This window comes from Momordica charantia, assembly GCF_013281855.1.
Source record: "Momordica charantia cultivar OHB3-1 chromosome 6 unlocalized genomic scaffold, Mcharantia_2.0 BLBB01000006.1, whole genome shotgun sequence".
In the NCBI taxonomy this organism is placed as follows: Eukaryota; Viridiplantae; Streptophyta; class Magnoliopsida; order Cucurbitales; family Cucurbitaceae; genus Momordica; species Momordica charantia.
In genome coordinates this window covers 26,085,190-26,157,278 of record NW_028275164.1, presented here as the reverse complement: position 1 = coordinate 26,157,278, position 72,089 = coordinate 26,085,190, and the positions used below count along the sequence as shown (strand labels likewise).

At 32.1% G+C, this 72,089-nt stretch overlaps 5 protein-coding genes and 3 pseudogenes across 5 annotated transcripts; 4 read left to right on the top strand and 4 right to left on the bottom strand.

Moving 5' to 3' along the window:
- Positions 1-3,366: 3,366 nt before the first annotated feature.
- On the bottom strand, positions 3,367-5,510 carry LOC111015243 (transcription factor MYB4-like). Its single transcript, XM_022290204.2, has 3 exons — positions 5,196-5,510; positions 4,879-5,008; positions 3,367-4,077 (listed from the first exon to the last, which is right to left on the bottom strand). Exons 1-3 carry the CDS (start codon positions 5,326-5,328, stop codon positions 3,582-3,584), a joined length of 759 nt encoding a protein of 252 aa, XP_022145896.2. The 5' UTR covers positions 5,329-5,510; the 3' UTR covers positions 3,367-3,581.
- An 18,324-nt stretch (positions 5,511-23,834) lies between these two features.
- On the top strand, positions 23,835-26,037 carry ADF6 (actin depolymerizing factor 6). The gene is made up of 3 exons (XM_022290304.2): positions 23,835-24,005; positions 24,765-25,030; positions 25,575-26,037. Exons 1-3 carry the CDS (start codon positions 23,982-23,984, stop codon positions 25,723-25,725), a joined length of 441 nt encoding a protein of 146 aa, XP_022145996.1. The 5' UTR covers positions 23,835-23,981; the 3' UTR covers positions 25,726-26,037.
- Positions 26,038-26,109: 72 nt separating this feature from the next.
- On the bottom strand, positions 26,110-27,529 carry LOC111015307 (inorganic phosphate transporter 1-4 pseudogene; annotated as a pseudogene).
- A 3,863-nt stretch (positions 27,530-31,392) lies between these two features.
- LOC111015318 (ethylene-response factor C3 pseudogene) lies at positions 31,393-32,419 on the bottom strand (annotated as a pseudogene).
- A 10,404-nt stretch (positions 32,420-42,823) lies between these two features.
- On the top strand, positions 42,824-46,191 carry LOC111015355 (chitinase-like protein). The gene is made up of 5 exons (XM_088125240.1): positions 42,824-43,410; positions 44,251-44,301; positions 44,529-44,662; positions 45,530-45,630; positions 45,732-46,191. The coding sequence occupies exons 1-5, from the start codon at positions 43,024-43,026 to the stop codon at positions 45,908-45,910; spliced, it is 852 nt and encodes a 283-aa protein (XP_087981366.1). The 5' UTR covers positions 42,824-43,023; the 3' UTR covers positions 45,911-46,191.
- Positions 46,192-46,313: 122 nt separating this feature from the next.
- On the top strand, positions 46,314-49,016 carry LOC148211018 (RING-H2 finger protein ATL1 pseudogene; annotated as a pseudogene).
- A 127-nt stretch (positions 49,017-49,143) lies between these two features.
- On the bottom strand, positions 49,144-56,914 carry APG9 (autophagy 9 (APG9)). The gene is made up of 10 exons (XM_088125239.1): positions 56,433-56,914; positions 53,944-54,562; positions 53,502-53,822; positions 52,960-53,182; positions 52,510-52,689; positions 52,218-52,424; positions 51,405-51,482; positions 51,252-51,322; positions 50,733-50,843; positions 49,144-50,204 (listed from the first exon to the last, which is right to left on the bottom strand). Exons 2-10 carry the CDS (start codon positions 54,519-54,521, stop codon positions 49,388-49,390), a joined length of 2,586 nt encoding a protein of 861 aa, XP_087981365.1. The 5' UTR covers positions 54,522-54,562; positions 56,433-56,914; the 3' UTR covers positions 49,144-49,387.
- Positions 56,915-59,820: 2,906 nt separating this feature from the next.
- CDT1A (CDT1-like protein A) lies at positions 59,821-63,594 on the top strand. Its single transcript, XM_022290357.2, has 7 exons — positions 59,821-60,233; positions 60,321-60,440; positions 60,864-61,098; positions 61,619-62,476; positions 62,701-62,896; positions 62,988-63,078; positions 63,225-63,594. The coding sequence occupies exons 1-7, from the start codon at positions 59,890-59,892 to the stop codon at positions 63,280-63,282; spliced, it is 1,902 nt and encodes a 633-aa protein (XP_022146049.1). The 5' UTR covers positions 59,821-59,889; the 3' UTR covers positions 63,283-63,594.
- Positions 63,595-72,089: the final 8,495 nt, after the last annotated feature.

Below are 72,089 nucleotides of genomic sequence, written 5' to 3'. Positions count from 1 at the left end.
AGAACTTCCCACCTAAATGGGCATTCTATTAGATTATTTGCTATTTCATTGAGGCTCTCTATATGTATATGCCGACTTCTCATAATTATGAAATGGTAGAAATAATAGTCGACTCCTTAGTCCTTTCTACCTTTTTCCCCATTCCTTTGACGTTTACAAATAATTGAAACAGTAAAATTTTGTGTGTAATTGTGGATGGAATGTCAAATATAATAATTACACCACATACCCATAAAATTTTTACTTTCCTTTTTTTCAAGTTAAGATATGTAAATTAAGGTGCTTTTCTAAAATCATATATTTATTATATATATGTAGCTCTTATTAGTTAATCAAGTAATAATATTGATACATAATTCCAAAATAGTAATGAAATATATATATGTATATTGAACATCATAAAACACCAGTATTTTACTTCGAACATCAATAAAAATACAATGAGAGAAAACTAACCCACCATCATCGATAAGCAGTACAAGAAGTATATCATTTGTCATAATCTTAAATGTCAACCTGAAAATGATTCAGTAGTTAATTAAGACATCGTACTTCTTTCTTTTAGTTTAGAGATTACATTTGTTGAACTAAAAAAAATCTGAACTCTAAATCCACCGACACCATATCTCTATATTAAAAAAAATTTCATTAGTTTACCTATCATTTTATTAACTGAAGTAAAGATTTTCTGGTCTGGCCAAATTTTGGAATGACCGACCCATAACCCATCATAATCAATATTGAAATTGGGGAGACAATATCTTCATCACTAATATCAATCAATATTGAAATTGCAAATAAAAGTAAAGTTTGACATTATTGTCCAGATTTTCTCCCAAGAGTTTCTGTGGAGTATTTGACAGCACAATTCAATGAAACATAAAGTAGCCAAAACATTGGGTTGAAAAGTTAATTGCTAAGGGAAAGAAAAAAGGAGGAAGAAAATTATGCTATCAAATCACAATAACCTTTTGATGGAAGTTGAAACAACAACACCAACCCATTTTCCATTTTCGAAAAAAGAAAAGAAAAAAAAAAACTATATGGAGTCTTATCCAAGCAACTTTGAATTGATAAATAACGCAATTTAATATATTTAACTCTAGTTAACCATGAGATATTATGGTAAACATGATAATCCATTCATCAGAGTGATCATCGATACGCTTCTTTTTATTCATTTTAGTCTAACGTCTTCATTTGTTATCTTCGTTTTCTACTTTTCTTATTTGTTGAAAAAAAATTATGTGTGACTTCAACCCCCATAGATTCAAGAATATTAATAAACCGTATTTATTTATGTTTTGAAATAAATTGGGAACTGGGGGTAAGAAACAAGAAATTATTTTTGTTGTTCTTATCATTTCTATATAATTTTGAAAGCGTTTTTAAAAAAATAAGGAAAAATAAACATAAATAATTCTCAAAGGCTTGGGTTTCCTCGTAAAGTTGGAAGCTAGAAATAATAAACGAAAACCTCGACCCTTTGTTGTTACATCACTTTTCAATATAGGAAAAAAATCTCAACTTTGAATCAGGACAATCACAGTTGAGTTTATATGGTGAATGCAAACAAAGTCCCAAATTAGTTAGCTAGGGAAAGAGCATGATTCATGGTATATAAGATAATATAATTATCTTTACTGATGTGAGCTAGGTTTTTTTAGGTCAAACCAAAAGCGGTACAGTTCTTGACCATCACAAATGTTCTCTGCAAATTTTCATGAAATTGCTGGGTAATAACTTCATTTAAGGGTAGATCCCAGAACTTTATGAAAACTAACAAATTCGTATAAAGAGAATCTTAAACACAATTAGTAATATCAATATCATTTTATATATCTTGATATTAGTTTGTTTATAAAAAAACATACCAGAGATAATCAACTTAATTTATTTTGTATAAGAATTACAATATTTTATAGTTTTTTGAAAAAATAAATTAAAAAATCCTTTTTATTTATATTTTATAACCAGAAAAAAAATTAAACAAGAAATTAATTTATGTTTATTATTATTTCATTATTTGTATATATTCTATGCAGATTATGTATATATATATATATATATATTAATAGAGATTACTGTATAAAAAATTGTCAATTATGGTGGAAGAATTCAATTTGAATACGTTATTTGATGTGGACATGAGAAAAAGAGTAAATCTCAGACACCCACAAAATTGTCGGCATTACTATTTGCAATATAAAGTGAATATGAGAGACAGAACATCATATCGAAATTAATGTATATTTACATTTATATTTGTTTTTTCTTTAATTTATTAAAATGACAAAGTACATAACAAAAAATGAATCACAAGGTCTAGCTAGATCTTAACTTCTTTTTATCAATATTCAAAAGCAACACAAGAACTAAAGCACGTTATTTTTATAAAACAATAAAAAAATTTGAGGAAAAAAAAACATTTTAGTTGCATACTTGATCACTTTACAAAGAGGATGATATTATCGTTATAATAAAGTGTGTCAATAGTAATGCTATAAAGTTATAATTATGACTAAATATATGCTTTTAAGTTTTTAATATTTTATTATCTTTTCAATTTATTCTCCCTCGGTTAACAAATTTCAATTTACTTTATTACGTTTTAATATTTTTAAATCACACTTCCATCTGAATTTTTTTCTAAAATTGAAGAAGCTCGTTGTTTAGACTAAACAACACAGTAATTAACACCGTGCTCCAATCCAAGATCTCATGGTAGGTGATACCACTTAGACAACGGTACTCCTGAGTATCTCTACGATGGTATGATATTATCTGCTTTGAGCATAGCCGTCACAACTTTGTTTTTTGTTTCACCCAAAAAGGCCTCGTACCAATAGAGATAATTGTACTTTCTTATATACCATGGATCACCATTTTCCTAACGAATGTGAGACTTTGTTTGCACTCCTTACAAAATTCAACAACCACTAGTTAAAATTCTTGCGACTACAACATGGAGAAAAATTAAGTTGAGAGAAAAGTTTAGAGATTTAGAAGATAATTTAAAACTTTCCCTTTTAATATTGACTTAATTTTTCCCTTGAATTTTTACATGCTCTTCGAGTATCATGTCATATAAATTTATCATTAATCAATTTTAACATTGACAAAAAAAAAATAGTATAAGAAAAAAATATATAAAATAGTAAGTGACTAAATTGAGATTTTGTAATAAACAGTAGTATTTAAAAGAAAAAAACATTAGGATCAAAACTTATATTTCAGCTATTATTCCTCAATATAATTTGATGTAAATACACAGGAGAAAAGACATTTTTATTGATAATTTATAAGGGACAACCTTATGATATATATTCAAACTTTAGAGAAATTCAGCAATACGTACAACCTCAATTTTCACAAACCTTCTTTTTTTCTTCTATTTTTCTTTTCTTTTTAAACTTTTTGATCTATAAAACCCCATAAAATTTGACAACTTTTGGAAATGGTGAATACAATCCTCTCCTCCAAAGGGTCAAAAAAATTTCATTGTCAGCCACTAACTATTTCCCCACCCAAAAAAAAAAGAAAAGGAAAATTACAATATTAAAGAAAACACCTAATTAGGATCATAATATTTGTTTAAACTCAGGAAATTCCCCTCCTCTTGCGAAAATATTATACCAAAAATCCATGGTCTCATGAACCGGCTCCATCGTCAAATTACCAAACTGACCTTGCCCTTGATTTTCACCTCCAAACCCCGGCAGGATTCCCATGCCGCCGGCGATTTGATCGTTCGCCAGAACTTCCAACCAGAATTTCTCGTCCGCCTCTGGAACATTTTTTATTGACAAATCGCCGCCGTTCTCCGCCGTGACGACGGAGGAGCTTTCGCTGGAGCAATGAGGCGGCGAAGAACTCTGCATGCATTGGAAATTGGGGGCGAACTTTGAAGATTGTGCTGCTGATTCTTGTCCGCCGGCGGGGATATCGCCGCCGCAGCTCCTCCGGTTGACGGCGGCGGCGTAATTTTGTGTTGGTCTCTTCTTCAAATGGGTGTGCCACACGTTTTTAATTTCGTTGTCGGTTCTTCCCGGCAACCTCGCTGCAATCGCCGACCATCTATAAATTTAAAAAAACCAAACAAAACAAAAATCAGTTCATTGCGAGAATCAAAAACATGTTCGTTCGTTAAGATCGATGTTGCGAGTTTTGTTCGTTAGTGTCACATGATGACATAAAATGGATTAAAAAAATTCTTTGCACTAATCGATGTCATAACTAATTAATTATTGCGACTTCCCGTAAAAAACTTGACAATTTATTAATATCTTTAAAAAGTTTCTATTTTTATATTTTTCTCTCTCGTTTGTTAAAGTTTGAACAGCATCGGCACTGACCCTATAATTTTAACTATTTTTCTAAAATTAAGGATGTGTTCAGGAGATTATTTTTGCTATGGACAAAATCATTTGATGATATGTTTGGCACCCTAAAAAACTGATTAAAAAAACATAAAATCAACTTAAATTCAATTATACTTTAGAATCTCGTTTTTTAAATTTCTAGTTCTACCATCACTCCAAAATACACTCTAAACCTCTATTTTCTCCCGACACCATCAGAGTCACGTGGTAAATAAAACCATCTTACGATTATATATCATTTAATGCATGAAACAAAATTTAAAGATAATTGTTTGCTGTCGCACTTTGTTTTCTTTTTTCCTTTTTTGGGTGAGGAAAGATATTTATATTTTGTATTAATATAAAAATCGAGTGGGGCTCTGTGAACATTTTTTTGGATAGTTAATAAGACAGAATGCTGTACTGATGAAGCTTTCAATTAATGATTAACCTCCAAGTTGAGATGTAAAAAAAGGGTGTGGAAAACCAAGAAAAGAAGAGAGAATTGAAAAAAGACCTGTTTCCCAGCAATTCATGAAGCTTAATAATGGTTTCCTCTTCCTCTTTGGTGAAATTTCCTCGTTTAATGTCTGGCCTCAGGTAATTGGTCCATCGAAGCCTGCAACTTTTCCCACACCTCAACAATCCTAATATACAGAACCCACAAAACATCAGCAAAAAATAAAATTAAAGAAACCCCACCAAAAAAAAACTAAATTTTGGATGTGGATTTTGAACAAAAAAGACTTTGCTTCCAGTTTTAGACCAATTTGGAAGAAACCCAGGAAAGAAAACAAGTTTATGTTTAGTTTTAAATGAGAGTGTAGTACAAACCAGCTTGTTTGGGGAGGGCTCTCCAATTTCCATGGCCATAGAGGGCAATATAATTGATGAGAATCTGGTCTTCTTCAGGGGTCCAAGGGCCTTTCTTGAGCCCCATTTTCTCACAGCATGGAGCTCTCACCATCTCGATCTTCTTCCTTTTGATGGAATCTCTCGGATTAATTGCATATATATGTGTAAATTTCTGAGAGGGACAAGAGAGAAAAAGGAAAGTGAGGGAGATTTTAAGGAGGAAAAGAAAAGGGGAATTTTAAGAGAAGGGAAAGTGGAAGGAAGATGGGGATGGGGATGGGGATGGGTACAGAAAAGAGTACAAAGAGGCCGCACTTATAATTTGTGTGCTATTAAAAATCCCTTCGAGGAAATGTCGACTCATCTGTCTTTTTTCTTCTTCTTGTGGGGCTCTCGATCTATTGTCATCCCATACGGTTCTTGTAGTCAAATTAAAACGTGCGTTTTCTTAAACAATTTTGTTTTCTTTTCCACAAATGCCATGGACTTAAGTTTGGACACCCTCGTTTTCAAGGTTGAATATATCTAATTTTGTTCCGCAAATATTTAGTATATGGTTGGAGTGTATTTGATATTGGGCAAATGAACTTTTTATTGTGTTCAAAAATATTTCTCACTTAAAATCATTATGTTTGTGATTTAGTCAAAATCACTCAGCTATATCATGATTGGTTAAAGAAATACTTAGAAAGCACTTTTGAAATAGTAAAATCAATCATTTATGCTCCGCTTAGTATCTAGAATTTGTAGGAAATGATTTCAAATTCTAGGATTTTAAATAATGGAAATGATTGCGTTTGGAACCAAAATGATGGTAAATCATTAAAATTAAAAATTTATCGTTTGGATGTTCACTAGAAATGAAAAGAATGTATAACATTTTACTATTATGTCCTTAATATTTTGTAGAATATTATATTATTTTTAATATAATATTTTAATATAGACAAGTAATTTCAACCCTGAAAAACATAAATAATTTAATCAAGACAATCTAACAAAAATTAAAAAGTTGTCAATGTCACTTTTATTTTAAAAACTAAACAAAAAAAAAACTTGCAAATTTTTTTATTCAAATGCTAAAAAAATTCTTAAAATCAAATTATTTCAATTTATTTGCAACAATTTGTTTCTTTTTTTTGTTTTTATCATAGTTAAAAGGAAAAAAGAAGAAAAATATACCAAAAAAATGTAAACATATAAAGACCTAAACAATATATAAGGAATCTTAGAAACACAAAAAACAAAATAGAAAATCAAACCAGTGGTGATGCAAGAAAAAAAAGACAGTTTATATAGTTATTAAAAAAAACTACTGACAAATCAAATTTTGTAACTAATTTGATTGATGATCTACAAATAAATAATGCGAGTAATAAATTTTTTTCACCAAAGTAGGGCAAAATTGGAATTTGTTACATTTAAATTTAAAATCCTCACCGATGGAACCTATTTCAAACGAAAAAATATTTAAACTAAAAACAAAATTCGAAATCATTTAAGATTTCAAATTCTTTTTTCTTTTATTTATCCAAACACCATAAATGATTTCAAAATTTTGAAATTCCTCCAAATTAGAGGTTCCAAATAGGGGTTCAAGTGATTTATTATTAAATACTACTCGCTAAAATAGTTTATTATAAAACTACCACCAATTTTTCTAAAGTATTCGAGTGTATCTGGATATTATTTTAAAGTAATGATAATATAAAAATGTTAAATTGATTTCTAATTTAATGATAGGAATTATGATCCAAGTATAAGTGTATAACAGTATTCCAAGGAATATCTTTGAGAACTTAGGTTCAAATTACCTAGAATGCAACTCCAACTAAGCAATGACCCATTACGTATGTACGAGTATAAGGACACTGCGTAATTGTGCATACCTCCAGATTTAGAGACATAAAGGCCAAAGAGTCGCCGACTCCTGAGTTATTAAAAGAAAAAAAAAACTATAAAAGTATAATAGCAGCGTGTATATATATAATGGGAAGTAAATAGGGTTTCGATCTTTTCGGCATATTTCTTAAAATTATTATGCTTGTGCTTTAGTTAAAAGTACTCACTAAGTCCGAATTGTCACAGAAATACGTAGAAAGTATTTCTAAAATAGTAAAACCCAAGTGTTTAAAGTGATTTATTATTAAATACTTTGTAGCTAGAGTATAAGTACTTGCTAAAATAATTTATTTTAAAACTACCACCAATTTTCCTAAAGTATTCAAGTTTATCTTTTATGCATTGTGTTCTTGAATCTATCAAGTATTTGATTGAGTGGTTATTATTTTGAAGTAACAATTAATATGAAAATGTTAAATTGATTTCCAATTTAACAATAGAAGTGGTTTCGGTCTCTTTTGGCATGTTTGTTTAAAATTTAATTAATAAAGTGTCACACCATCATTTGCTTAATGAATTATAATATAGTATGATAAATATTTGATTAAAAATAATACATAAATTTCTCTGGATAAAGAAACTATTGCGCTAATGATAGTATGTGAGGTACATTCAAGGGAGGGTTATATTGAATGTGTATTAGTCTAAAGAGTATCAATGTAATAAATTTGGAGTGTTGACTTTAAAACATTACAACTACTATCTTGTGCTGTAGACAAAAACTCTTCCATGAAAATTAGGTCTATAAATCCCAAATTGAAGCTCAAAAATAGTAGTGTAGTAATAAATGACCAATATGGAACCATATGGAGATTTTGTATGGTCCATAAAATTAGAGTATCTAGATAATGAGTAACTTATTAGATATTTTATAAATGATTAAATTTATCGTAAATAATTCGTTTAAGTATTTTGGTTTATTGGTAATTTAATCATAATTAAAGATGATGGTATCAAAATAGGAGATGCTATTTGAATCCATGTTATATTCTATGAATGACTAAATTTACCCTAATTCATCAGTTTTAGATTTTGTGTTCATTAGTGATTTAATCATATTTAAGGGAATCATATGGAGATTTCTCGCTACTATATACATACACATATATATTTGTACGATGTTGTCAGAGGTAAATGGAAACTATTTAACCTCGATAATTAAGGGTCCGTTTGGTAACGTTTTTCATTTCTTACTTCTTGTTTTCAATTTTATTCAGAAATCTAAGCATTTGACGACTATTTATATTTCTTATTTCTCATTTTTTTTAAGAAATATTCTCCATATTTTATAGAAATTTTGAAAACATAAATAATAAGTTTTTTATTTCTTGTTTCTATTTCCAATTTGTTCCAACATAAATAAATATCTTGTTTTTAGAAAAAACATCATATTTCTATTACAAGAATAACATAAAATAATTTAGAAATCAAAAGAAATAACAATAATAATAAAGAAAACACAAGGATTAACGTGAAAAACTCTAGACCAAACAAAAAATTACAACCCATAGTGGAGAATCTAAAAATTATTACAATCACACAAATTTCTCTTCCCAAACTTGAATTACACAGATACTCTCTCAAAGTAAGTTTCTTTCGTTTTTTTATAAGCCCTTTCCAAATTAAGTTAACTTTAGGAATGTAATTAAATTTTAATAGGTGAAAGGATGATGTACTTTTCATTTTTAAAAGTCATAATATATACATATATTTGAAACGATTTTAAATATATCAATATATAATTTTTGTTAGGCACATTGTTAATTTCTTAACTAACTAAAAAACAATTTAAGTAGCTCTCAAAATAAAAATTAAAATTAAAAAAACAATAATTTAAGTAATATATCAATTAATACTCATAAGTTTCATCTCAAAATTAATTAGCCATAAAAGAAGTAGCGAATGTCTATTATAAACTTTGTTAGATCTCTGATGTATTAATATTCATGAGATTCTCATGAGATGAAAGCTCATGAATATTGATATGGTATCACAATAAAAAAACGTTCAAACAAGCATCTAGTCCAAAATTGGGATAAGACCAAGATCAAGAAGCCAAAAGAGTTACGATATTGAAGAGACATGTTAAGATCCTACAATGAAAATATAAGAAACCTTAACAAAGGTTTATAATAAACGTGAACTACCCCTATCATTGTCAATTAATTTTGAGATAGAGTCCAATAAATATTGATATAGTACAAGAGTCCAAAAAACTCAAACGAGCATCCGATTAAAAAATGAGATCCATCAATGAGCCAAAAGAGTCACAATCTTGAGTGGGCATGTCAAGGATCTCACCTTTAAAAGAAAAGAAATATTACAAATAATTGATTTTTAGATGAAAATTCATAAATATTGATACTATCATCTATAAAGTAAATGTGTAATATATATATGTGTGTGATGCTAAATAAAGATAATTAAACTACATACATCAGTGTATTTCCCAATAATATACATTCATACTAGACATCATTTATCTTTTCAAATAATAATAAAACACATCAACTTAATCTATCAGTTGATGCAAATGAATATATCCTAAAAAAATTGATGCAAATAAATAGAAACGAATGCCACAGCCGAAATATATATATATAATTTTTTTGGACGGAAGCCGAAATATTATATTATAAAAAAATCATAAAAACATTTAATAATATTCTTCATTTCCAACTTTTGTACTTACATATGTATATCATATATCTTTGGTTGCGCACCACTTGGAAACACATTGAATTCAAAAAGATAGCCTTTTTGTCATTTGCTTTTAGTTTTAAAATATTAATTAATCTAGAAATTTTTTTAATATAATACGTAAAAATAGAAATTCGAATTAAAAAATAGGCGTCTTAAATAATTCAACTATATTAGAATTTTTCCTGCAAGTAAAAAATCTTACAACCTATTTAATCACGTGGAAAACTACCAAAAATAAAAAATTTATATATTGTTCTTTTTAATAGATTTTCCTAAAATATTTGTTAATTTACAATATTAAAATAAAAAAAAGTAATCGGTCAAAAAACAGCCTTCACATCTAATTACCAAGTAAATGTAAACAAATGACTTATTTTGAGAATTATTGAACTATTTTTACCAAATATGCTTTAAAATCTTATGACTTGTGTACACCCAATTATAAATAAATTTTGAATTGGTATATATTTTTTCAACTTGTTATTTTCTTTTTGAGTTATTAATATAACATAATAGATTGGAATCTCCAATCTTTTGGTTGGAATACATGCCTTGATCAATTGAACGAATATTTTAACTTGTTACTTTATTTAATCTTCTTATCACAATATGATATAAGAACAATCAAAATGCAATATATATCAATACACCGACAATTACAGTATGTATTAAGTCTTAACTATATGTTACATTTTTGTCTTTTTTTTTTCTTTTTGATTTAATATTAAACATTTAGAAACATAAATATAGAATTCAGCACACAAATTTATAAGAACCTATATCTATATATAAACATATTTGAAAATTAGGATGATATATAATTACATTTTCTCTCTAAATGAACAATTTTGACATTTTGTTGTTGAATTTTATAAATAATGATGGATTGAGTTGAGGTCAACAATAGAGGCTAAGCTAGTGGCTGGCTGGCACAACGAAGTCAAGAGGGTTTTTTTTTTTTTTTTTTTGGGAATAAACAATAATGATAATTAAAATTTTGGAATTTTTTTTGTGGTTGATTAATTTTTCTTTTTATATTTAGTCATACCCATGTATATGATTCCTTAGTTCATAACCTTGCTTTCATTGCAAGTAATGTAATGAGTATACAATTTTAATTAGCATGTTTGAGGAAGCAAATTTTGACTAGCAATATTTTTTTCATCCAAAAGGGAAACAAATATGCTGAAAACCAAGAATTTCATTTATATATATATTTAGTATATGAATTGCCAATTTGGACGGAAGGCTTTTCTCTTAAGTAATGATTTCTTGTTTACTAATTGGATTTGCCTTTTTGCATATGTTTTAATATTGGAAGGAATAACTCTAACCTGATCCTCTTTTGTTTTGAAGAGAATGAAAATGAAGGAAAATGATGCCCACAATATAAGAAAGAATTTAATGAACAAGGATTCTTAATTCTTCATTCTAAAAGTGGAGGCAGAAATTCATTCTTTCTAATTTCTCTCTTTTTCTTTTTTCGATTTGAATTGAGTTTGGTTGAAATCCGTGCATGATGTCATTCTCAATGTAAAATTTCAGTACTACATACCAATATCATTCTCTCTATTCATATTATGATTTTGTCTTTACAAATAAAATTTTAATATTGATAGACTCCGAAAATGCTAACAAAAACTTAAATAGAATAAGTATTCATATTTCTATCCTAATAGAAAATTTTCCCTTTGTATTTTTTTGACTCAGTCCCACCACTTTTTTGTTCATATATATTTCTCTCTCTCTCTTTCTCACATCAATTTAAATTTGATTCTCAAGCCTAGGTAAACAACCTTATTTCATTAATGATGTTTATAACCAAAATTTAATAGACAATTAAGATGCTATAATTGAATCTTAGACGTTTTTTTTTTTATACAACATATAGGGGCAAGAGATCGAACTCACAACCTCGTGGTTAGAGATATATGTCAATTACCGCTAAATTATATTCGTTTTGACATTTTTAACGATACTATGCTCGTTAAGCTTAGGAGTTCATTTCGAAGAAAATGGACCATTTAGACATTAAAAAACAAACTTCTGGGACAGAACACATCCACTAATTAAAGGTGCGTAATTATGTTTTTGGGGGACTTTGAAACTTAAGGAAAGAGGAAGGAAAGTTAGTTAGGTTAATTAATTAAGATTATTTTAATTTCCTCTGCTTTAAGACTTTTTTTTTTTTTTTTTAGTACAACTCTGCTTTAAGACCTGGCTGTGAGCCATTTTTGACAATGTATTAATTAATTGTTCAAAGAATTATTCACAATGATGTCACCAAATCTAATTAACAAATTAAAAAAATAAAAGATTTTCTTATTTTCACTTTTTTAGTTCAGTTTCTTATCTTCCATTCAAGTGAGAAAGTGGCAATCTGTCAAAATTAGTCAGCAGCTTTGCAATGTAATATATTTTATATCTCAAATGACTGAGCCACTGAGGCTAAGCTATAATGTTACATGTTAATGATGTCATTTGCGTTTAGTGTATAAAATTAAAATTACTCCTTGAATCTTTTATATCATAATTTATGTAGTTAAATTAAAGTTAGCAATATCACACAAAAAAATGAATATTTGGCTCATGGGTTGGATCTGTGTAGTTTTAAAATACACCCCCTCAAGCTAAGTTAAATATGAAATAATATAAACTCGATGATATCGTTAACACATTAAAGAAAATGACATTCAGTGACGAAAATATATCGCCGCTAAAGCAAAGATTAGCGACGAAAAGCGAAAAATAAATAGTTAAAAGATAAATTTTCTTCAGTATCTCACAAAGCATAGGGGAAAAATGGTAAATGAATTTAACAAATTAGATCAACCAAAGTTTTGTTAGAGATAATGGATAGGGGCAAGAGAAAAAATATTGAAGTGAGTTTCGGATAGTTATTAATATTCATGGGTTCCATCTCAAAACCAATTGACAATAACAGAAGTAGCTCATTTAGATTATAAACTATTGTTAGATCTCTCATCTTTTTAACGTGAAATCTTTAACATGTCCCATCAAGATATGGTGTGTCTCTTTTGGGTTCACCGATCCCATTTTTAGACCGGATTCTCGTTTGAACTTTTGAGCTCTAATACCATATTAATATTCATGTGGTTTCATCTCAAAATCAATTGACAATGAAATGATTAGTCCATTTAGATTATAAACCATTGTTAGGTCACTTATCTTTTAATTTTTCCTTTGAAATTATTTACTTTTTGAAAGGAGCACGAGGGTCGAAAGTGTGTCGTAAACTAGAGCCCAATAGACTTCAATGTATATCTTCGGGATATGAACTTAGTCCCCTGAGAGCACTGCAGCCCATAGGAGTGTACAAATGTCATTAATGACTTCAAACTTTACAACGGAAAAGCACAATTTAGAATTGGCAAGTTCCCGACTACGACCTAAAGTCCGAAAAGCATATAAGCGATTAAGGGCTGTTCACCTGAGGCATAGAAGATACTGATTTCCAGGCCAGGTAGGCTCCTACCCTTCTCGAGCCTACTTAAATAGCTTACGCTTACCAAGCCTAGTCTACAAAAAGAGGGCTACAGCAAGCAAGCTTTCCCCCTTTGTTTGTTGTGGGTCGCGCCTCACCGCAGGCACTGAATGAATGAAATGAGTGGAGATCTTCCTTCCCCCTTGTTAATTACCAAGAACTTCGTTGCCACTAGTGGCGAAGAAAATTTCTACCATCCCACCCAAAAACAACTCGGAGCACTAAAAATGAGAACTTTTAGAGCCACATCTTGTCAAGATCTACAGTTGCCTTGAACTCTGCCGACAATAGTGCCCAACAAAAGAAAATTTATATACACATTCTTTGCTTTTCACGCATGGCCCCTCTTTCATTCATTGCATATGCACTGAATTTAAATTATTGTATTGCTATGGCTGAGGTGAAAATACGTCGCTCAAAGTATATATAAAAAAGAAGTGATCTTTCAAAAGATTTTGCTACCCCTTTTTGTTATGTTTTACAACTTTTTTCTTTTGTGTTTGCAAACTCATCTCTTAACATTTTTGTCTCCAAATCGAAAAAGTTATTCGGACACAGTAGAAGACATGATTTGAATTGGGATTGAGAAAATTGACTTGATTGAAACTAGCTCAAGTTGTGCGACTTGTCTATTTTGTTTGATCTAAATTTTTGCAAGGATAAGTTTTGTATTAACTTTGAAGTCAACATTGGATTATGTTTTATGAAATGTACTATGTATAGGAAAGAAAAAACATAAATGTGAAACCTTTGGTCAAACGTCAAGCCAAAATATTAAGATATGGACCATACCCTATATCAACGATAAAGATAAATTTTTTCGACCATACAAAGAACGATATTATTCATGTTCAAATTAAGCTCATATGACTTCATTTTCTAAATGTCATAAAAATGTCTCGTACCGATAAAATTTTTATTCTTGCTTATTGTGAATCTTCCCGATCACATCTAGTCGACATGAACTCATATGTTTGATACATATGTTTTTAATTTACTCATATGGAAAACAAATGTTGCCATCGGTAGAGTGATGTTATGGTTATTACATATATTAATTAAATGTGTTTTTGTTAAGGATCTCACATTGAAAACAAAAATGATCTTACACAAGTTATAATAGATCTGAGTTACTCCTCTCTATCATTGTCAATTGATTTTGAGATTGAACTTTATGAATATTGATATGATATTGTTATAATACATATGTTTTTGTTAAGGATCTCACATTGAAAACTTTATGAATATCAATATTAATGAGCGAAAAAGAGCATAGATCTACCAGCATCCTTTTCATGATTTTTTTTCGTGTAATTTTGAGAAAGAAAATGGAAACGAAGCAAATTTGATAGGTTGGTAAAATGAAAAGTACCACGTGCAGGGAGTTTTTATTAGATTTACAAAGCGTGTGGATTTAACAAGCAGACAGTGGAATGTCGTACAGACTTGACAACAAACATCACATAATGACATCAGTATTCAATACCACACAGTGCCTGTGGCCGACAGCTCCAAATATACCACTTCTTTAATTACTGAAATACTTAAATTTTCTCCATTTTTTTTTATTTTTCCTGTATTACTATATTTAATTACTTCAAACCTTCATCTCTCGAGTTTTTAAAACTAAAAGTAGTCACAAATTGAGAGAGTAAAATCGGATTCTAAAGGACAAATTTATAAACTAGGTATAGGTTCGGGATTAAATTCACATGTTTTAGTCTTACGATATGTGTATTGGTATAGTCATTTGTTAGGTTTGTAAGAAGTGCAAACAAAATTTATAGAAGTGATCCATGATATACAAGAGAAGACAGTTATATCATATGATGACTTTTGGGTTTTTGAGTGAAATGATAATCAAAAGTAAAATCGTGAAAGGTTATGCCAAAAATGGAGAATATCATATTATTATGGAGATACTTTGAGTATCGTTGTCCTTCACAATTAATATCAGAACTGTGGTCTAAATCTAGTTGTGTCGGTAAAATATTCGAGTCCCGAACAAAGAAGTAGTCAGTGCAAGGCTTTTGTGCATTTAAATCTGAAATTGCATACTAAAAAACTTGTTTCAAATGAATAATTGAGAGATGGAGAAAAAAACCTATAATTTTAATTGGCAAACTGCAATTATATATGTTCAAATAGATGGAGAACTATATATGTTATAGAAAGATATGAAAGAAGAAGAATACTTTTAGAAAGATAAGGGTTTTGATATTGATATATACCTATAAAATAGGTTTGGGTGTCTCATTTTTATGAGATTTGTTATGATAAAGTTTATCGATTTAGATTTAGTCTTGATTAATTGTTCAAATATTGAAAAGTCTATTTTCTCATGGTACTACATAATTCCTCGACTAATATGACGAGATAGACATTTGACCTTATTATATTTGGTTATCAAATAAACAAGTAAATCTTAAATAACTGGCCATTATGGAGTCATTTTTCTCTCCTACGTAGTTTCTAAGTAAGACTAGTGTCACCTCAAATTTGATAATAATTAAAATATAATGTGAATGAGGCATGTGATTAGATCAGACGCAAATTTTAAATTAATAATAATTAACATTCACACTCTTATTTGTTTTCAAGAGTACTTGAGATTTGATCCTCTTTTTTATATGAAAAAAAAAAAAGAAAAGTTTTGTGTGTCATCCACAACTTCTTGATCAGAATCCAAATCCACTGCCTGAGAATCAAAATCCACTACTCTACACATCCTATTTTCATCCAAAATATCCGTATATATCACATTCGTTTCATTCTGTAAATATAGATACAAATTAAATACAATATTAAAATGTAAAACTATTCAATATGATTCAGAATATTTAAATGGTTGGATTCAAACTAATATTGAAAAAAAAAAGTTTTGAATAATATTTTAGTATCGTTTATTTTCAACTTCTGTTCATTTTAATTTTGGTACTTTATCGGTCTATATACTTCAAAGTAATCATTTTGGTCCTTTCATTTTCGTTTTATCTCATTTCTTTCGATTATAGTTTTTTAGTATGACACCTTTGCTTTACTAAATTTCTTGAGATGTATTTATAAATTTGCATTAAATGGTTTTATTGTATATAAAATTTTGTAAAAAAAAAATCTAGTTTTTTTGGAAAATATCAATATACATGTTTGGAAAATTAAGAGGGAGAATGGATTTAAGCCACTTACCTTGGGAATTAGTAATCCCTTTATGTTTCTCGGGGTCAGGTGGTTGCCTCATGAGATTAGTGGACATGCACGTAAGCTGGTCCACAAAATAAAAAAAATGTTGATTTTTTTTTAAGAGGCATAAAATATTGAATTAAACCCACTTTTTTGTGTGAGTGTTTTTTCTTTCTTTTCAACATTATGGTTATTGTTTGAAAAGTTTTCTCCTATTCCTATCTTATGTTTTCAAATTTTCAAATATAATACATTGATCCAAGTCAAATAATTGTATCCATCTCGTGACGTTATAGAATTTGAAAATTTTAACAAAGGCCCTTTAATTAACCACATTAATCATTTGACTATAAATAGTTTTTTTTTTTTTTTTTTGCAAAAGACTATAAATAGTTGCACAATAATATTGGATGAGAGTTAGAGATAAAAGTGTGCGTTAATCGTTTTAGTTGCATTATCATTTTCGCTTTTTAGTTGGATATTGAAAGATTTTTCAAGCTCAAAATATAAAAATTTTATGCACTTTTTGAACTTCAAAACTTTTTGTTGAAGTATTAATGTTGATGAAAGAAAGAAAAATATTTTAAATGGGATTTTGGTTATTTTGATTTCTTGAAGTGTTTAGTATCTTTGAAACAACTGTATCGTTTTTAAATTTTTATTTTTTATTTTTTTATATCCCACAAAAAGAAGTCAAAAGCTTTTGAAAATGATGTGCAAAGGGGGCCACAAATAGCACTTCTTCAAAGTGTTGAATTTGAAGGGTAAATTGATGTATTTTTTCACCTCATATCTTTCATTTCAAGGACAAATTGAAATTTATGTTATAAGATAACTTAAGTCGCGTTGTTTTTCTTCTGTAGACGTACTTTTTTGGAGACCCTAAACTTCATAAATTATGACGTTCTTTTTATAGATAAAATTAATATCCAAATTCTCACCATTATGCTCAAAGGCTCATTGTTTTGCATACTTCAATTCAATATCAAACTTTATCCCATAAATAAGATTAAACAAATAAATGAAAAAAACGTTTACAACTATCCCAATTGACCTTTTAAAGTCACTTTTCCATTATTTTTTTTCCTTAGCTTATTTAAATAGGTGCCTATTTCCTAAAGATAATTGAAGTTGTTATTTCCCTAAAGATTAAGAGCCAATGAATAGCTGTCAAAACGAGCCTAGCTTAGCAGTAATTGACATATAGCTCAAAACAAGAGGTTGTGAGTTTGAATCCCCCAACATTACTCGAACAAAAAAAAAGAGAGCCTATAAAAAGTTAGCACAATAATATTAATATTATAAGTATTGGTGTGTAAATTTGGCTTAATAAAATGACTAAATTTACATCACTCTTCTTGAATAAAAGAATTTTACGAATCGTGCAAAAATAAAAGGATTGTATACCACAATGCTAAGTCAAAACTAAGTCTATGTTAAGAAAAATTGAACACGGTAAAAGTATCATAGACATATCAGCATTCTTACCATATATATATATCGTTGGTGTATCAATCTCATGATAAGCTATATCAATAATATATCAAATCAAATACATCACTGATTGGACGTCGTGTTTATTAAAGGCATATTAAACTTTTGTTCTGTTCTACCTACCTTCCAAATTTTGCTATTTTTACAAAATTTAAAAGTAGCTAGTTACTATTGCAAATTTCTATTAATGTTTTTGCTAATTTTACCAAGGCCACTTATTATTTTGCAAAAAGGAAAAAATATCTCAAACATTTGGCTGAGGAGGCCCTAGTGATTGGGCCAGGGCCGCAGCAGATCCATGGCGGCTGCATCAGACTCCAAGCTTATGATTTGTTATATGGGCAGCTGATTTTAATAAGTTTCTTAAAAACATCAAATTCATTGGATTTTTTTTTTTAGAGATGGAAAGTTCAACTTAGAAGTTTATTTTTCTAATATTGCTATTTTAAAAAATATGTTCTTCACGAAACTATTTTCAAGAATAATGTTTATAAAATAGTTGGTCTATCTCTTGAAGATACGAACTTAATTGTCAGCACTAAGAGATGACCAGTGTTTTGATTTTTTTTTTAAATTAGACGTGGTGTCAACCAAACGACACGTCTGAAGCTACTAACTATTGAAGAGACGATCAACGATTTTTCAAACATTATTTTTGAAAATAGTTTTGTGGAGAGCATATTTCTTCTAAAATAGTTTTAAAAATAGCAATATTGAAAAAAAAAATCCATCACTACACTTATTATGTTTGACAAATTCATTAAATTTTCTCATGACTTTTATCTAATTAATAATAATATTTTGGTTGATCAAAGAATTGTTTTCTTTTTCCTTCCATCTTATTTATGTTAAATAAAATTTTTATCATTGCATTTCTTGGTAAATAATTAAATATTTAACTTCATAAACAACACATTTTACACTCAAAATTGGTCATTAGACATAATTTATATAGATACAGATTCGTGTTCATTTTACCTTGATCTGTAATTTCAGGCACCATATTATTATTCATAAATAAATTTCCTTTAAACATTGTATTTATATATATAATAATACAGCAAGAAATTAGCAAACAATAATAGATTCTTGGGATCCCACCTTCTCCATTATTGATCTTTTCTTTTTTTTTTTTAATAAAAGCCGGCCATATGTTTATTTTTTAAAAAATTCTTTAATTTTCTTCTTCGTCATCCCTCCAAAAGCCGCCATAATTATTCATATTCCTATAATTTTAAAAGTTTCAATTTAATTTTCATAATTATTTGGTCGTTAAAATTTTAAACATTTTAATTTAATTCATATGAATTAGTTAAACCTTATAAATACATATGGTTACCATATATATAGGCACATTTTTTTTACATGACACTGGTTTTTTTTTTGACACACTATGAATTGATATTTTGTATTTGATTAGTTATGTTAATTGATTGCACCGGATCCAAGGAAAAATAGAATGAAATAAGAAAGTTTCAAGTGAGTGATTTTTTAGACTTAATTAAATTATATAAATCAAATTGAAAATTTTAAACTTTATAGAGTCTAAATCAACGAAACTTTTGAAATTATAGGGAATAATGAATTTTGAAATTATAGGAAATAATGAATTATACCCAAATTATATGGACTAAATTTATAATTCAACTTAAAATTTTAAAGTTTTAGGGTTAAATTGGCGGGATAAAAGTAAAAATATGAATTTTACTTAATTCGATAAAAATAATAATTGCATGCCTATACAAACTTAGGTAATTGACGCCTATTTCTAAAACATGCATTTATAATAATAATAATAATAATAATAATAATAAAATACGCGGCGGCGAGAAAACGTTAGGAGATTGGGTGTAAGTGTAGATCCCACCTATGGCCGACTTTCCGACCAAATGTCGCCTACATAAGACGTTAATTCCGGTGGGCCCGTTGGACGATGGAGATTGGACAACAACGCTTTATTTATTTATTAGTTTAAATTTCATTTCGATATCTCACATTTATTTCAATTTTAGTCTTTTTGATTTTCAAAATATTTATTTTATTTTTTAACACTAAAAAATCATCGATTTTTTTCTATAATTTTAAAGTATCTATTTCAATCGCTGAATTTTTTAAATAAATAACAAATTTTCTTCTGTGTAATTATTGTACTATCTAATATTCATTTCTTTTAATATTCATGGCCAACCACAATATATTTTTTTAAATAGTCAATTTGAGTATAATTTAACTACTTAAAAAATATATTTTCGATCAAAAGGTTGGAAATTCAAATTTACACGGTTGAACTTAAAAAAAACGAAAAATGTAACATTTTTAATTATACATGTCCATATCAGTTTGTTAGTACACATGTTTAAAGTCCAATTATCTATTTATTAAAAATAAAATAAAAATAAGGACCAAAATTATTTTTTTTTCCCTTAGAAAGGAAGGACCAAAATAATTAGTTTCTTCGAGATTAAGACTACCATAAATATTTGAAAGTTGATAGATGAAAATAAAATTTAAATCTTATCTATTTTTAAATATTTATAATCTCAAATATTTTATTTTAGTTGAAGACTTTTTTTCTTTCTTTTTTTTTTCTGGTTCATCCTTGTAGTGGATTTTTAACTCAATCAATATAAAGAATCCAATTTTTCCTATTGAGTAATTTTGATGGTTTGGTTATAATTAAAAGGCAAAACATAAGTGATTCTTAATATTTAAGTTTTTTTCAATTTAATTCTTAAGCTTTTAAAATTATAAAATTTATTTTTAATGTATTAAAAATTTTTAAGATTCTTATTTTTTAAAAAAAGTTGTTAACATTTATTAACATCAGTTGATGTGTTATTAAACTATTGTTTCTATTGTTTGTACCGAAAAATTTGTCACAATAGATCTACGAGAACACACCAAGATATAAGACCTGTCAAACAAGAGTTAGCATTCCAAAGATTTTGCAAGTGTCTTGCTCTAGAAAAATGATATGAATTTAGAGAAGAAAATTTCACATACCCTTACTTCTCGTCTTAGAAGCATTTATAGAGTTTAAAAAGTAACCGTTGGTATGAGAGAGGTTTTTCATTTGAAATTACGGGTTTCATCCTGTATATGTAGGTGTATATGTAGGTAATCATATGCACAGTGGAAGGAAATCAATTGAGTTACTAAGGATTCAAGTTAATTGGTCCAATTCGGTGGACGAGTGCTCAGTTCAGCATTTGTGCGAACTAATATACTAATAAGCACATTTCTTGCACGTGTTCTCCTTTTACTCAAATCTTTAATGACGTGTAAAAATAAATATCAATCCTCTATTAACCTATTTTGACAAGTGACAAGTGGCATGTTGCATGACACGCCACTTGTAAAAATATAAATTTTGCTAATGAATCTATTGAATTTTAGGTATCACATAATATTTGAACAACATATTCATGTATCTGTTTTTAAATTAATAAAATAATGATTTGTTAACTTTTTTATTAATAAATTTTAAAATTTTATTGATGAAGGACTAAATTGAGAATTTTTAATACATTAATAAGTAAATTTTAAAAAATTTAATAGATTTGAGTATGAAATTAAAAGTTGACTGAAATAATAAGGATTAATTTATCATGTATATTTAGATTAAAATTTCAGCTGAAGAGGTGGTCGGTTTAATTTGTCCAAAAAATATCATAATGAAAAAGAAATGAAATGAAAACTGAAAATGGAAAAGGTAGAAGCGTGTGGGGAAGAGGTACACGTGCGAGAAATTGATGGAAGTGGGGCCCACTGGCTACTAATTCCAAGTCAGAAAAGACAACAATTTCTGACCAAAGACCATCATCACACATTATTAAAAGCCAACTCTGCGTTGCTACAACGCATCCTCCGTTTAGTCTTTTTCTCAACTTTTTCACTTTTTTTTCAAAGTAAAATTTTAGTTAAAATATTATTTTGATTAAAGTACTTTTACCTCTAGTTTATTTGGGTCTGGGTCTCCAGACTATGATTACGTAACAAGAAATATATTCATCAATTAAAATTGTGCTAAAAAAAGGAGATAAAAAGTAAATAAAATGATCAAAATGATCCGTTCTTAAAAGTATAATGACCAAAACGATAGTTTTCAAATATATAAATTAAAATAGATAAAAATTAAAAATAACAAAACGAACGAAACCTAAAAATATCGAAACTAAAATAAATTTTTAACCAAAATTTATCCAAAACTAGGATAATTATACTTCTGTTGCTTTCAATTTTAACAACTATTCTCGTATAAAATTGTTGTCCTATCTTAAAAAAAATATACAAAATCACTCTAAATTATAAAGGTTGGATGACTTTAAACTACATTCAAATGATGAGGATTGTTGCAATTATACTTTCGAATTTCCAAAAAATTATTGCAATTAAATTCAACTGCTAACAAAGTTATAATAGTAACTTTTGAGTGAGATAATGTTATAAGTATTAAGCCTAATTGCTCAGCTTGAGAGTTCAACATTTTATTGCATAGTATTTTGTATTGGATTGTAATTTTTTTTAAATCCCCATCTAGAAATCAAATCCATCATGAGATTTTATATGATTATTAAACTTGAACCAAAGTCTATAACTAGAAGCGAAATATAATAAGGCAATAAAATAGTTTGCCTTTTTTGAGGTATGAATTAAAAAAAATGACCAAAACAACATAGAAAATAATGTTTTGAATTATATATTTTTAGATGAAGTGAATTGCTGTATGAGGTTTTTAAAATCTTTAGAAATTTCTCTAATTATTATAAACCAGCTCCTACTATGGTTGTCCCATCCATTTAAGGGAGTCAAATTTAAGTATTCATTTATTTATATAAAATTTTATTCCAACTTAGCTAGAGAGTATCTGAAATTGTATAGGGAGGAAGAAATTAAATGTATTAATTATTATAACATTTCTCTAAATTTGTAAACTGAAGGAAAATGATACTTTTTTTCCATAATAATAATCATAGTACTAATAAGCATTTTTTATACATACAATACAATTTGGTGAGTTAGATCTATGTCACACCATGAGCCAACGACAACATTATTATATATTACTAATATTCACTACATTTAAAAATTATTTTGAATCTCCTCGTCTCGAACTCTACTAATTGGATATGGAACTGGGTGGAAGGAAGCTTTATGGGAGAAAAGAGGAAAAATGTTTTCCTTTTCAAATTTAAGTTCTTTTTTAACCTCTCTAAATGGTAATAGCAATCTTGTATCAAACTAGATTTAAATCTCATTTTGATTCCTAAACTTAAAAAGAAAAAATTATTATGATTCTTAAATTTTCAAAATGTTTATTTTAGTTTTTCAACGGTTAAAAACAAGAATCGTTTCAACCCTTTCATCTTTATTTTTTTAATACAACGATTTAGGGATATGAGAGATCGAATCTACGACCTCGAAGAAAAGAATACATACCAATTACTGCTGAATTATGATTTTATGATCTTTATTTATTTTTAACAAGTGAATAACATAGGTTTGATATATGAATTGATATAGGTTCAACAAATAGATAACATAGTTTGGATATCTAAATTGAGGCGACATCAATATCTCAACGGTAATTTTTCTCTCCGAAAGTTTAAATTCTCACACCCAATAGTTGTATCGATGTGGATCGAAGATGGGATTTTTTAAGAAAAACATGCATACAATTTATGTGTGAATTTTCTCCATTTATCTTTTTAGGCAAGAAAAAGAAAAGAGGAGAAAAAGAAGAATATTTCCCTTGAGATTGTTTGGCCGCATTAGCCACTCGCAAACTCGGTCTCATTTCCTTTCCCCTTTTCTCTTCTTTTTGCGTCTCCCATTTCATTTCTTTCTTTCTTTCTATATCTTCTGCCTTAGCGTCCGATTCTTGCCTACCACTGCTGACCTTTCTCTTATTCCATTCTTCTTCTTCTTCTTCTCCCTCTTCTTCTTCTTCCTTACCCAAACTTTGCTCTTCTCCGATCGTCATGTCGTTCAGAGGCCTCCGACGGGTAACTTTATGTTCTCATTTTTATGTTTTCTTTACTCTAAACTCAACTGGGTCTCACCCTTTTTCAATTGGGGGCACTGGGTTTTCCTCCGATTTGACACTAATTATGTTTATCTCAAGATTCGTAAGCTGTGCCCGCTTCTGTTATGTATATCTTATAAGTTATAACCTTAATCTCTTACTTTGTCCACTTCTGTGATGCTTCTGTAAGAATGGGGTATTTTTTTTCGTCTGTTTCTTTGGATGCATATTCTGGAAGAGTACTGTGGATTTAGATGAAAAGAGTTAGATCATGTTATAGTTCAGAAAGCTTTGATTTAAAGGGTGGAAATCATAACCTTTACTGATCAGATTTTTTAGGGGAAGGGTTGGTGGGGGGTCAGGTTTGTGAGTTCAGATTCTGTGCCTATGTCAGTTGATGGACTTCTGTCTTCTTTGATTGTTCTGCAATTTATTTTTAGGAGCTTTTCAAGCCAGGATTACAAAACCAGAATTTGCTGGGGATCTTAGGATCAATCATGATCCTCTACAGTTAAATCTAACTTTTTTCCTGTAGAACCCATTAATCAAATAATATAATAGATCCCATGGTTCAATTGTAAGGGCTTATACTGCTCTATCTTGCACTTGCACCCACCATTTTCTATGAAAATCTACAGATTTGGAAGGCTTTACATGCTTTGGATCTTACTGCTACTTGTTGGTGCTTCTTCCATGGACCTCTGTTTGATTGTTTGACATTTATGAATTACTTTTGCAGCAAAACACTTTATCTGCAATGGGTGTGAATGAACACACCAAGAAAACGTTTTCAGAACTACAGAGAAAGAAAATGTACCGATATGTGATCTTTAAGGTTGATGAAAAGAAAAGGGAGGTGGTGGTTGAAAAGACTGGCAGTCCTGCAGAGAGCTATGAAGATTTCACTGCCGCTCTTCCCGACAATGATTGCCGCTATGCCGTGTATGATTTTGATTTCGTGACATCTGACAACTGTCAGAAGAGCAAGATATTCTTCATCGCATGGTTAGCTTTCAACTATTATGAACTCAATCTTATCTTTCTTATTGCTATGTTAATTTGATTATACTATTGCTCATTGAATTGCCCCACAACACAAAACTTTGGATACTAAGGAAAACAATGGCTATCCTAAGGTCATAAGAGTTTTGATCCTACAACCACCGATTCTAACCTGTGACTATTGAAAATCAAACTACCATTTCTAAGCTTTATGGTTCTTCATGTTCATGGTCAAATGGTTATTCATGAAACTCATCTGGTATGCTTACTATTTTTATTAAATACCTACTTAGTCTTCTGTTAGAGTTTAGTGGTAAGAGTTCTATATGAATCTCCACTATACTCTCCGAATATCATAGCATATCAAAATTCTTGTCCCTTGATATTTTTGGGCAAAACTGAAAAATCCTGTCATATTTTTACCAGAATGATTGCTTCTGTTGTTGGTGATCCAATGCACCTTTTGAATCTCTTATGCTGAAAACCATCAAAGTTATGACCAGGTGTTTTTTCTCTCTTGATCTCACACTAGATTGTCGTGCTTCAGGTCTCCAGCTAGCTCACGAATCCGTGCTAAGATGCTCTATGCGACATCTAAAGACAACTTTCGGCACGAGCTTGATGGCATCCACTATGAGATTCAAGCTACTGACCCTGCAGAGATGGACCTGGAAGTGATTAGAGACCGTGCTCAATGAACAGTCTCTGTTTGTTTAATTTGTTGTTCCCTTGGGGGTAAATCAGCTTGTATTTTGAAAACTTATGAACTGATTTATCCCCGGTTTGATATGTGTAAAAACCGATCGCTGGCAAATGAAAACATTGCACAAACCGTAAAATAAACTAACATCTGCAGAATGCCGATATATGGTGGATCGACATGTCGCTGTCTGGTTGCTATGACTGCTTCTCAGGTGAAGATAAGTCTGTAATAGAAAGTTTAGAATTTATCAAACCTATTATCGTTGGAAATTTGCTCCCTGATGGATCTCAATGCCTCAGGTCCTCAATGCCTGGTCGCTTCCTTCATTTTGCCTTTAGAACTTCCATTCTATGATGTGAAATGAAGAACATGTCAGTGTTCGATTGATTGATCGATTGATCGAACATAGCGTGCTTCGTAATCGTAGTATCTTTCATGGATTGAGTTTTTGAGTCTTAATGGTATCGGCCAGAAACAATTTTACGAATCAACATACCGAAAACAATCCTTTTTTTTCTTTTTCAGTTTTCAAGGATCAAACTTCCACTATGTAGGTGTGAAGATATTTCAAGTGAAAACATTTTATCACTAATCATCTTTCACCCTTTTAAATTGTGAAGCTTATTGACCACAACCAATCAAGGACATTTTTTCGTTTACAGTTATTGCTAATTCATTTTGTTAATCAAACATACGGCAAGGAAGAATAACAAGAAGTAAGAAGAATCAGCTAGAGCTCTGAAATTACTTCACTATTGTACTTCTGAAATTCAACACTAAAATTCTAATAAAGCCATTACATGTCGTTCATGGAAAAATAGAAATCATGGTCAAATGCTTGTAGCTTTGTTCTGATGGGATCATCCCACACTGGTTTGATCTTTAAGCATTTGAGACTGTTCTACTGGTTGATGTCTGCCCCTCCAATTCTTGAATGATTCCATCTTCGTTCTCACCCGACATCTCCTCCAATAATTTCCCCTTCGCTTCTGGCACGAAGAAAGTAAAAACCATTCCCAAGAAGTTTACTCCGCCCAACAACAGAAGCGAGTTCTTCACTCCAATGGCGGGAGGATACACTGCATCGATTTTATTCTTGTCCTGGGTCCGAAATTCGTGAAGAAGAACATTGAGAAGTAGCGCATGGCAAAGCCAATTCGGTTGTCCTTATGAGTCCAGTGATCGTATGGAATTGCAAGAGCGAACATGAAGAAGAATCCCATAAGTTGAATGGCAAATCTTCCCATCTTGTCAACGAGCACCATTTCTTCGATCGCGTGATCGTCGTGGCTGGTGGAGGAATCCATCCGATTGCGCTGAAGATATCTTTCAGGAACAAGTTGTGGCTGTAGAATGCAATGTCAAGTAAAAACCAAGTAGTTGTAGTGCCAAGTAAGTGAGTTCCAAGAGGCAATTGCATTTGCATTTGGCGTCTGCTGCAGCTGCTTTTGAGTTTCTGCCTCAATATCCCAAATTATGATTTTGAAATGTCTGATGCAGCCTGTGTTGCATCTTTGGCTACAAGAGCTTCAAATTATGATTGCTGTGAAATGGTACCATCGTGTTTTCGCTACATCGAGTGCATTTAGAACTTCAAATTCCTCCTTTCCCATTCTTTGATTTCTATTTCTCACACACAACACCAACACCAACACCAACACCAACACCAACACAACCTTATTTTAAATTCTTTTTTACATGGCTTACGTTTCCTGTGCACAAGCACAAAACAGTGAAACAAACAAAACAAAAACAGATCACTTTATCAACAGAACGTAACCAAAAGGGCTGAAAACCATGGGACAGGAATCAAACAAAACAATCCCAGAAACCTGTTCTGTTTGGTTAAATGGGGAAGGAAGTTAGATGTGAATATGTGGAAGCAAACACACCACACCCCAACCTTTTTCCAATTCTCAATTCCCTTTTCCCCACTCCATTTTTATGCTTTTATCTACCTTTTTAAGTTCCAAGTTTATGGCTTTTAATTTTGTTTTGGTTATAAATTTTATTTTGGGACTCAAACATTAATTAATTCCCACCTATTTGTATATATTTTGATTTTCTTAATTTTCTTAGAATAGAACTTCCAAGTGGTTGAGGAAATGGGGGAAGAGGCAACTTTACGGAGGTAAAGAATGAAAGAAATTATAAAACTTTTACCTTCTTAAAACGTTGATATTCTATACTTAATTACAACTATATAAAAATATTTAATAATAGAATTAATTTATTTCATGAATGTCATACTTAATTTATTTAAGCTCTATTGGTGTATTGCTCCCACAAGTTTAAGGAGAAATTCAAAACTGGGAATAAATATAACTTTTTTATTGATGTTTGGGTTAATATATATAATCTCTAATATTTATTTCTTGATTTTTTCTGATTTGGGATTTGACGATTTTGTTCTTGAGTTTAGAAATTTGAAGTCTTCTATTTGTTTGGAGAAGATCTTCCACTTTTAGCTTGTTAAAAATGTTTGAAGTTGTCGATTTGTAGGATGATCGACCTCTTAAATTGTTAATCTTTTTAGATGATCCGCCTCTTGGTTTGTTGATCTTTTTGGATGACTAGCCTCTTGACTTAATCAGGTAGATTATGATCCTTCGATCTTAAATATTAGCGGAATTTTGATCTTTCTTGTATGATGAATTAAGCGGTGGAATGACCCCTAGAGTTTTTCATAGAACTACCCGTGTGTCTATTTGATTTTAAGTATATATATTTTCAACCATTCTCTGAACACAAGCCTATTGGAAACATGTCAAAGTGAGCATGCACAATAGTAACCACTTTTGAATGAACTAATTACCACTCAACCCAAAAGCTTAAGCTGATGGCTGGGATAAATTTAATTCATTTATATGGATTCTAACAACATGCAATATGTATGTGATATACATCTAATATACTACTGATATGAGTGTATGATATATTATTGATATGAATATATAATATACTACTGATATAAGTGAAAACTTTTGTTATATTGAAAAATTTTAAAAATAGATGACGAAATATTTTTGCTACCCGACTAAATTTCTTTTAATTTTACTTTACTTCTTTCTATGTTAAATAGATAAATGTTAACATAGTACAAAGGGCCCCACTGCAACTGCAACTCAAACATATTTGTACTACGGAATTTGAAGTCTACCAGCCCCATATTTATTTTTTTAGATTCGATTCATTTCAATCTCGATACTTTTAAAAAATATTCATATTTATTTTTCTCTTATTTATTTTGATTAAAATTTTTGCATCACAATCCACTCACTAAATTTATTGAAATATAACTATATTAAAAATCTTCTATTGTGTATAAATTTTGTAAATAGAAAAATGATCCATTTTTAAAGATATAGGGACATAATATAGACGTTTTTGAAGTACATAAATAAAAATAAATAAAAATAAACAAAAGTAGAAAGTACAGATATTAAATACTATTTAAACTTAATATAATCACAACATTTGTTGTACTTAAAAAAAAGTCACTCAAAATGTAATTAAATATATGGTGATGTTATCGAAACAGTTCATTTTCATGATTTTCCAAAAGCTAATTCAATAATTAATTTATAATTTGAGCTAAATCATAATTGCTTGCAACTTTTCTTTTAATTAATAAAAGAAATTAAAACTCCTTTTTTAGCACTATTTTTCCTTAAAAAACAAAAAGGAAATCTTATCGGAAATAACTCAAAACGCTCCAATGGACCACCTAGCATTTTCAATTTATGAAATTGGACTATATTTATATATCTTATCATAATCAATAGTCAAATTAAAATTAAAATCTTATATATTTATACACGAAACCAAGTTTAATTGGACTGCTGTGTTGAGGCGTGGGGGGATTGTTGGTACTGCTGATGTGAAATTTATGCTTATTAAATTGCTTTATAACTAACTTTTTTTTTTTTAATATATTGTAATTGATGAATGTACATTATTTGTCAACTATATAAATTAATTTTCTAATTCTATATCATATATTAAAATCCAATCTCCCCTCTCTTTCTGTGTGTTTGTATTTATATAAATAAGTGTAGGTAAGCCCCTAGGCCATATTAATTCTGTCTTGTAATACCCACTTGAAGATTCCCATTCTTTCAATAAATAATAAAAACCATAGCTTTTCTCCCTAACATGTTTGGTAGCAAATAATTAACAAGAGAATCTATGGGCTAAAGCCAGTTTTAGATGTGCAAAATGTTAAATTAAAAAGGAATAAAATATGATGGGATCATATGTAAATCTTAACCATCCATGTAACTTTAATTTAATCTTATGTACGGCTCTAAGATCCTTGTTCTAGTTTATTTAAATTAAAAAAAAAGTTATTAGAATGGGCTTTGTTTACGTTTAGATTTAAATATTGTTTTGGTTTTTGTAATTTCAGCATGTTTACTTCTAGAAATGTCAAATTTTGGAGCATAACAGTTATTGGGGTTGAAGATTAAAACCCTCCTACCTCCAATTTGTTATACTAAAAAAATGTCAGTTTTAGTTCTTCAATTTTGGTTTGTTTTAACATTACTTTCAAAACATTCTCCTTATGCTAAAATTTACGGTTACATTTGAACATTTTAATACAAGATTATGGTTTCATTTCTAGAAATTTATTGGGTGTGGTATTATGCTACAATTGTGATAAAAAAGAATGATATAAACAATAAAATGAATAGACCAAAACCGTCTAAAAAGGTAGAAACGAATATGTTTAGAAGATATAGACATGAAAATAAACTAAATAAAAAGCATTTGAAAATTCACTAATTTATATATGGACAACTAATATAGTTGAAATTTGATTGTGTAATGAGGTGTCTACAACAAGAAGCTAAGGAGAGAGCTAGGGTTTCCAATTTCCATTGATATGAAATGATTTTGAAATATGGGGTAGAGACAAATAGTGGGACATACATTTAATGCCACATTATTGGAGGGGATGATCAACAATGATAGAGATCACCAAGTTGACACCAAAACCAACATTACAATGTCTTCTATTTTATCCCTTCATTCTGCTTTTTCAGAATGACAAATTAATTGATATTTATCCTTCACTCATTTTTCCTTTTCTTTTCTTTTTCTTTTTCTTTTTCTTTTTCTTTTTTCCCTTGTCTCAAGTACACATGAAAAATCCCAAAACAAAATTATATTGATTTTGACCCGGGATCACGCATTATGACTGCATCTTTTGAGATTTTGAGATTTTACCATTTCTTTGTTCGACACCAAAAAATTAAATCAATTTTGTCAACACATGAAGATGATATCTCTAGTTAGGGACAATGATATACTATTGTTTACTTCCAACATAAACTCTTGTGACTTATCTAAAAGATATGCGGGTGTGTGCATACTCACTGTAGAATAAATTTGTGTAGGTGATATATATATATTAATACAATAAATATAGAGTATGTGAATGTAAACTTTTAAATTTGATCTCAAGAGAATGAGTACATGTCATGTTATTTACAACTGAGCTGTTGATGTTACCTAATATTGTACTAAAATATTAGTGAGTTAGTTTTGATATTTAATTCTTAATAAATAGTTTTTAAATACTAAATGAAATTGGAAGAAATTCAGGATTAACATATGGGATGGAAATGCAATAAATAAAAATTTCGGACAAGAAAAGAAAAAAAAGGAACAAACAAGAACATTACATTATTGACAAGTCAAATTTGATAGTCCACAAGTCTAAGACTTGCTCTATAACACTATCATCAACCTCACTTTACTTTGATACGATTTATATCCCCCAAATCTTTATAACCCTCACAAGAAATTAATGAAAATGGCTGGAAAAATGAAAGGGATATATTTACATTTGGTCTGGTGAGAAGTTCACGAAGCCATGAAAAAATTGAAGAAGAAGAAGAAAAGGAAAATCTCAATTAAGACTACTCTCACATGAACTTAGCATCAAAAGTTCCTCCAAATACTCCGTTCCCAAATCTTCCAAAATCATCACATTGTTAGTTTTCTTTATCTTCTTCTTCTTCTCCACCGCCGCCGCCGCGGATTTCCTTCTCAGCGAGTGTTTTCTCTTCAAAGCCACCACCGGCGAGCACCCCTCCTCCAGTTGATACTTAATGTCCTGCAGCGATTCCCTCACCATTTCTACCGGAAAATTCAGCACCGCCATTGAACCTCTCATCGAAAATGCCGCTTGATCGTACGCTAAAGCCGCCGCTTCGGCGCTGTCGAAAGTCCCCAGCCAAACCCTAACTCCGTGCCTCGTCGAATCCCTAATCTCCGCCGCGTACTTCCCCCACGGCCGCCGCCTCACCCCTCTGTAACTCTTCTCCGGCGTCTTCCTCTGTTTCTCTTCCTCGAAATCAGTCGAACTCACTTCGATTTCTTCCTTAACCACAATTTTGGATTCGGTTCCTGATGTTTGGCTGCCGAGAAAATCATCGGGAAATGCGAGGGAGCCGTGGATCGAGAAAATCTCGCTCCATGAGAAGGACGATTCCATTTCCGATGAACCGAACGAAGATTCCGTCGAGAAATCAGAATCAGAAAACGAAAAGTAGGAGGTCTCCATTTCAGTCGCTACTGAAAATCCGAGCGGGTTTTTCTTTTTGATTTTCTGGGGAATTGTTTGCTTCCTAAGAAACTTTGTTTTCTTTCTGTTTTCTCTGCTTAAAAGATTTTGAATATTTACCCCTATATATAACAGCGGAAAAAGGGAAGAATTTCGATCCACAAATATTAAATTAAATAATCTGGGCGGACGGATTACCAATATTTTAAAATTGGGGGGGGGGGGGGTGAAAAACAAATAACTTTTAGAATATGATGTTTATTTAAAAATTTATATAACAACTTGGCAAAAATTAAAAAAAGTAAAAAATAACAATATCAAGGGAACTAGATCACGTGCGTCAAAAAACGCCACAGACCCGGCGGCGCCATGGGACCCATTTCGAATTTAATAAAAGAAATTAATATCCGAATCATCAACTTAGCGGAATAGTTCGTGAATTATCGATCTACGTGGCGGAACACGTCATCGAGATATTTTTGAGAATTCACTGCAATTACGTTATTGTCTTACAGCTGGACATGGCACGAGGGCATTAGTTTAGTGGTTATAGATCACAGAAAGATAAATTAATTTATCAAATAATTGGGCTTTTTTAGTGCCAAGTTGCTTTTAAAGAAGGAATCTAATCAACAAACTTAGTTTAATTTAATGTTATGATTATTATAATTATATTAGAGAATAAATATTTGTCATTAATTTTTTCAATTATATTTAATCATTGATAAAATTTTACGTAATTATATAAAAATGCATAAAGAATTCTCGACTTTGTTGGTTTTATAACAAGAAAAAAGTGTTCAATTTTTTAAAACGAATCATGAGATAAACTAATACATATTGAATGATTATTTCTAGACCAAATGGTTGATATTCTATTTTTTGTTTTTAGTTTATCATTTTATTATATTTTGTTTCTTGATTTATTATTCAATAAGCAACCTCAGTGTTACAAAAATTTTATGTAATTTTTATGCATTTTTAAACTTAATTTTTATATTGTGTTTCCACTGATTTGGACTTTAAAAAAATTATGTAATCGTTACGTGTGTCGTAAGTCTCAACTAGTTATATGTTCATCGGTTGCACAGCCACCTATTTTCAAAATACATATTCAATTCAATGCAATTAAATTAAGTTTTTCAATACCAATACAAATCGAATTATTTAGTTCGGAGAAAAGTGATCGATTATGTTCACTTCTACCTTATTCTATTAGTAGATTTCATTTTCATATGCGCGTACTTAAAAAAAAAAATTTGTTTTCAAACGAGGATTATATTTTTATGAGTACTAATCCATCTCAAATTCTTCTTCAAAAATTTTATTCTTATTGTGATTTCTTGATCAAATATATATCTCTTATGGTTTAATAAGAAACCCTTACATTATTATTGAGAGATCTTCGTTGTTTCCACTTTTTTTTTTTTCATAATCTTTTAATTTTATAGCTAGAATTACTTCATCCAAACATCAAAATTATTCTAATTGAACTCTCTTAAATTCTTGATGGTAGGCGATTAAAAATTTGAAATTTTTTTTGAACCATATCGAATTACTATATGGTTAGATATAATAATGCATCTGTGACGCTTTTATCTTTTATTTATAATCTAGTGAAGAGAGAATAATGTTAATTGTATCAATAATAAGAATATCATATATATGGATGTAAAACCTTCTTTGATTAATATTGATTCAAACACACATTTTGCCATTCATATTATTTTGTTCTAAATCTAACTTTACGTAGGAATGTAGGAATGTACGAAAGCAGGTCAAAATTAAAAGCTAATATGAACATAGTTGACAATATTTATATGACATATATTCTTTTATCAAGGTTGTTGGAAGTTCAAATCCTCTCCCCCCACTTTTATTGTACTAAAAAAAAGCACATGAGAAAGAAAAAAAAACTACCTTTTGTAATATAAAACAATAAAGTATTAGCACAAAATGATTTTTTAAACTAATCATTAGGAATACATATTAGATCGGAGTTTGGGTTTTTAAGTCGGGAGATAAGTTTGGTTTACCTTTTAAGACAATTTATTAATCTCATGAGCTATATAAACTTAAATTAAAAAACCAAGTTATCTTTTAAGCTATAATTAATTTTGTTTTGCTAATCTCAAATTTACACAACTAAATACAAACTACATAAGTTCATATATTCTTCACCACCATCCAAATACATATACAAATTACACAAGTCTCAGAGACTTGGACATCTAGATATAGGAATAGGAAAAATAAGGAAAAATGATCAAATTAATTGGGGTAGCAGACAAGAAAACAGATAAAGAAAAGGAAATATAGATCTTTAATGGGTTAAATTTAAGAGGAACAGTCACTGTTGAGGAATTCAAAACAAGGGAAAGACACAAATTAAGTTGTCTGCTCTGATATAAACAAATCAAACTAAAAATAATATTACAAAATCCACAAGATTTTTCTCTTGGAGATTTGTATTAGAAAGAGAACCTAAAAAGAATTCACAGTTTGACTGTTTGTTTTTGTTTTTCTTTTCAGACAGCTTATAATGAAGAGGGTTTGCATCTGGTCTGGTTGTCCATTTTTCCTTAGCTCACTCCCAATAATATTAATCTTTACCCTTTCATTTATTTTTCTTTTTATATATATTAAATCCCACTTGCATATGTCCTTTCTTTATCCCTTTTCACACACAAACACAAGCATAAAGGGGTCCTTTTTTGTATTTTTACCCACATAATTTAGAATTGAACCTTATGAAATCATAATTATTAATATAATTTTAAAAGAAAATTGTAGCTAGTTAAAAAGAATCACGAGACTCTTCAATTCTACACATAATAGTAATAAAAATTCAATTGTGAATTACCTTGATAAATGCGAGGAAAAAGAAAATTAATTACCTAATAACAATCATATATTTTGGTCAATGTTCAACACTGACAAGTTTGAACAGTTAGTTTCTTTTTAATTAGAAAATTGGATATGCCCTTTTTGCTCTAATTTGTTAGGACAATCGAGGAGAATCCTATTTCTACTGTGTGTGAATACTTTTTTTAGATCTGTGCAGGGAAAAATAAAAAAATATAAAAAATAAAAAATAAAAAATAAAAAAGAGAGAATTTTGAAAATAGGGTGGTTGAAGGTTTTGCAACACAATTTGAAACAAATTGCAAGTAATGGGTCCAAAGAAATCTCCTTAATGTGATTAATCATTACGTATCCGCCAACCACTTGATTAATTAGATTTTAGCTACCCTAACTCCTTTTCTTACTTTTAATTTTTTTGTATTAATTATTGCTAGTGCCAACCTCTTTTTCCCTTCAAAATCTTTAACTTCCCTTCAGACTAGAAGAAGTATAAATTTAATCTCTAAACCAAGCTATATAATAATGATGTCTAATTAGTCTTTAAACCTTTTTTTTTCCTTAATTTCTCTAGAAAATCGATATTTTGTGATTTATACTGGGTGGTTTTCTATAATCGAGATTTGTGGTATGATAAACGTAGGGCTCAAATCTGGAATATGAGAAACCACCCATGGGGCCGGGCTCCTTGCCACTACCATCCCCAGGAACAATTAGTTTTTGAACTTTAAAAAATTTCAACTACGATTATGAGCTTTGAATTGTAGTTTATTGTATAGTTAATGACACAATTAATTAAATTATATGTTAGATACACGTTAGTCAATGGTCGTTTGGTAACATTCTCGTTTCTTATTTTGTCGTTTCAAATTTTATTAAGAAATCTAAGCATATATCTAACAACTATTTATGTTTCTTGTTTTTCATTTATTGTTAGAAACATTGTCAGTATTGTATAAAAATTTTAAAGACAACAAAAACAAGTTTCTTGTTTCTTGTTCCTGTTTCCAATTTGTTCCAACGTAGGTAAAGATCTTGTTTTATCATTCTTGAATCCCATAAGTGTGAGAGGTCATGCAATTATATTTTTTTTAATAAAAAAGAAGAAACATAAACAAGAAACCAGAACGTAACCAAACAAGCCCTAATTAATTTGACATAACATAACATCAAATGGAAGAGAAAAAGTATATACATAGTTATACAAAGTAAAGTGTATCGGTCTCATAGAAAGAATTCGTGCATATGTTGCTTTACTTTGTCCATTTGTATATGTATGTATGCACATGACACTAAAGAGAAGAAATAAGTGGATATATAGTTGAACAAAGTAGAGTGACACAGTCTATAAAAAGAATTGAATTTAGTCGTCAATATTTACGATATGATATGTGCTACTTTATTTAGTCCAACCATCCATTTTCTTCCAAATCTAATTTTACAAACATTTTGGTGTTATTAGGAGTAATTTAATATATTAAATGGCAAGGTGATTTAGATTTAGATTGGTGAGTAGGGATTTTGAGTGGCAAGCCACCCAACCAATCCAAAGCAACTTGCATATAGAGACTAGTGATGTAATCACCTCATTCCTATTACATGGGACCACGAATAAAAATGAAGCAATTTTTGGGTATGTTCATGAACCCAACTTAGTTTATTTATTTCTTTATTTCCTTCTTTTTAGCATCTTCATCACTCTCTTTATAAAAATTTAAAAAAAAAACCTCCCTAATTATATAGATATATATATATATATATATAATATGCACATTGATTTTGCTGACCATCTTGCTTCCAAATTTCGTTTCTTTGAGTTTTTAAATGATTATTTTTCGCTGTCCTATCCATAGCTATAAAGCTAGAAAGTAGCCAAGATTGCTCCTTTTTTTATTTTTTTTATTTTTTAATTTGCTTCCCCTCAACTATATTAATTATTATAACAAATTTATTTTGTTTAAGTTGCCCTCGTGTTGAAAATCAGTGGAGATGACTTCTTGAGTTCATTGCATCTTTACAATGGTTCTATTGCATTCCATTTTGGAACTCTTGGCTGCGAAAATTTTGTCATTTTATCATCCGCCCTCTTTATTTATTATGCTTTCTTCTAGATGGAAATGGACTGATGTTTTTTGGAACCCAATTTTTGTCTTTTTTTCTTTTTCTCAGGCATTTATTTTGAGGAATTTAATAATACTACTGTTCTTCAACATGTTGCTGTAGTTTAGTATATATATATTAGAAGAAAAAGGGGATTTCTTATAAAATTTATTTTAATAATGTGAGTTGGAATTAAGTGTGTTAATTAACTTAAATTCAAACATTAAAAACCCATTTGGATTTAAAGGGGGGAATGAAATAATTAATAATCTTGCTAGCTTCTCTTCTTTTTTTCTTCCTTTTTTTTTTTTTGGTTGTCTTTCTGAAATCATCATTATCCCTTTGAGAAACTTCCAATAAAGTTCTTTGATTTGAAAGTGATGGGTTCTGAATACATTCAAGCAATGTTTTGAGAAACCTTCCAAGACCTCATTCTATATATATGGGAAAAAAATATATATATTTTCAAATGGGTATGGAATATAATCAGGGTTTAAGAACTCTCCCTTTATTAAACCCATATTTTTCACAGGCTTTTGACTTTGTTCAGAACAACAAGACCTTGAACTTTTTTTAATTTTTAATATTATTTTTTTGCTTTTTCTAAAGTTCTTGTGGTCAGTTTCCTTCTTTTGTTAGGCAAGGGTGTGGAACTTGGCTGAATGCATTGCATGAAGAGAGAGATAAGAGAGAGTTGTATTATATGCAATAAAAAGAGAGGGAAAAATATAGAAGTTCAAACTTGAGGCTGATAAGGCATGCATTGATATCTGATCATGGGCATGAAGAAGCAGCCAAAAAAGAACATGAAACCTAGTTGACGTGTATGATAATTTCAAGTAACTACCATTGAAACTATTAATATCAGTTTTAATATATTTTATTTAAATTAGATATATAGCTTAGATTATATTATTTAATTATTTTCTATTTGTATTATGATTAGGAGTTATAGTAGTATAAATAGTTATTAGGCTTGTATCAAAATTGAACGATAATTCAATGAATCTCTATTTGTTATTTTCTTAATTACTTTTCTCTCATTCCTCTAAAATTGACACATCAAGACTCCAAAAAGTTAACAGTTACCTTATCATCCAAGAGTTAGCTTGCCTAACAAATTAAATAAAGAGGCTTTCAATATTGGCAACTTTCCAGTGAAAATCAAAACAAGATTAAAAAAAAAAAAAGAAGCAATTATCTTCCCAACCAAAACTAACAAAAAAAAAAAACTGATCAAATTGGTGAAGTTGGTTCTTAATTAGGTTGATCTAAGCAATTTAAGTGTAATAGAGCTTGAACTCAACTTCCAAACACAGAGCAAGCAAGGTTTGATTATTAAACACCATTATATTAATTAGTTTCTAGTAGATTTATTGTATTTTGCTTAAGTAGGGACGGGGATTAAAACTTATAACCTATTGTTCAAAACAGTGCCAATTACCGTGATAAACTTTGACTGTTTTTTTTCCTTCTTTGTTTGTACAAATAAGTGTACATGTGGGAAAGTTTTGTCATACTTCTCAAAGGAGAAGAGGATTCGTACAACTTTTGCCTTCATGCACCTTAAATCACTTCTAGACCATAAATTTAAGAAAGAGAAAAAAAATTCCTTTATGAGCCTAATTAGCTCGAAAAAAATTTAACCCTAAATTTTAATTCCATAAATTTAATAAAAATATTTTTCTATTATCGTTGAAATGTGGTTTAATAATAAATTAACGTAGATAACTGAACTCATTTGCTCCAAATCTTTTTGGTTTCCTTTATTTTTTGGACCAACGAACCATAACGGTTTGATTTTCCTTATCATTTTTCTTCTCCTATTTCACTTTTATGGTATTTTATATTAATTTGTATCCTAAATATGGGGCCAGCTATGGTTTCAACTTTTAGATTCCATTAAGAAATGTTGGTTTGAAACTAGTTGTTTTTGTTTTTAAAACGTGTGTGAGAGAAGAAATTAGTCATTTTGAATGGATGATGATTCAAATTAAGGTGATCATCGTAAATATCTAGAAGGGCGTTTGTTTTTTTTTAACCTAGATGCCCGAAATTTTAGAGGTTCGAAATTTTAGATATTCGATATTTTGAGATAGCGTTTTATGAAAGTTTATAAGGATACGACAATATTTGGATAACCACGTTTGTTTTACATCCTGGAATACCGTTATATTTATAGAATGTTTCATAAATGGCCTTACGAATATTTATATAATTTATAGCATTCATTTAATATAATAGATTTATTTGAATCAATTCAATATTTTGTGCCTTTTATACGTTATTTTCTACCACAAATTAATTCATATAATTTAATATGAATTTCATTTTCAATCTAATATTTTTCCAAAAAGATAATCATATAATTGATGTTATCTTTGATGAAATTTATTTATCTTAACATCACATTATATTTTTTTAATAGGAAAAATATCAAAGCTATTTCGATCGGTTGTAAAAAAAAAAAAGCTTAATTTAAAATTATATATTTATGATAATAAATATTATTAATAATATAATTCCTTCCAAATACTAAAAATAAATGGAGATATTATATAATTTTATTGCAGTTTATTTTATATGTAAATGTAATTTACAAATATATTTAATTTCATAGAGTTGTTTATGAGATGATCACTACATTAATTTAATTAAATTATAAATTTAAAAATAAAAATAAAGAATATTATTAAATAAAATAAAGAAATTTGATGAAAGAAAAATTTATGAAAGGCAAAAATGTAAATAGTAGATGCCCTCAGCACGGGAGTCTTGGAAACCCACCCTTCAAAAGGACATCTAAAATTCGTTAGATCTATTCCGTATTCCAAGATCGATATTCGAATATCTTACGTTCCCGCAAAATAAACATGGAAATCATAGATTTTCATGAAACAAACATGTCGAAGTGTATGTCAATATTACATCTTTTAATATACAATAATAATAATGATATCATATTAGATGATGATGATGGATTAAAGTATTAAATTATATAAAATATGATACTGTCCACGAAACAATCCTCCAACTTTCAGAATATTATATACTCTCAGTCTGTGTTTTGTGTTGTAAGTTACGTCGTCAATGGTTTGGTCATAGATCAATATATCAAGCTTACCCAAAGGAAGACGCCATAGTAGAAGAAGAAACACGTCATTTCTTGCCAACATTAATATTTTAACCACTTTTTAGGGGCCGTTTGATAACGATTTTTATCTTTTATTTTTAGTTTTTATATTTTTGGGTTTTCTATTTTTAAGAAAATTAAAACCGATAACTAGTTTTTTATTTTTTATTTTTAAAAAATAGAAAACCAAATATGTTTGGTAATCATTTTGGTTTTCAATGTTAGGGGGAAAAAATATATGTAAAGTAGAGATGACGTGAGGTGAGGTGTGGTGTGAGTTGGGATGCCCTCTGCATTCTCTTCCTCACATAAATTTTTAGTCCTTGTCTCCACTCATTTTCCGATCCTGAGGATCAAGGTCTAGGTTCATGGATCCTGGTCAACAAGGATTTTCGCAAGGAAAATTATCGATTTAGTAATTAATTTTAGTTATTTATAGAATTTAAAATAAAAAGATTAATCAATATATATATAAATTATATCTATTTTAGTAAAAGATTATTACTTTACTAGTATAAATAATTAATTTTAAAAAATATTTAATATTTTGTTCATAATTCTACTTAATAAAATATATATTAATTATTTCAAAATAGAGTTGGGGTCGGGGCAAGACATGGAGAGAAATGCATTCCCCTTGTTGGAGCAGTAACTCAATCCTCTAGAGATTCTTGTCATCCCTAGGTAGAGATACGAAAATAACAGCTCACAAAGATAAAATGAACTTTTTAAAGAGAGATTTTAGAATAAAAAGAAAAATATTTTGTGAAAAGAAATTTTGACGAGAGAAAAGTTAAAATAAAAATTAGAAGACGAGAGTAAAGTTGAGAGAAAAACCCGAAAATTAGAAAGAAAAATAAAAATTATAGTGAGAAAAAATTTAGTTTGAAAAACATTCTAGTGGGAGAAAAAAATAAATTAAAAAGAAAGAAAAGTTATAGTGAAAGAAAATTGAAAAATTTTGAGGTATATTTTCTAGAGAAAAAATAAATTAGAAAGCAAAAAAATATAAAAGAGGAGATTAGAGAGGTAGAAAATTTTGAAATAATATTAAATTTTTAGAGAGAAAAAGATGAGAATGATGTGTTAGAAAAAAAAAAAGGGATGAAAATATATACAGATGAAAATTTTGGAGGGAGAGGTGATAGTAAATATTTTAGATGAAAAATTTAGAAAGAGAAAGATAATTTCTTAGAGAGAGAAATTCCGGTAAAAAACTATTTAGAGTAAAAAAGAAATTTGCTTGAGTAAAATTTGTTGGAAAAAAAAGTTGAACTTGGAAAAAAAGAGATTTTGAAATTTAAATTTACATAGAATTTTAAAAACAACTTTTTAAAATAGAAAACATAAAATTGAATTAAAACAAACTTTTTTTTTTTTCAAAAACCAAAAACCAAAAATTAACCAAATGCAAAAAATATGAAAGAACAAAAGATGGAAATACAAGAAGATGGTAATATATGAAAGCAGAGTGTTTGCATAGCATCCATTAAAATTCACAAGAAATTGTCACAGAAGAAACAAATTTTCTTAGTGTTGTTTTATTTGGTCTACTAAACATATTTGAAATAACTTCAACCTTATCATCTTAATTAGTACTTTAAATTTGAACATAATTCGAATAAGACATAATTTTATAGCAAAACCAAAAAATTATGTTTGAATCCCGACTCGTACTAAAAAAAAAAATTGTAATTCTTTTTAATTAAAAAAAAAAACGATTGTAATTCCCAATGGCCAAATAGCTATTTATCCATTAGTTAGGCAGGGAAACAGTTCTACTATGTATCTATTTGGGCTGATGAAAAGATTCTCAAGGCCCAAGCCTAAAGGATGGGCGTTGTGTGGGCTTTGGAAAGGATGAACGCTTCAAAGCTTCAAAGGGTGGGCCTTGATTTTCTTTATAAAAAAATGTTTTCTCAGGATTAAATTAAAAGAATAATATTCAATTTGTGGCTTATGAAAATAAACTTAATTTAATCCAAATGTACTTAATCCGTGGATGTGTCAGAAAATCACTCTACATATATATGTGGGAAAAAAAAGTTCTGGATAAATTTAAAATTGTTTTCTTCTATGACAATTTCTTATCCAACCACGTATTTTCAGATATTATATATACACATAAATGTAACATTTTAATCACCTAATTGAATCAATCGTAATGACAATTTTCATTTTTTTATAAATCTATAAAAATGATATATTTTCCTTTTTTAACCATTAAGAAGAGAAAAGGGTATATTCCCGTATATCAATATTATGTATCAATTTGGTGTGATATTTCCTTAATTTTGTGGGTTTTTGTATTATTTTTATACTCTATACAAGAAATTAAAAAAAAAAAACTTGTAAACAAAAAACGTGCAAGACATGTGACAATAGCGCACAAGCGAAATAACTGGCCCAAAAGATTTGTTATTGAAAAAAAAAAGAAGGAAAAAAGGAAAAAAAAAAAAAGTTCCCAATTCAGTTACCTCCCTCTTATCTTCCACACAGGGGAGCAGTTCAATTTTCAGAGAAGCTGAAATGGCTGCTAATTAAGCTTAAGGAGCCGCTCCATTTTGCAGGCGGGCCTCCTCCATCACCATCCTTCAGCTCAAGTTACTTTTTTGAAACTGCCCCAAATGAGATCGGCGACATTTCCAAGGACCCATTGCCCCAACTTCTTGCTTCCCATTCATGGCTTCAGCTCTTCGACTACGAAGAACTCGATCCCTTTTGCCGCGCCCTTTAAATTTAAACCCACTTTCTTGAAATTTCAAGCGAAACCGGCCCGGTTGGTTGTATTTTGTTATCGGGATTCCGAGAAATCTGCCCGGTATGAAGAATCCGGTGATCGTGACTCGGAAGCTGTGGGGGTCGAACATTCGAATGGGCCTTTCATGGAGGAGAATACAGAGCAAAACCAATGGAGCCTGGAAGTGGGAAGCCCTAGTGTTGGATTTCGGCCTCTGGCCAAATTGAGCTTCAGCGATAAGGCTTTTCTTCTCTTGACATTCATCGCGTTAACGGTAACTTTGAATTAGATCAATTTCTCTCTATATGTTGTGTGTGTGTGAATTTCTCCGAATTTTGGTAGTTGTCAGACTATGCTCTTCAGTCTTCCCTGAAGACTAAGGGTTTTATAACCTTGAGATTTGAGAATTATTGGTGGACATGCGGCCTTTTTGTTTTTGTTTTTTTTCCCCTCTTTCCTAGTTGATTGTTAGTAGTAGTTCTTAACAAATAGATTTTTTCTTGGTCTAACCGGTCCTCCAAAGTTTCTCCTAACAACGTTGGACTAATACTGATGCTAATTAACAGATCAATTGCTGATTATAGAGATGTTATTTTTTTAGTATCATACAATCATGTGTTAAATAAACTATATAACAAACTAATGAAAGCATGTTGCCTTAGCTGATCGTTTCTAGATGGGTTTACTCTTACAAGTTACTTATTGTTCGAGACGGAGAGGAATAGGATAATCCTTAGGTGCATGGGTGTATTTCCATTGGTTCCATAGATGGAGATATAGCAGATATTTGTGATTATATGATTGGTATCTTTTATTTCAAAATCTAGAGTTGAGCTCTGGATTGAAAAATTACTTGAAGCTTTTAGTTGCCATGACTCCGTAAGGAGTTAATTGTTTGATATTGGGGCTAACGTGAGCATAACTTAGTGGTAATTGGCGCATTCTCTTTCTCGTGAGGTCGGAGGTTCAAACCTTCGTACCTCCAATTTGTTGTATTAAAAAATATATATCTATATATATACTTATTTGATACGGTGACATATCGAATTACCGGCTTTCATTTATTTGGTCATTGAGCATATGTATAAACATTGATTAGTGCTAATTGGTGCAGACTTCGGTGGCATTTACAAGCCTTGTCATTGCGGCTGTGCCAACGCTTTATGTAAGTTCATTGATGACCATTTGAACTTTTAAGTTAAAATTAGCTTTCAGATACACTTTTGTGCCTTTTTTTTCTAATTTTATCCATATATTTTCTGAGTTCTCTTTATACAAATCCATGTATTAAACAAGAAAGTAGTCTAACAAGACAATTTGGGCCTAACATACTACTAACAATGTGATGAAGTATGAATCTGAGAGACATGGTTTTTGAAAAATGTAATGTAGGCAATGCGCAGAGCTGCTATTTCACTTTCAAAGCTAGCTGACACAGCTCGTGAAGAACTTCCTGGTACCATGGCTGCCATTAGACTTTCAGGCATGGAAATCAGCGATCTCACTCTTGAACTAAGTGATCTAAGGTGAGAACCGATCCTTATCTAGGTCGTCTCTCCCTATTTGAAATTGGTTTTGAGATGGGGCATTGTTTCTGTGACAAGCTGGATATCTTGTAGTTCTTTTGAATATTTGGTTCCAGAGAAATAGGGGTATTTTCTGGGTATTGAGAATGCTTGGGAGTAAGTCTGGGATGTGGCTCACTTTGATAGTCCTCTTTGCATCTTCATCATGAAAGATAGTCCTCTTTGCATTCATGTTCTGTAATTACCCTTTGCTTTTTAATCATAATGGTCAGAGTCCTATATCTTTCCCGTGGTTCCACTTGTGTTCTTGTATGGCCCTCTTTTGATTGTACTCTCATTCTTCTCAATAAAAGTGGTTTTTAAGCGGTTCAAGAGATCTATTTCTTGAGAACCAATCAGGAAACCAAGTGTAATGTTAAATCTTGTTCAGGTGGTTGTTCTCTTTAGCCTAATATACGATCATATCTGTTGTCACTACAAATAATATTCTTCATGGAGGCCACTGTAGAATGCGAAAACAGATCAAATATGAATAGGGGTTTCATTGATAGCAATTTTTCTCTCACTTATATGGCTTTGAATCTTAGTCCCCAAGGGGCAGCCTTGTTGGCTAAAGCTTACGATCTCAGAATAATACCTATCCTGTAGTTGCATGTTTGAACCTTCGAGTAAACTTAATAAGATAAAAATCCTTGATGTCTCCGGGGTGTCCTGGATTAGTGGGGTGGGGCCCTTGATATAGATATGTATATAATATAGGCTTTGAATTTTATCGTATGTTTCTTGTGCCATTGTCTCCCCTTTTTGGGCAAGCACAATCATTCTGACTTTTCTAAGTAATCCATCTCCTTTCTGTTTTGAACGCAGTCAAGAAATAGCTGATGGGGTAAACAAATCTGCCCAGGCTGTCCAAGCAGCAGAAGCTGGAATTCGACAGATCGGTGCAATTGCGCACCAACAAACTATGTGTATGTTTGACTACAAGCAATCTAATATTACTCATACTACATATTCTTATGACTAATCACCAGAGCTTAACAGCTTGTATTATGTTGTCCGCATGATTCAGCAATGATTGAAGAGAGAGCAAGCCTGCCCATTATTTCGTTGCAACCTGTTGTTGCTGGAGCTGCAAAGAAGACTTCTCGTGCCGTTGGCCAAGCCACCCGAACCATCTTGAAAATGATCACAAGAGGAGAAAGTACGGAGAATGAGGATGATAATAGTATAGATAGACTGGAAGTTTAAGCTTACCGATTCCTGCTTGAAATCAAAACAATTGTGTAAATATCACACAAGCATAGACCTCGACACGAAATTTACAATCCCGTATTTGTCGATAGGAAGGCTTGAAACACATGTTCAGACATCCAAAGTTGGAAAGCTTTCCACTACCTTTAAACAAAGGCACATTAGTGAAGCTTCGTTTATTATTCTTTTTCCAACTTGATTTCAAGTCTGTAAAGGCGATGTAATTTTTTCTTATCTGTCAAGACTAGTGGCTAAATGTTAATCTACCATTTTATCAACTCGACATTGAGTAATTTATACCGCTCTTACATATCAGAAATGTTCATTTATGGATTCTCTCCTTGAGAGAAGGATCTTTGAAACCATTGAGATCGGCTAAGGAAAAAGGACAATGAGTCTAATCCAACTGGTTCAATTGTTCATTTGATTCATCCTCAGTAACACTTCATGAGTTCCCTGAAACGGGGGCGTGTAAAGGTTTTCCCAGGCGAATAGAGATTGGTCAGGTTGCACTATCTGGAAAAGTTGTATTTTAAGGCGAAATCATATTCATCCTAAAATACTGATTGAGCTCACCGAAACCAAACTCTCTGTTTGATAACTGAACTGTCTGGAAAAGCCGTCCATAAAATGTAGTGTTCAAGTTCAATGTTGAAGAAATTTGCAGAAAGAGCCTGTTGGAAAGGCTTTTGGCTCTCAAGCAGGAGGCTGAAAATGGGGTCACAAAGAATATGATACTGCCTTGTAATGACTAGGCACCAAGAACTGTGGGGGTCTGTCCATCCCCATTTCTTCTACTTCTTTTCTTCTTTTTTAAATAATCCCCCACCCCACTTCTTTATTACTCTCTCTCTCCCATAAAAAATAAAAAGATGAATTTCAAAATGAAACCAGTGGGTATGGAAGTCAACAAGTGTTTTAAATACACAAGATAAACTTTAGATTTTCTTTTCTTTCCCCTAAAACCCATGCATGTAGATGTAAGTACATATGCATGTGCATGTGCATGTGCATGTTCATGTTCCTTAAGTTTCCACACTCATCCTCTTACATTTTTAAAAATTTCTTCAAAAAGAAAAAGGAAAAAGAAAAGAAAAAGATCTAGTGGATCCTCGGCTTATTATTTTAATCTTCTGACTTTGTCAAAGTAACTTTATGAATATTAATTTATTGGTATCACTCTTGTATAAGTGTTGGTCATCAAGCTAATAAACATATCCCACATCCTCTGCTTCTGCTTCAAGAATCCTACCTCTCAGTCTCCCACATTCGCTTTATGGAACCAGCTCAGAAACACCTCCATAGTTTTGAATCCCATGCTCTTCCACCCATCAAGAACCAACAGTTTCCAACTCATCAGTATCCCTTTTCTACTGTTTCTGATTCTGCTTCTCCTATTTTAGCTGTTGCAGTTCTAAGTGTCATGGGCACAGCTTTCTTACTTCTGGGCTATTACATCTTTATTAATAAATGCTGCTCTAACTGGCACCAGTTTAGTCTGCTGAGGAGATTTTCTAGTTTCCATACCCAACAGCATGAAGATCCTTTCATAGCTCTATCTCCAACAATGTGGAATCGCGGGCTCGAAGAGTCGATGATTCGCGAAATCCCAGCTTTTCAATTCGAAAGAGATGGTGGAGGTAGAGGTATCTATGGCTGTGTGGTTTGTCTGAGCGAGTTTCAAGACGATGAAATGCTAAGAGTCCTACCAAAATGCAGCCACACATTTCACTTGGACTGCATTGATATCTGGCTCCAAAGCAACTCCAATTGCCCTCTTTGCAGAACAAGCATTTCAGGCACAACAAAGCCTCCCATTGATCATATTGTGGCTCCAAGCTCTTCCCCTCAAAACTCACAGCTTCTCTCCAACAGCCTAATGGGCAGTGATGAAGATTTTGTAGTCATTGAATTGGGGGGTGAAGATGAAGTAGTTTCCTCAGCAGGGCAACAAGAGAGGACTGTTTCAAGAGAAGTACTAGTTCAGCAGCAGCCCAGAAATCATTCGCCGAAAAAATTCGAGAACAAAGTCGGCAAATCGAAGACTCGGAAGTGTCACCATGTCTCAATAATGGGAGATGAGGGCATCAATGTTAGAGAGAAAGATGATCAGTTCTTCATCCAGCCCATTAGAAGATCATTTTCCATGGATTCTGCAGCCGATCAGCAGCTTTACTTAACCGTTCAAATGATAATTCATCAAGGTAGCCAAATTACCGAGTCTAGTAGTACTACTGCAGAAAGTGATAGCAGAAACCGAAGATCTTTCTTACCATTTCGATCGGGACGAGGATTCAAAAATGCAATTCTTCCACTTGAGTCTGATTTGTGAATATCCCATGATTGATTGATTTCATTCAGATTTAGTTTCTGTTTGCTTTTGATTTCAGAAGGCGGTGAAAAATTTAAACAGGTGAATGAGGTATTACACACAAAGACAGATGGTGCTTATTTGTAACTTTTTTTAATGAAATTTTACTCAGTATTGGAAAAGAGATGAAAAAATGGAACTTGCTGAAACTTGGCATGGTATTTGAAATCATTGCTTAAACCACTAAACATTGCCTTGCCTCTCTTTCTTTTCCAAGTCCTCATCAATGAGAAAGAATGATTGCTTGTCTCCTTTCTTTTGGGTTCTTGGTTATGAATGGAACACAGAGAAGAGTGGACCCAAATTCTGAGTCGAAACCAGTTGAAGGCTCCTTCACACTTATCTTCATCTTCTTTACTCAAGTCACAAAGGCAAATCATGTATTGCAGAACTTATGATTTCCTACATGCTCAATTATTCCATAGCATAAATTATTCCATAGCATAAATTATTCCATAGCATATCATTCATTTTAAGCAAATCAACTAATAAATTCTGCAAAACAACCGCGCAGTTAGATGTTCACACTTCACTAATAGATGTCTGCTGCAAACATGAACTATTGACAGTTGATATTTGTAACCCCTCTTAGTAAGATTGTATGTGTCATGATTTTCATGATTGGAATGAACATAAACAGCATAAAGAATCAAATTTCAAAAAGAACGTAAAAAGGCCTATATCGCTTTGAGTTGAAGGGAAGGAAGTGAAAATGCACAATCAACTAATCAAGTAGAGCCCATCATTTTATTAGAGAACTAAGTTTTTTGTTATAAAATGAGACACTTCCAACTACTATTCCTAGCAAAAACAATGAAAAGAAAATACCCCTTTCACCTTCAAACAGAAGCCATGGGCGTCATGGAAGAATGAATTGAGTGTCATTAATATCTTGAATGTGCCATTACTTACACCTTCCCATGGTTCCAGGAGGCTTCAAACCAAACAGAAGCCTACTTAGAATCTGTTCGATGAATTTATGTACAAGAAAAGAATTTAAGGATCTTGGCTATAGAGTTGACAGAAACATAAAAGAACCCAGAAAATCAGCATGCCATCCCATGTTATAAAGCAAAGCCACCACATAAATTATTAGCAATTACTCAAAAGTCTGTGGGTTCAGGTCTTGGAGTTTCTGGAGTTCCACTGTACACATCTCCAAAATGAAGATCCAATTCTCCAGTCTCTATGTCTTCCAGGTCGGTGACTCGGGACAACTTTCCGAATTCACTCCACTCCATGTGTTGTTGCTCCTCTGAGCTTCTTTCTGAGACATTATCATAGTGATTCTTCATACTAGTGTACCTGTTGAAATCAGGTGGCTCCATGAAACTTGTTTGGGATTGTGCACGAGATTCGACATTTCTAGCCCACCACTGGCCATTAATGGTAGGATTTACACTGTTGAAACCTTGATGCTGAAATATGCTTTCGCGAAGGATGGGAGCCGATGTGGATGCCCCAAGATGAGTCTGTGATCGATCCTCATGATGGTCTTCTTTCCAGTAGTCTTCATATCTTCCTTCTCCTCGAGTGAAGCTGGGTGGCATCCAATATTCTCTGGAGTTCTGCTCTATATGTTCAGATGGTTCTTCAGGGATCTTTCCTGAGTCATTGGCTACATTTTGTGGTGCATTTGTATAATAATGATCAAGTAGGTAAGGGAAGTTTCTTTGATGTTCATCTAGCCATAGAAAATCCATCCAATTAGCAGTTCCCGAATTCGGGCGGGGTAGATCCCTCGGAAATATCCCACTCCTGTCTCGATGACCGACCAAATTGCGACTTCCTTGAAACATTTCATGTGGCTGATATACATGTCCCCGTTGCTGCAACATTTTTTTCCTAAAAGTTCGTAGATTTGACAGGAACTGCTTTCCCTGAGCATTTGGTTCCCATGCAGGATAGTTACTACAGAAACTGCAGAAAGAACGCAACTTAATGTGTGAGGATTCAGAGGCAGCAAAGAAAATTTAAAGAAAATAGTTTGAATGTCACATTTTCAAGATTCACACAAAACACTGTACTAATCAAGTTCACGAAATGCTAATCTTCAGAGAAAGTACATTCTATTCCTGTTGGTCACTCAAATTAAAGCAGGTTGAACAGTTGAAACAAAGAAAGTGAAAGAGAGGTTCATATAAAAACGATAAATATCAATCCAGGTCTCTCTTTCTCTTTTATCATCTACATATTTTACACCAAAAAGTTAACGAAGCTGCTAAAAGTAAGAACGGGATGTCAGAAACACTTGCATAATGTAGAGGTTCATTGCCTGTACTGGACTGCCTTCTCTACAACGTCATGAAAATGCAGGGGATACTTTTGCAGGTATGCATTTAAAATCAGAAGAGTTAAATAAATATTTCCAAGGATGGAATTCAGCATAAAGAAACAATCACAATATGCACCAACCACATAAAGGTCAAGAAAAGCTGATGATCATACCTTAAGAATGATTTCTCCATTTTCCCCTGGGAGCTCCTCTCAGCGCCTGGTGAATTATGTGGCGACCCATAACTGCTATTTCCATGTTTTTGGAAGTCGAAGGCACTGAAACTGCAGAAGACAATGAAGCAGCCAAAAACGTTTTGAACTGAAATCAAGAATAATACATTAAGAGAAGCCACATCACATTTCTGATAGGCCCCCAATTAGTAATGTGTAGGAGGAGAAGTGTCAGGGGAAGGGACTAATGTAATGTATGGGGTCAGGCCCTATAATTTATTTAGAGGACGGGTATTTAAACAAGTATATAGGAAGTCCTTTTGAGAAAAGGGGGAGTTGTGCTTATGCTTACGTTTTGGTGGTATGGTTTAGAAATAAACAAGGAACTCTTTGAATTTTCCACAGGCTTTACTTCTCTAACTCTTTGAATCTCATTTGACTCTTTCATGCAGTAAGACTTAAATCATTAAATGTAAGGAAAGAGTGAAGATTATAATACTATTGAAGAAACATAATAACCTGCAAACATGACCAACACCTTCAATATGCACTGTGAAGTCTGCAATAAACTGCAAAATATCATCCACCCTCTGCAAATATAAAAATATCAGTGACTGAAAGACAGCGGCCACAGTAAAATGAGATGAAATGTGGTCTCTAAAAGCTGGCAACCTCTGGAACAACGAACACGAGCAAGAATGGGGTGAGAAAAATGGAGACCATCTCCTCAAGCAACATCATTCCTGTGTACTGCATCAGAAAAGGCTCATGAGAGAGAAATAACGGGAGAAGATTGCAGCCTCAATGACAATATTGAAAAACAAGAAAAGAAAAGGAGCTTTGTATTTCGAACAGAAGGAAGCAAAAAAAGAATTTACTTTTAATGACTTAGAGACAGGATAATACTCCAGAAGAAGCATTACCATAAAAGCAGCACAGTTTAGACTTTAATGCATCCTAATATTATCAAAAGCACAAAAATTTTCATCCAACTATTAGACTGAGAGATGAGAGTAATAGATAGAGATATAATAAGCCGATGATCAAAGGAGTTATTAAATTGCACATCTTCTAACTTACAGCATCCAAAAGGCAAACCCAGTTTTTATTGACATACCACTCAAAGTAAATCTACAAGATGATAAGCCACCACAAATGCATATGAAAGGAAATAGCTTAGGGGAAACGGTAGATTCTGAGTTAGTAAGGAGGGGCCCACTTTGGTATCTAAGTCATGTGATATAAGAGAGTTGTGCACAAGGGCATTTAGAGAATATGAGTAAGAAAGAGGGTAGGCTTTTGTGAACTGAGGTAGTTAGGTTTGGGAGAGAAGGGGGAGTTCTCTAACCTTTCGTGAATTGTACTCTCTTTGTTGATTAAATGTTGAGTTCTACCATAAAACCAAGATGGTGTGAGTGAAAAGTAGCCAGTTCAAAATCTCACACCAGCCACTCAGAGAAAGAGATGAATTGCTAGCAAATTTACCTGGAAAAGGGTTTCGAATTCTAGTCGGACAACCTCAGAATTTTCTTTGCCGCGCCATCTCTTTGGCATATAATGAGTATGCTGAACAACCATAGACATTGCCCCCTCAGGATCTAGAATTAAAATCTCATCTGTAACTGCTGCCCGACTAATAGCAGTAATAGTTCCAAAAACAGCAGCATACCAGAGGAGGTTGCGACCAAAAATCTGAATGGTAGAAGAAATATATATTTAGATTAAACGTATAAAGTTAATAATTTCATGGGCTGAGAGTAAATGAAATGTATATTACATGGCCCTCCAGTAAAGATTCCTCCAGAAAAGCAATGATGATCAGAATTGCAGCAAAGCCACCAAATACAAATGAGATAAACTTTGCAATTATCGAAATAATAGGAGTGGGAAATTGCTGTAGATACTCTGAAGCATGAAGCACACTGCTATTGATCCGGTGCTTGAACAAATGCTCGACCTGCCAAAGATATGGCAGAAATTACAATATTGCATGATATAAATATCTCTCCCCTCCCTCCCCTCCCTTTTTCTGTTATGTCATAATCATTATCTGTCACACGTTACAGCCTAAATCTTCCTTTGTTATGCCATAGTCATTATCTCTCACAAGTTTCAACCTAAATGTTTCCAACATGACTTTTCAAAAATGACTAGCAAATAGGATACTTGAGCACTTGAATGTTAAAAAAATAGATCTTAGTTAAAAAAATCTGAATAGTAATGGTACCTCATTAAACTCCCTAAAAATCCACTTTGATAAATTTGACCACCTTCGGGATGATGCTGTACTTGGGTGGTTATAGAACTGTTCAGCATGCCTCAAAAAGAGGTATACCAACATGAATATGACAAGAAATGGAGAAAGCAGGAGCATCACTACTCCAACTACCGTAAGCCTTTTCTTTAATGTTCTAGGATTGGATATGAACTCCCTTCTAACACAGTAATTACTGCAACAAGAATGTGCTTTAGTCAGTTCATATTCTACATATCAGGCAGAAAATCTTTAAAATGTTTAAGACTAAAAACCCCCATTTGGTAAAGAATAAGTAGGAAAGCAAGCTTACATTAATTCAAGCTTCAGATCTTAAAAATATTATATCCTAGGCCAATACATAAATTTTCCAGGGTGAAGGTGAGAGATATAAAATGGTTAATGATATAGATGGGATAACATTATATTTTTTGTCAAGAAAATCTTACATACACATGGCATACAAGAGACATTTTCTAAATAATAGAGAGAAATGTTTTCAGTAATGAACGTACCGATCGAACATGCTCTGTAGTATGCACCAATTTAAGGTCCATTCAAGACTTTTTGTCAATGTTAGTCGATAATGCTTGCCAGAAGAGTCAAATTTCACAGCCGGGCCAGCACCTGGAACCCACTTGGAGATTGGAAAAGCAAGAACTCCTTTGTTAAGCATTCCAATCAGGTAGTTCTCTTTCCGCATCAAGCGCATGATCACATCATGAGCAGAAAGATCCTTAGCCACACAAAGCTGACAAGTACTTTGAAGCTCAACAACTTTCTCAAGAATTGTTGCCCATGGCATAGTTTTGATTTCATTGTCAGATATGTGAAGTCTTCAAAAAAAAAAAAAAAAAAAAAAAAAAGACTGGGTATTACTATGATCACGTAATCAAGTAATTAAAAGGGGAAAGAAATATTTTAAAAGCATTAAATATAATTGATAAGTTAACAAACCTGTTGTAATAAAAGTGGCGGATACCTAAAATGTCCTTAAGCTGTGCAAAAAACCTCAAAAAGCAGAAGACCCAATAAACAGAAAATATGCCTAAATATCCAAGGATGATAGCTTTAGAAAGAGTAATGTGGTGTAAGGGATGCTCGTGAAGAGCTTCCTTGGCAAGATCACATGGTTTAGTTCCAGACTCTACTGCATCCATCCCACACTTGGCATTACGGAGACCATTCCAATCAACATATAATAAGAAAAATGCTGAGAAACATATGGTAAAGCCAAGACTCAGAAGCTCTACTATCCACTTTGTTATGATGCACCAAAGCCCTTTGTCACAGTAATAGCTATAGAGCCTTTCAAAGAATAGGTCCAAGTCAGCTATTGGTTCCACATTTAAACGCTCCCCACTAAGAAGCCCAGTAGGGCTCTCACTACCAGGACTTGGCTCTCTTCCAAAGAAGGATAGTTCAATCTCTGGTGGCACATCCTTAAGCAAAGCAGATGTTAAAGATGATTCACCACGGGCTTTCCATCTAAAAATTCCAACATTATCTGTACCCTTTCTTCCACTGAGCATCATTCAGTAAGATGGACAGTGGGCAGATACAGCATGTCCATTCCCTGAAAAACAAATGATAGTTTATCTCATGGTTTAGGGTTGTGCAAGCCACGGAAGAAGTTAAAAGAGATAGCAAAGAGAAATGTTTGAGCTACCAATGGTCAAAATAAGTAAGTACAAAAGAAGGTAGCCTATAGAGGTAATTATACATCAAAAATCAACCACCATTTTGTATTGGTGGTCAACAGTAACTTAAGTAAAGGGGTCGTGGACGCACTTCTCAAGCTTGATAGAATAAAGCAACGAAAATCTCCAATAAGAAGTTAGGAACTGACAAAGTAAATACATTTAACTTCACATAGTAAGTATAGCCATTAACATGATACTTTATCTATAAAAAAAACTGCCACATCAAGAACCCTTAAACAAGCAATCAAATTAGAGTTCATACAGTCTGAACATCTAGAAATATTTTAAGAAACAAGCAGGGGAAAGATCTTTAGGATGAAGTCCTCAGACAACTTAATCTTAAATCATTCACCAATTACATAATTCATCCTCCAAGAATTCACTCCATTTGAATTCAACAAAGTCCAAAATGGAAGATTTTCATAGAATAAGATGTATTTTGTAGAGGGGTTTTCCACAACATGCAACAAATAGGTCGTGCGCAGGAATTAACATATCATATGCAGAAGCAAAAAATATAAGAAAGTTCAGAGCAACACATTTAAATGCAAACCTATTAATGTGTTGCCTGCAGATGCAAAATGATATCATTCATAGTACATAGTCAAACTTCTGTTTCTTACCTTTGCTGCAGATGCAAAATGAGCATGCTTAGACAGAAGTTTAAAAAAATAAATAAATAAAAGGAAGGGAAAACCACTGCGCAAAGCTGCTAGAGATTAATGAAAATATCGCTCCTTACCCAAGAGTGTGGTAACCAGTCTTTTAATTTCCTCCTTTACATAATTAGTAACCATATAGTTCAACTTGGAGGACAATAATATAGAGGGTTAAGAGATGAGTTCTTTTATTTTATATTTTTTTATGAAGAGGGTCAAGAAATAAGTTGGTTATTATAAAAAATGATTTTATAAGTAAATGTAAGCACATGAAAGTTTTCTGGATAGATGGTGGATGGGTAGTAGAACCTCTATTTGGTTCTCGTAGATGGCATTGAGACTACAAATTTAGAGGATAACAGGACTCTTCAAGGATAGAGGTCAGCTAATCTCCAGCGCCTAGTACAAAACAATATAGACTTGGATAGCACATTGGTGGTTCTTGGCTCAACTATTTGTAGAACATTTGCTCAACCTTATTTTCATTCATCATGACACTATAACTTATACCAATGCACCATCTAATAAAGTCTGAAATCGAATAGCTCAATATTTGAGAATTAAAACTGGTAGTGTCAAACTGGATGCCATGTCTTGTAAGGCATGTCTTAAATTGACAAGCTAATTTTCTTCTGGATAGGATTTAAAATGATAAAACTTCAGGAAAGCAAGCGATGGAAGTACAAAAGAACGTGAACGGTTAAGAAAACAAAAGAAAGCGTTGAGAGTCTGAATATAGGCATATTCATTTATTTAAATTACTCGTCTTGAGAAAGGGTGAGGAGGGGGAAGAACCCAGCTGATCATGCAACATGAATCATATGCCATAATCGGTTAAGTCAGAAATTCTCGGACGAAGAACCAGAACAAAAGGTATGTATGTATGTATATATATATATATGAATCATCAATAACAATTCCAAATATGGTATTTTCAGTTGCCGACTACAAATTCCAAAAGAAGCTAGCTCGAATAACATTCAAACTCCAATGAATATCAAACGACACACACAAACTAATGATCATCAGGAAAAATCAAGAGGAAGCAACAAGCAACTAGGTTTGGTGTGAGCTTGAGGCTTACCTTCAAAAAAGCATCAATGAAGGGGACAAAGCAGATGGAGAGAACACAAACCCAAGTCGAAATTACTACTTTGGATGATAGGGAGAGACAAATATCGGCCAAAGAACAGCGGTGAATCAAAGAATTCAAATGACGACAAATAGCTCGAAGGCAATCCGTATAAACACAAGCGAAATTTGAGAAGTCGAAGGTAGAGGGAGTAATCAAAGAAGACGGAGGAAGAAAATCAAAGGGGCGTTTTGATTGTGGGTTGCGTGTAAGAAAAGAGGATTTTTTACAGAATTAATCTGCTGTAGCCTGCAGGAGTTGGACTAAGTCGAGAGTTTTGTGTGTGTCAACAATATAGCTCGAAATAAGAAACAATATGAGAGTCCCAGAAGAAACGTGAACTTGGGTAATTTCCTTACCCTCTCCTCTTCTCTCCTCTTCTCAGGAGCCTTAATCGAGCAGACTGCTATCTGCCCCTCTTTTTCTACCAAGCTTCCAATTCCACAATTTGTAAAAAGATTCAATTTTTATAAATCTCTATATACAATTCAAAGAGATAATAGCTTTTAATCTTCATAATTCTAAAAACTATTATTTACCCATGTGAAAAAAGTTTATTTTTAATTGAAAATTTTTGTACTTTTGTTCATACGTGTTGTGTTGTTGGTTATAATATTAATAAGAGAATTGAAAAATCAGTTCTTATTTTTTTTTTACTTTTGTTGGTATTTATTTACGTGATCAAAATTAATGAAAGTTTTTTTTAAAAAAAAAATTACATTATTTTGAGTGAAGGAGAACCCAATCTTGGTATTGTATAGGATGAGAGAATCAGATTCTCCATTTTTTTTAATGGTACTTGTGGAAAATAATTCCTTAAAAAACTAGACAATTAAAAGTTGAAAAAATAATAATTTCGAATTAATCTTTGGATATTGGAGCTCGTATGAAGCAGGGTAAAAGATTGGGCTAGTGGGCTTTGGCCCGGAACGGACAGTGCTTCAGGCCCACGATCCGCATTTGAATTGTTCCAGCCTTGGGCTTCCCGCTGGCCCCATTCTATCTATTATCTGTGTCTTTTTTTTTTTCCTTAATTTTACCTAGCGGGTCATATGGGAAGTGATATTTCACAAATGTCCGATATTTGAAAATCTATATTATTAGGTTTAAAATCAGTTTTTTTAATCTCCAAAATTACTCTCAATCAATCTATGTAATTTTGATGTTTATGTAACTATCAAATTTAAGTTTCCCAACTAGTCCATTATGTTTGTTTAAATGACTTAATTTCCCAAAGAAATTATATGGGAAAGGAGATTGTACCAAATTTGAATAGTGTATATTTAATATACCAATCACAAACATCTCATGTTGATACAGTATGATAAATATATACCTGTCAAATAGATTATATAATATATATCTTGTATTGTTATATATTAAACTATTATGTTACATAATAAATACCTATGTTCGATTAATCGATCGAACATAGCATGCTTCATAATATATGTCATCTACATTGGACTTGGGATATTGGAGATGACATATATTATTGAGAATTAAACTTTGAAGCACAACTCATAATATTAGGTATCTCACAACAAGTATTGATGTTTTTCGTGACGAAAAAAGGGTCAGGAAAGACCTTAAAAACGTATGGAAAATCTTTCTTAATTTACTATCATTAATTTGAGTTTGCGTTACATTATATTGTCATGTAAACTAATAATTTTTCCATGTTTATTGTTTATAAAATTATTTTGGTATTGATGAATGTACTGAACAAAATAAAATTTTGACAAGGCACAACATTGATCATTAAGAAAACCTCTCAAAGTTCACAATTTTTTTCTTTTAAAGGTTTTTAACTTTTTTTCGTGGTTGATCTCATCATCAATTTGTACAGAACATAAATTTTAACGCATTGAACACACTAAAAATATATATTTTTTCAATGATTGGTTAAACAAAAGTATACTCGAAGCAAAAATTTACCACACTTATTAATGTTTGTCTAAAGCCTAATTTCCGACGAAATATATTCTACGAAATTCATGGACAAAGCAAAGATAGAATTTATTTTCCTCGTTGATTTTACCTGAGAGAGAGTAAAAATTAAAATTACTTAGTTGTTTCTATTTTAGAAAAATCTTTAACATAGTACAAAGGGCCCCATTGCAACTGCAAATCAAACATATTGGTACTATGGTCTACTGTTTCTCTTCTTTTCCAGCGTCGGTATTGGTCTGTTACTCTATCGGTGATGAATAAACGACTTCCCTTCTCGTGGGCGTCCAAGATGTCTCTTCGTTGGCTGCAACTGAACAAAATTAAAAGGCAAGATACATTTGGGCTGAGATGAACGGAAAAAAAGGGAACGAGAAGGAATGTATATGATTATACAAGAGCACGAATATTTGTGGGAGGATACCTAAAATTTTGTGCCACGAGCATAATTGATATATATTTCTAGCAATAAAATTAATTAGTTAAAGATTAGTTTACTTAATCTAATCGAATTAAATAGTTTGACCCTATTCATAATTGATTTCTTTTTCAATTTTAAAAGTGTGTTTTTTTACCAAATTTTTTATATGTTTTTCATCTTTCTTCATATTTGGTCACATTTTAAAATAAAAAATTATTTTTTTTTCTGTTTTCAAAAATTGGTTTAGATTTTGGAAATATTTTTAAAAAATTTGATAACAAACAAAAGATTATCTAGATAGATAAAGTAGTTGTAAGCTCAATTTTAAAAAATAAAATGGTTATGGAAATTTGAGAATTTGTTTTTTGGATTAGAAAATAATTTGCCTGATTAGAGAGAATTTAAACACCATGATTCAAGATCTTTAAATTTAATGCACCAAATAATTATTAAAATCAATTGAAAGTAAAATATGCATAATCTGTTTAATGCAATAAATAAGCTTTTTTTTTTTTTTTTTCGAAAACATTATAAGTATTAGTATTTTACATAATGCAATAGAAAAGAATAAAAATTCCAGGGTGGCAGGTCCACGCTGAACATGACCACGTAACGTTGTTTGGATTCACGTTCCCCAAGATCCAAGGGAATCTCGTGCTAGTATTCTTTCAGCGGACAATCAGGCTAGACTAACCCTGTTTCCAAACAAGCCTACAAAATTTCGCGGGAAGCAACGTTCGCTCGGGCTGGCTTAGAGGTACAGTCCGAGTAAGTATGCTCGGGTCTGGCGCAAGTGTTGTTTTAGCGGATGGTCCGGCTATACTAACCCCGCTCCCAAACAACACAAGACATTTTCGCGGGAACGAACGGCATGTTTTGGCGGGAGACCCACGTGGCAAGCCTACACAGCGGCGCCAGCTCGTCATTCCCGCCAAAATACACACCATATATAAAGTCCTCAGAATTTGTACCCTAAATCACCTAGGGTTCTTTCTCCTTTCCCTTCTTCCACACGGATTTATCTTACAATCTGTAACAATGGACGCTTCAGAGACAACTTCTTCCTCATCCATACGGTTCCGGTCGAAGAAAACTTTTCATTCAAACTCTAAATCCCTACTTCCGGATCAACAATCTGTGAGTTCCATGACGCCAGAGAAGCCAGCTGAGCTATCTACCAGAACTCGGAACCGTAAAGTTGCTCTATCGATCAAAGAGGTCCGGAAAGCTGCGGAGAGCGTCCGTGAATCTAATAAGCAGCAGCCCCCTGATCGGACTGGAATGAGGAAATCGGTCAGAAGGCAGATAGATTCGTGGCCGGATGTGACCCCAGCCAATAGATCTAAGTCTGCCATCGATAAGCCAATGGAAATACCCGAGAAGTAAGTCTTCTTTGTTAGTTTGGTTGCTCTGCCCTAGATCTACTTTGAACTGTTGGTGAATGAGTATTGTTACTTTGGTGTTTGCAGATTTCAGATTCTGAGTTTGTTTTTCGATAGCTTGGACCGTGCAATGCGGTTGTTGCGGTTGAGAGGTTTAGCGTCCAATTTCTCTAATATATGCCCCAAGATAGAATACCTCACCGATAGGTAATTCTTCTGGCTTCTACGTTGCCTCTTCTCTCCATTATGGGATATTGTTGTCAATTTTGTCTTGAATCTACAGATTAATACAGAGTTTATAAGTTCCTTTAATAGATCTGTTTGTCTCAAATGATAATTAATTATGAACATCAAAGAATGTGGGCCTTGGTCAAACTGTATGATCCTTTTTGTGAAGTGAAATTATTTTAGTCCGGGTTTTCTCCTTTCCTGAAACTCTAGGAAGTCGAGCCACATAATATTGGCGAATCCTGTTGACTGTTTGCGGATCATTCTAGTTTACAACTACATGGTTTTTTTTTTTTTTTTTTTTGTATTTACTTCTGAGGCTTCTTTTATGACCTTTCGGAGAGCAATGTATAGACCTTGTGTTGTGTTTTCTGATTGCGAATTTGATGTCTTCGAGTGCAGGAGGTTTTCATATGGTCATTTGGCTCAATTGAAGTTTATTTTACCTGAAGCAATAGAACTTAAGAAGGTCCATGTCTTTGATGAGCGGACCAGTTGTATGAAGCCAGATCTTCACATATCTTTCAATTTGGGCGTGCTAGATAATCAAGAAAGCCTTGAAACTGGAAGTCAGAATTTGAATTTGAGAAAGTTGTTTTGCACACGGCTTTCAGAATTCGTGAGTTCTCATCCAGAGGTATACATCATTTGCTTTGATTTCAAATGCAGTATTTATTCGTATTTGTGGTCATTGTTCCCCACCTTAAAGAACACTATTTTTTTCAGTTATCCTCAATTTGAGCTTGGAAACTGTTTGTCACATAGACCTAAATATCTACGCAACCTTGTGTATTCTGCACTAGCACTTAGATGGGGTCAAAGGATCCCCAATCAATTGCCGGACCTGGGGAATGAATCCCAGAATGTTAGTTCTCTCTATGAAAATTGGTCCCAAATGTGGAAACATGGTGATCCCTTAGTATTATCTCTTAATATTATGGTCAGTACAGAATTGTCTTTTTAAAAAATGCATTAATGCTTTCTGGATGTTGCTTTTAACGAATTGTATAGTGTAGCAATAAAGTTGGTGATAGGCCACTGACTTCAAAGTTTATAGTTATCGTTTGTATCATGGCCATTCAAAATCGCTTGATTTCTATTTCTATTCTGAAGTCGCAAATATTTTATGATCTAAGAAGCCATGTTTCTGTATGTAGATTGACGAAGTTCCAAAGGGTTTGCTGCCGGAGCCATTCAATCGCTCAAGCCAAGATCTTTTCCGGAAAACCAACTCTCTATCTCCTGTCGAGACAGCTCCTGAACAACCAGCAATATCATCAACAAATGACGCGGAGGGAATTCCCTTTAACCATTCCGAAGAAAGTCTAGGTTTCCGTATAGTTAAATCTACGGTGCCCAGGACTGTTGTTGACCCGAGTAAACAGAAGAATTTAATTGGGGCATCTCATTTTTCACAATCATTTAGCCGGCGTTTCTCTCAAAAAGTTGTTAGCAGAGAAGTGGAGAAAACTGACCAAGCTACAAGGCCTTGTGCCCAAAATCCATCTCATTCTGATGCTGAGACTAATATCAAGACGGAGTTTTGTAATGCAGTACCTTCTTCTAAGCCTCTCTCCCCAGTTAAACTACCTTCCAACTCAACCTGTGATTCCAATTATTTTGAAAACTATGCTTCTCCAATTCGTGTTTCAGCACCGCCCCTTCCCTCAACTCCTATTGATATGGCAGTCAGAGGTACCTCGACAAATGAAGATTACCCATCTGCAAAAACTAACGATATTGATTCAACTCCTGCAAAACTTGTTTCAACACCAGTTCGGCTGATGGCTATCACGCCTGCAATGCCTCCACCAAAAAGAAGTTCTAGGAGTCCTCATGATGATTCTTCTTGGTCAGCAAACAAGTTGATTAGGCGACCACCCCGTTCCAGATCACTTATATTTGACACTCCCACAAAGGAAGATAAAAATGAGGATGAAATAGATGATGGTACAAGCAGCACATCACTTGACGATGATATTTTAGATATTCTACCTCAGAGTCTTCTGCAATCGGTATGACCATTATCTGCTTTATATATATGCAATTTTCTCTTTGTTTGTGCTGACTGAAACTACCATTTAAGACTCTTGTAATCTGTTATGATATTTTCAGAATTTAGTTTATAAAATGTTAGTTTGTGGATGAAGCTACTCATTTGGTGGTCAGCATGGCTATGTATGTTTGCTGCAGTCTTAGGGATTGAATGTTAAGAATTTCTCGTGTTCTCAATTTGCAGATCAGAGAGAAAGAAAGGAAGGTAAAAGAAGAACAAACACCAGCAATATCACAAGCTAAGAGACGACGGAAGATGATTGCCAACCTGCCCAAACTCTTCAATGCTATTTATTTCTTATTCCACAAGCGTACAGTTATTACAAAGGAAGAGCTAATATTCAAAATAATCTCTGGCAATGTGGATATCGTCGACAGAAGTAAGCAAACAATGCATCTATCATACATAGATTCGAATTTGTTTTAGCACTTATCTGAAGCTGATTGATTTCACTTGTTATATACTCACAGGAGAAATTGAAGAGCAGCTAGCTTTGTTGCTTGAACTAGTTCCCGAATGGATTTCTGAGAAGTTGGCATCTAGTGGGGATTCACTACTGTGGTGAGCGTTGTTTACACTCTTAATACTTTATATAGTTTTGGAAAAGCAAAAACTTCTCTCCTGCAAAAACTCGAATCGCCATTACATACATATAGAAGATTTCCCATCAGGGTGTTACTTAAATCCTGTCTGGTTTGTTGTTGCAGCATCGATAGATTGTCAAGTGCTGAAATGGTACGTGCTCGGCTTGAAGAAGCCAAGTGAAGAAAGTAGCTTCGAAGCTGAAAACTTTATATAGTCCACCATTGTTTCAGTATCTAATCCCGTAGTGGTACCCAATTCAAATGGGAAGCCAAAGCCTCTATAATGCAAATTAACCAAAAGCGAAGAATACAAAGTTCTAATTGAAATAGCACCTTTTGTTTTTAGGTAAATATGCCCTTGACAATGACCATCTGTGTCACCTTGTTCTGTCTCTCTGTGCAAATTTAAACTACCAAAATTTCCAATGGTGTTCAAAGTTGATGCTTCTAATAAAATGTCATGGAACAATAACAAAACTTCCTTTGACGATTATAGGAGCTAGTCTTTATCATCTTTGAATCATTTGTAGCATTACAATTCAAATACCAAACTTTTTAATGCATTTGGAAGCACAACTCTTGTCTATGACAGAAGCTGAGAGTGTTTTGTGTAAATAAGTAAAAACCCAAGAGCCAAGGCAAGATGTCATATTCATTGCTACCCAGAGAAGCAGAAACTTCTTGTAATAATCGCTCCCTTCTGTCTCATCCATTTTCGAGCAAAGAAAACAGATATCCATGGTTGAAGTACAAGACCTATGGATAAACATTAATAAATATGATTTTAAACGTGAAATGTAGCACAGCCAGTCACAACTCAGATGAAGAATCCAATGGAGTTTTGGAAGCTTGCTCCCGTTAATATCTACGAACAAGAAGATGGGACAAGAGAGAACCAAGATTCTTAGTACAAAAACCAGCTGAATGGAAGGTTGGTGAGTATTTACTATTGGTGAGAGTGAAAATGAGGAGGCAAATAGTAGAATTTAGAACACCCCAGCACCCTTCTGTGGGCAAAAACAACTGGGGTGGAGCTTCTCCTTTGCTAGCCAGAAACATACCCCATGAGACTCTAGAACTGAGGTACCTCAACCTCAATTCCTCTCGTACTCGAGACGAAATCTTTCCTCTGCAAGGCGATGACGACGATTCCAGCTACTACTTGCCCGTCTCGTACACACCTCGACTGCAGCGTCTTGAAAAGTCGGAGAATATGAAAAGGAGTTCATTTTTGTCAAAGTTATCCTTGCCCTGGAGAGGGAAGAAAACATTTTTGGGCTCCAACTCAAGGAAGAAATGGTTCACGAGATGGGATTATCAGAACAGGTGGCCTCAGGGCTGGTGCTGATTATGTATCTCAGTTGTTCTGCAGTCGTATATGTCATATATTCCATACAAACAACTGAAAAAGTCATGTGTGTAAGAAAGCTAATGTGTCAATTGAATATAGACTTCATTGTTGTTACATAAGGCGAAATCATTGAGCCACTATTTTCATTCTGTTCAATGACAACTCACAAATATATTGTGCAGACCAACAGCTTGGAGAAGAGATAAAATGGAAGAGGAGACTAATGAACTTTAATTTATGAAAAGAGATGAGATTCTCGTGGTTGTGGATCCACCCTCTAATTGGTTACATTGGTCATTGAAAAATTAAGTCTATTGATCATTTGACTCAATGCAATCACTAGAAATAATATTTTGAATTTTAATTTCTTTAGAATTCTTAACCTTATAAACAAATGAAAGGGGATCAAACTAAAAATAATACATGTATTAACCTGATGTGGATATATATTTGGTGGGCGAAAAATAGATAGGAAATGATATTATAGAATTAGAACATATCACCTCATACTCTATATCATGTGTGAGAATATCCCCAAAAATATAATTACTCTCTACACGACTCATGTGGACCTTGATGTGATATTTATAGAATAGTAATTGTACAATTAGTAAGGAATTTGCAAGAAAGACCTTAACTTACTGGTTACAAAATCAACCAAACAACCAAAATAGATGATTCTATTAAGAGAATCAAAGTATTCAAGACAACCTTGCTACTGTTAGTATTTATTTAGATGGTGCGTTAAGGTATCTATAAAGGGCTAAATTTACGGTAACTCGTAAGCTATTTAACATGGTATCAGAGCAGGAGGTTCTGTGTTTGAACCTCTGGTTTAAGTACCAAAATCACAAAATATTGAAAATTAGATTTAAACATTTTTAATAGTTGTATCAAAATTTGTGATAATTTTATTCTTGGTTAGGAAGAGAAGTGGGAAGGAGATTTGAGAGAATTATGAACCAGGAACACAACCTTTTTATTTTGAAATTCTTTAAAATAATATATTTATTAGTTAAATATTGAAAAGCCTCTAAAAAATCTATTATTTTTTGTCTAAGGTTTTCAAAAAAACACTTTTTATCCCAAGTTTTTAAAAAATAAACGAAAAAGATACATATTTGTATATCAACAAGTCTCAAAAACCTCTAAAAAGTGTATTGTCTTTTATCAAAGGTATAAAATGTTTTTTTATCGAAGATTATGTTGAGAATGACTAATATGTCCTTACAAAACTTAGTCTTCTAGCTATTTTTAATATTGATAAAATTAGAATATGCTATTTTTAATTTTACTATTTTTTAAAAACCACCAAAAATAGTATACTGTTTCTATATAAATAAATACTTGTTTTTGTTTGAAAAGACACAGAGAAAATCCTTCTGAGCATGTTTATCGATTCCATTCGACCCGGCGAGTGCACGCCTGGATTCGAAGTTATGTTAACCTTGGGGAGCGATCGGCAAATATACGATGTAGCACCATGGTCGTGCCGTAATTGCTTTCAGGGTAGTGGCTTCATCCACGACACAACAAAATAATCGTTTTTCATCTAAATTCTCAGTTTATTTCCAACAATCTGAAAGCAATTAGAGCAATGAGATGAAAAAAAAAAAAACAGGTCGTAGTAGCCATGCGTACTGGATCGCCGTCGCCAACGCGTTAGCGAAGCGGACATAGAAACAGTGGCTCCGGCAATGGTGACTAACGTCCGACATTTTTCGATACCAAAGCGAAAGAAATTTGTTGGGCAAAGGCCGACATTGTCACGATGGCGTAAGGACGCTGCCGGTAACGTTGTCTGCAAGCGCTTCTGCAGCTGCTGACTTGTAATTGAGGATGAAAAGTTACCGATCTTCTTTGGTTTGATTATGCTGGAGAGGAATTTGGAAGACTCTTGTACACGCACTCAGTTCCAGATCTGTTCATCGGAGCGTTGGATCTTTTCTGGTTGGACGGAATGCCAAATCTCGTGGTGGGTATTGGAACCATCATACAAACCTGTCGTGATCGAGGTCTGTTTCATCCATGGGTCACGTCGGGTTGCGCCAGAACGACACGGATGCTCGTGTGGGTCGCTGTCGCTTGTGTTGGTCATCGATGTGAAGACGCCACCGGAGGGGATCTGATCCATCCAGCCACAGATTTGGTCGTCGGGCTCGTGGTTGCTGCTTCGACGCCAGATTTGTTCTAACCGAATGCTAGTTCGGGCTGTGAGCTGTAGCACGCCACCACCCATGGTGGCTTCGGGGTAAAAACACCACAAATCTGGTGGTCGCCATTAGGCCGTTTGCGCTTGGATCTGGTTTGGGTCTCTTCCGCTCGCCGCCGGCTGTTCAAGAATTGTCGATTGGCCAGACACCTTTGACATTTTTTTCGGAGATGGATCGTGTATAAAGGGCACAATTGTGGGGGAGGTCATCGGAAAGAATTCGAAAGATAGAGAAAATGATAAGGGAAGCAGAATAGGTATTATTTATTATATATGAGATGCGTGCAGTATTATAGTTTCATGCATATTTGATTTGACTTTAGTTAGGTCAAATTTAAGATAAAAATCTTTGGATGGCTTATTCCAAACTTTATAGAGTCAATTCATATCATTGTCATAATTTAAGCATGATATATATTGATAAATATTGTATATATATGTTTTATGTATGAGATAAAGTGAGTTGTTTCAATACTATCTTCTTTGTATAATTTGCAATTATATGTGATAATTGGAAAATAATTGCTACTTTTGCTTTGAGATATAGAGCAAATTAAGGTGAAGAAGTATCTCAATTTAAGTTTATCTTAATTTATGGGTGATTTGAGATCTTGCTTGACTAATATAATTGAATATATAGTCTTATGTTGATTGAATATCTAAAATTATTCATTATGAATATTTTTTTTATTGTGAGTATGTCTATGATCTCAATAGGAATAAAATATACAATTATATGGTGCATAATTGTCGCTTTGATTTCCTTTTGAATGTTTTGTGAGTCATTCGTGAAGGTGAAATTTGTGAATTTATTGGTTAATTACATCTAATGTCAATTAACAATAAAATGTTGCTATTTAAATTATTTAGCAAACTGTGGAAAATTATCTCAATGGTGAAGTTATTTCCTTGGAGTATGAGTGGATCCTCCTACCAAAGGTCTAACAAAGAGGGCAATTCTTGAGTCTTTAGTTTCTATGAGACTAAAACTCTAAGGTGTGTGATGGATAATACACTTGTGAAAATCCATAGCCTTTTATTTAGGTGGTTTGTATAGACTTGATGGATCACTTATGTTGTGATGTACTATGAGCCCTTTATTTGGGTGGTCTGTATGAACTTGATGGATGGGATATAAAGTCTTCATAGCTCAAATTTTTGAGTGGTTTATCTGTGATAGACCTGATGAAGCAATAACGTGATTGTGAAGGTGGGCCGCCTTTTATGAAAGAGTTAAAAGTATCTTTCTAGAGCTTTCATGAACCAAGGTTTTATGTGCATGGCCATTAATAGCACTTGATTTATATCGCGGAATCGAAAAACAAGGAATAAAATGTGTTGTGGGGGTCTCGACTATACTTACTGGAAGTTCAAGAGGCAACTCACTTTCATTATTTAGGTTGTTGCCTCACTTCACTATGAATTAATTCAAATCGTAAGATATTAAGGCTTAAGTTTATTTTTTTTCATTGCTCAGAAAATATATTTTTTAAGAACTAGTTAATCATTCGTGGGGGATTGTTGGGAATGACTAATATGTCCTTACAAAACTTAGTCTTCTAGCTATTTTTAATATTGATAAAATTAGAATGCTATTTTTAACTTTACTATTTTTTAAAAACCACCAAAAATAGTATACTGTTTCTATATAAATAAATACTTGTTTTTGTTTGAAAAGACACAAAGAAAATCCTTCTGAGCATGTTTATCGATTCCATTCGACCCCGACGAGTGCACGCCTGGATTCGAAGTTGTGTTAACCTTGGATAGCGATCGGCAAATATACAATGTAGCACCATGGTCGTGCCGTAATTGCTTTCAGGGCAGTGACTTCGTCCACGACACAACAAAATAATCGTTTTTCATCTAAATTCTCATTTTATTTCCAACAGATTATACAAGGTTATTTAAATCTTCTGAACAATATATTATATTTTACAGACAATGCACTTTTTTTTTTTTATCAAAGATTATCCAAAATCTTCGAAAAATATATACATTTATCAACAACCATAAGAACCATTTAACTAGAAAATATATTACCTTTTATTGAACGTATTTAATTAAAAAACTTTAAAAAAATATTAACTACTAAAAACCTTCAAAGAAGGGATAGAGAATTTGAACTCGAACTCATGACCTCGTAGTCAAATAGGTATGTCAATTATCGTTAAGTTAAGCTTATGTTGACGAATGATACATTTATTAACAAATGCTAAAAACCATCAAAGATATTTAAAAAATCTTAAAAAAATTGTTCCCTTTTAGGTTATTAAAAACTTTTGAAAAAAATTATACAATTGAAATGTTTAAAAAATATAGTTGAATTTGTTTTAGAAATATCGTAACTACTCCTTGATTGTTTTTGGAGTAACTATTGTTGGTAGTAAATAAATTTTGCTTGTGTTGGATATAGTCTATGTGACGCCCGACTGGAGAGAAAATGTACATAAGTGAACCGATACCACATCCGAATGAGAGGGATCTTGAGACAATGGAAGATTGGTTAAGAAAGGCTTAAAAGAATTGATAGTTACTACTTATACTAACAAGGTGCACATCCCTCTTAAGTAACTCAATCATAAGAACTCGATGGGACATATTTCGACACTTTTTGAAGGTTGAGTTAACTTTCAAGAAAAGTATTTGAAACAAACTAATTATTTTATACTTTTTCATAGCTTTTTTCGATGTGCATTAAGGCGAGAGCCTAAGCTGAAGAGTGAGGTAATTTCGCCTAGGCGCGCCTTGAACAACGCTAAGGTGTGCATCTTCAACCGGGCGCTTTTGGGTGCCTCGTGTCACCTTGGCTCGCTCTTGCCTTATGGTGAGGCAAGTACCTTGTTGAAGTGAGGCGTGGTTGTTTTTTTCTTTTTTTTTTTATAATTTAAGAAATCCCTAATTCTAAAAACCCACAAATAGAAACTCTAAAAACCCAACACTCTTAGCCTTCTTTTTTATGATGATAACCTGATAAGCGTTAATTAAAGGCTAAAAAGATAGATTTGCATGCATATATGAAGTGTCGAAATATATAGTTGATGGTTATTTAAGATGAAAAGTGCATGATGTTGCATCTATCTTAGCGAAAATTTGCATATTTTGTGATTAAGGACGTATGCATTTAGTTATAGGCAAATGAAGGCTAATTTGTGTAGGTTTACCAACTTCTCATGGAATTCTCAACACTTTTACCTCCAAACCTATAAATTAAGCTTCCAATGATCACTTCAACACATCTCATTTTCCATACTTTTTGTTATTCCTTTCTAGTTTGTTATGAACATTAGTTTTTTGAATTTCTTTTTTAGCATTTAAGTTTTGTTCTTCAATTAAACTTTCTGCAATTACTCTTGTTTATTTTAATGCAATTCAATTTTTTTCAATTTTGTTATTTCTCTCCAATTCTAATGAAAATGCATTCTTTTGTTATCTTCTCTTGTTATTTCAAATTTTTTACTTCCATGAGTAGCTAAATTATTTCTTCAACCTTCCTACGAATAGTTTAGTTAATCTATTTTAAATTACATCTATCAATGAGCACGGCGTCGTATTACGCTCTCTTTGCTTATATATCTTGATTGATACAATTTATTCAGTTGATTTTCTTGTTGGCCACTTGTGTTAAATCACATTAGTTTGATTTTAATTTTGAAAATGTTAGAGTCAAACGGATCTCATCAAGGTACAACGGGAAATTACTTAGAAATAAGAACTAAAACAAGATCCTAGACATAGGCTCTCTTACCCGTTAAACATAAGTTAAAATTTTATTTATTTAGCATTCTAGAGTTTCATAGACATATGTAAACGCTAGCCTAAGCTTCTAAACAAACCAAAAGCGGTATGGAATAGGAGTTGAACTAGTTTGCATAAATTAAGCATAATTACGGGCACATTTGGTAGGGGTAATTCATATTTTTAAAATTAAATCTTAATAGGGGGTTGGCCTTTCAATCTTTGTGTTTTTAAATCGTGTTCCCAACAATTTCACCAACTTTTATCTCAAACTCGATTGCTCATTTAAACAATTTACAAAATCAATTTTTAAAGAAAACTTGGAGTATTTCCATAGTATTACTTGTGATAGTGTGCACTTGCACTTACCCTTGAGCTCGAGCTCGAGCTATTAAGCAGAGGCGCAACATAACCTCACATGAAGATCTACAAAATCAAGATCTAAAGGAAAGTCATCTGCTACTGCCACAATTTCTAGAGTTTGAAAATCAACTATACAGGTGCCCAACGGTTAGTGATGATGAAGATGATATCAATTAAGAAGAATTGGAAATGGAAGATTGTGAGGATCCCCAAGATTGAGATGAGACTTTAGATTTAAAGGAAGTTGATTATCTTTGTGTTGGGAAATTAACGGTTTTGTATAATTTCCTTTTCCACATAAAATATTCACACACAACCACAGTACAAAAATAGGAAGATAAACTATAAAGAACAAGAAAACGACACAACAAATTATTCTAGTTTACCATCAAGGGCTACGTCCAGTCATTAATATTGTTAAGGATTTCGATACAACTCTCCCAAAAAATATCTCCTAGAGGTCCCAACAAAAGCCCCTAACTTCTAAGTATTTTACACATTTAATACTTAGGAACAGGAATGGAAAACTCACAAGAATCAAGATACAATTACCCCGATAAATTACGATCTTAATCAACTCCAAAGCCTCTGCCAATGCATGAGCCACTGCCACTGCTGCCAAAACCCTCTAAAAAAACCCATCTTTCGGCTGGTAAACCCTAAACTCGAAAATTAAGCTGCTAATAAATAGCGAAACAACGCTATGACATTGTCCCTGGTGCCATGGCGCTATGGATGCAAAGACGCGCCCGCGCGTCCATCAGGACAGCACCGCGACGCTGTCTTCTCAGGCCGAGTGGCCTACAGCGATCCTCTTCCCTGTTTTTCATCCCCGCTTTGACCCTGACACGTCCCGACTCATCCCTAGTTCGTTCCGACGTCGTTTTGACTCCACCATTCCCAACACTTTGATGTTTACACTCACACATTACTTTTGTTCTATTTCCTAAACGTTGCTTTTTGTTGGAAACTAATAGAATTTAGTTATTTATGTATCTTCTTGACATAATTTTGATATATTAACTATTACACTATTTTAGTATTGACTTTTTAAACTATGTTTAGTATATAAATTTATGCACTATATATATATATATATATATATTAATTAATTAATTAAGTTACACCTTACTTCACTTAGGTCTTGCCTTTTTGTCGTCTCTCGCTTTAAGACGATCAAAGGACTCGTCGTCTTGTGCCTTGAAAACACTATATTTTAAAAAGCTGTAACATTTAAAGATACTCAATTTTCTTGCAGTAAAATATGGATTCATGCTCATTCGTGCACACATTCCAGAATACCAAAACATGCATAGAAAAGTTG

What these genes read in the sequence shown, in the direction of transcription:
- APG9 (XM_088125239.1), bottom strand. Translation starts at nt 54,521, where the DNA reads ATGATGCTCAGTGGAAGAAAGGGTACAGATAATGTTGGAATTTTTAGA. An exon ending in TTTTTAGGGAGTTTAATGAG is followed by an intron (nt 52,690 to 52,959) that starts GTACCATTACTA and finishes TATCTTTGGCAG; the next exon opens with GTCGAGCATTTGTTCAAGCA. An exon ending in TCGTGTTCGTTGTTCCAGAG is followed by an intron (nt 51,323 to 51,404) that starts GTTGCCAGCTTT and finishes TTATATTTGCAG; the next exon opens with AGGGTGGATGATATTTTGCA.
- CDT1A (XM_022290357.2), top strand. Translation starts at nt 59,890, where the DNA reads ATGGACGCTTCAGAGACAACTTCTTCCTCATCCATACGGTTCCGGTCG. An exon ending in CCAATGGAAATACCCGAGAA is followed by an intron (nt 60,234 to 60,320) that starts GTAAGTCTTCTT and finishes TGGTGTTTGCAG; the next exon opens with ATTTCAGATTCTGAGTTTGT. An exon ending in AGTGGGGATTCACTACTGTG is followed by an intron (nt 63,079 to 63,224) that starts GTGAGCGTTGTT and finishes TTGTTGTTGCAG; the next exon opens with CATCGATAGATTGTCAAGTG.
- LOC111015243 (XM_022290204.2), bottom strand. Translation starts at nt 5,328, where the DNA reads ATGGTGAGAGCTCCATGCTGTGAGAAAATGGGGCTCAAGAAAGGCCCT. An exon ending in AGCCCTCCCCAAACAAGCTG is followed by an intron (nt 5,009 to 5,195) that starts GTTTGTACTACA and finishes TCTGTATATTAG; the next exon opens with GATTGTTGAGGTGTGGGAAA. An exon ending in CATGAATTGCTGGGAAACAG is followed by an intron (nt 4,078 to 4,878) that starts GTCTTTTTTCAA and finishes TTAAATTTATAG; the next exon opens with ATGGTCGGCGATTGCAGCGA.
- ADF6 (XM_022290304.2), top strand. Translation starts at nt 23,982, where the DNA reads ATGTCGTTCAGAGGCCTCCGACGG. An exon ending in CGTTCAGAGGCCTCCGACGG is followed by an intron (nt 24,006 to 24,764) that starts GTAACTTTATGT and finishes TTACTTTTGCAG; the next exon opens with CAAAACACTTTATCTGCAAT. An exon ending in AAGATATTCTTCATCGCATG is followed by an intron (nt 25,031 to 25,574) that starts GTTAGCTTTCAA and finishes GTCGTGCTTCAG; the next exon opens with GTCTCCAGCTAGCTCACGAA.
- LOC111015355 (XM_088125240.1), top strand. Translation starts at nt 43,024, where the DNA reads ATGAGATCGGCGACATTTCCAAGGACCCATTGCCCCAACTTCTTGCTT. An exon ending in CGGCTGTGCCAACGCTTTAT is followed by an intron (nt 44,302 to 44,528) that starts GTAAGTTCATTG and finishes AATGTAATGTAG; the next exon opens with GCAATGCGCAGAGCTGCTAT. An exon ending in TGCGCACCAACAAACTATGT is followed by an intron (nt 45,631 to 45,731) that starts GTATGTTTGACT and finishes CGCATGATTCAG; the next exon opens with CAATGATTGAAGAGAGAGCA.